Raw genomic sequence first — 72,089 nt, 5'->3', positions numbered from 1 at the left:
AGTCACGAAGGGTGATATCCTGAAGGAGTAACCTAAATATCCCCTTTCTATTGTGAGGAAGATTTACTCTTCCTTTTACAGGCTAGCCTTGAAAATATGCAGCTTTCCTAGCATCCACACAATGCCCAGGGATTTCCATGCATGACCAGATACTTCCAGATTGAAGATTTGTAACTCCACAGTAATTCAGCTCCTCATAGCCTGGGAGTCTGATTACCAGGCATGATCTGTGGCATGTCCCCCTGTGGGCATCTGCTCTCACAAAGTGGGACGGTGGTTAAGTAACATTATATTTACTGTGGTTTTTTTTGCCATCTCAGCTCCTTTGGGCTGGTGAGAGTCAGTGAAGGGCTTTTTTTTTCTTTGACGTATTCAGTCCTTCACATGCAGTTTCCAGTTTTCTCTTGTAAATGCCAAAAAAGGTAATGCTGACATTCAGTGCAAAGGGAGATGGGTGGTGGGAGGATTGCTGGGTGCAATTCCTCTGCATTTAAACTGGGAGAACCTCAGATGCTGTGGTAGGTATGCTGGCTGAATGGCTCAAAATGTGTCTTATCTGTAAGGTGCACAGGATCCAGTTGTCGCACTTGTAAATGGAATAGCAGGTGTCTCTTGGATGTCACTGTATTTTTTGAAAGTGCAAGGTCTGGTCTGTGTTGTACTCCACAGATCATTTCTGGATGCTGCTGAGCATTACACATTGTTGGCCTTTAACTCCATCTGGAAACTGCAGTAACTTGAGTAGATCCTGGGAGTCTCAGGACAAGCTTTACAGGAAGGATGTGATACTGTTACCTAACCTGGCTCACGGTGAAATGAGCACTGCACTGGGAATGGAAAGCACCTGAGCTAGGGAGAAGCGTAGGTGTGCTTTGATGAAAGTGAATTTGTAGTCTTTAGCACTGTGCACAGAACAGGTAAGTGGGCACCACACTTCAGATGTTCAGGTGATTCCTCATGAAACAGGGTCAAGGTGCCAGTCTGATTCGCCCCATTCCCATTAAAAGTCATGCTGAGGAAGGATACATCAGGTATGTCTGTCCCCAGCCATGCATGGCAGATGCGTGCCTGGCTCATGCACGTGCAGTCTGTCCTTGGAAAATGTCTTTTTATCTGCTTCACGATCTTGTGCGTTTTCTTTGTTTAAATCGATGATCCTCATTGATTTAATCCTTTGCTGCACAGACTCTCCAAAACCCATGGAACTTCTGCAGTGACTCCTTGATAGAGTTACAAGTCAGTTATAATCCCAAACCTGCATTCAAAGATGAGTGAAAATAAACCTGAGGAAGGAAGACATAAGCCTGTGTTATGAAATGGCCCGGAGCTCAGATGCTTGTCATAGTCAGGCTTTATTAGCTGTGGAATGACTTGGTATTTCTCCTGTTTCTAGGCTTGTGCTACAAATGATAACAAGCCCCCAGCTGCAGTAAGGAGTCATTTCCATAATAATGTCCATGAAAAAACCAAAGCATTGCAAAAGATAAGAAACTGAAATTAGTTTTTCAAGTTTTCTATGAATTTATAAAAATATTAGATTTTTTTTGTAAAGTTGACAGTATTGTTTCCATTAAAATATACCTGGCACAAAGTGTTCTATAATTATTTGCAGGAGGAGGTTGGAGCACTTGGCCTGAGAAAAGGTGATCTGAGTTTAGCTTCCAGGTTTTGCCACTGACTTCAGGTGCAGTCATGGTCAAGTCATATAATGTCACTATATTCCTCTTTCCCACATGTAAAGTACAGACAAATTTATAAATGACCCAAAGGTTATTTGAGGATATGTGCTTGAAGCACTCAGAGGGCTCAATGAGTAGATGTCCATGTGCATCAGTATGAAACATGCTGCAGTCAAGAGATTGGCACATTCATATAAATAGCAGTAGAAAAGCACTTGTGACTCTGATCTTGTAAGTTTGGGTTTAACTCGATTAGATGTTCCCAGAGGCAGCCTGCTTTTTACTACTGTTTTGTTCTTGTTTTTCCGTTTTAGCATTGTAAAATTTAGGGGAGTGTGAAGATAGGCATTGTTGTGGTGCCTTTGTCTTTACAGTCTGTCACAAAGGATGGTTGGTTTGGCTTTGCTTTGGTTCACACCCATGTGGGTTCATACCCATGACTATGTTTGACTTGAGTAGCTTCAGGTTCCTGATGTGGAGGACCTGTGGGCTTATGCAGAGTTGCTGTCATGTTCCCAGCCTTCTCACCTGGACTGGCCCTCAGGAACTCTGCTAGTGCCTGATTTCACAGAGGGGTACTCCAGGGAGCTCAGCAAATGTCTGAGAATACATAGCAGAGAAAACATCCCCCTGTCACCTAGACTAGTAAGTGCTCTTCTGATGGCAGAGAACAAGGACTGTCTTTTTTGACAGAAGCCCACAATGTTGTCATACCTTCAGCCCTGGAGATGCTTGAGTCACCAATAATGTAGCCAGCCACCCAAATTTTCTTATATTCTTTTGCCAGCACAAGTTTGTCCCACCCATAAAATGCAGGGAGGGAGTTTCTTAACCCTCATCTATGCTGAAATCACACTGCCAGCTCGGTGCTGACTTAGGGAAAGGCAAGGGAGAGCAAGGGAGTGCTCTGTAGCTGTCAGACAGAGATTGGGGCTGTAAGCGTTTGTATCGATTAAGAGCTACTGGCACCAGGCTACTGGCACAGACAAATGAGCATGAATAATTACTCAGCTGCAACTCAGATTTCTTTTTCCTGGACAAAGAACAGTTATGCTCCCAGAAGACACAATTTATAGGATGCTTTAAAGCCAGAACTTGCTGTGTTTTCCTTCTCTTATGGATAATTCTTAAAAAGGAGACCAAAAAAGGCATGGAAGTACTGCTTTGGAAGTTACACATTTGCAGGAAAACCTCCTTGTTTTAATTCACTTATGCAGCAGCATTATGAGTATTTGTCTGTATCACTTTCTAAACCACTTTATTTTAGCTATAGCTAATAATCATATACAGTGCAATATAAATTGTGTGCAGTTTTTGAGACATGATTAACTGTGCCTCATCAGTACATGAAGGAAAAAATTATAAACCGTGTAATTGGGGGGAGAGACTGTGTATATTGCGCTCTAACAGAGATGTTGTGACACATTGCAATCACTGCACTGAGAGCATGACAGTACTCACTTCAGCATCGCTCTGCTTTTGAATGTGTCTCTAAAGCCAGTGGAAATATTTTCCTCTGAAAGCTTGTTTAAATATTCTAGGATAAGGCTGGTTCAGGCTTAAGCACCGAGTGCCTCTGTTCCTTATCAGAAAATGTGTGAGTATGTTTGCATAGAATAGTTGTGGCCCAAAGCTGTTAGTCACTGGCACATTACGGAACATGTTACATACCAGAAACTCGTAGCATGCTTCTATGTTTAGGAAATCCATGGATTTTGTGTCATACATGGAGAAACCTGGCACAACAGACTTGGAAAATTGGCATATTGTTGTGGATCATCTTCCTGTCCATGGAGGGATCGCCATACATGCTGTGTCTGGCATAGTGACTCTCTGCAGTCTTTTGTGTGCTTCTCTCTCTCTGCTTGTTTTCCATCTCTTGACATTTACGTAGGGTTGGGTCAGCAGAACCTGCTGTAGAGATCTGTTAAGAGGTGGAAGCAGAAAAGGAAACTGCAGCCATCCATGTGTCCTTATGCTGGCTTACATGATGGGCCAAGGTTAGCCCCATGTGCAGGAGGCTTGTGCGATTTGCCCTTGGGAGACCAGCCTGGAGTTATTTGCATTGCCAGGACGAATGAAAGTACACAGGGCTGAGGAGATTGCAGAGCTGTGCTAACACAAAGGTTTGCCTGCTTCTGAGTCTCTTAACTGTGCACTACTGGAAATTTACACAGCTTTCTGATAGCTGGTCCAGGTAAAACACCTGGATGTGACTGAAGTTTTGCTGTGACACCTCGGAGATCTACAGCACGGGAGCTTACATTGTTTCCACAATAACATCAGCCCTGTAAGGGCTCATGGCTGTGTACATTAAATCTCTGAAAATTTGGGACCTAATAAAGCAGGGAGTAGCATCAGGAGTGGACTGAGCACAACCTTGAAGGGTTCAGGACCTGGCTGTGCAGGGCCACAGTGACCTGTGTTGGCAGTTCATCTCCAAGTGTCTAAGCTGGACTTGGAGACCACCACAGGTCCCTTCCAGCCATACTTTTGGTGATTGTATGATCGTGTGGAAGGGTGACCTCTGTAACATAGTCCTGTCTTCTAGGGAGTGCCAACAGGACACACACAGAAGCATACCTGGTACTGTCTTAAAGTCATTTGGTTTGGATCTGGGAGCCACTATCATTTATTTGACGAGAGAGGGAACTCCATTTGCTCAGAGAAATCCTCTTGAGGCTGTACTGACTCAGGAAGGACCAGAAGAAATGGCAAGCCTGATTTTCATGACACCATAGGCCAGCTGTGGGTCATAGTGGGCTCAAGAGTTTCAGGCTTTATATTTGGTTTCTGTACAGGACTCTGTCTTTGGACTACTTTGTGATCTGGTGATGCTGTGAAAGAATTGACATGGCACATTGCTGACAGTGGTACTGACAGATATTAAAGAGCTAGTAGTTGTTGAGTTGGATATTTTTGAGGATAAGCTTCAGTGTCACAGAGCATTATGAAGGGGAGATGTGTTCACAGAGACTACTGTGGCATCACTTGGAAGTAGAGAAGCTGCCAGATTTGACCACAGAGGTCCATAGGTGTGTCATGTTTTAACCTCAGCTGCCAACCAAATAATACACAGTCACTCCCTCACCTCATCCCCTGGCTGGCTGGGGAGGAGAATCAGAAAAAAAGAGTAAAAACTTTTGGGTTGAGATAAGGAGTTTGATAATTGAAACTAAGTAAAATAGAATACTACTAATAATAACAAAATCCCCATTTGTAATTAAAGGCAGAGAAACAAAAACAAAAAAACAAAAAAAAAAACCAAGAAAACTGAGTGATGCACAATACTCACCATCCACTGACAGATGCCCAGCCCCATCCCCAAGCAGTGACTGGCCCCTCCCAGCCAACTCTTCCTAGTTAATAGACTGGGCATGATGTTCTGTGATGTGGAACATCCCTTTGGCCACTTCAGCTCAGCTGTCCTGGCCATATTCCCTCTTGGCTTCTCGTGTGCCTGCGCACTGGTAGAGCACAAGTGAAAAATCCTTGCATTGCTCAGCATCAAACATAGGGGTGTTGTCAATATCATTCTCATGCTGAATTCAAGCCACCACTTCTACTAGAAAGAAAATGAACTATTACAACTGGAACCAGGACAGGGGGACAAATCGTACGTGTGATTCACCTTGGGTCATTTGCTGAATATGGCAGGAGGGAGTGGTTGGTCCCTTGGTACGGCCAGGGTCCTGAGAAGGCTGCCCACAGCAGATCGTGTTCCAGGAGGTCTTTCTGCCCGCCATTATCAGGGTTTTAGACTTGATGTTATCAGCTGCTTGTGCAGGCACGTTAGTTTGGGCAAAGCCTGGATGAGTGGTGTGCGATTGCTCGCTGTGCCTCACAGGCTGGCCGCAGCAGGAGCACGAGCGAGGGAGGAGGCTGAGGCAGCACATGGTCCCCTGCGCTTCAGCACGGCTGCATAAAACCAGTTGGGTGCTGTGGCATTGCTTTCACCTTTCATATATTTCTAGCTTGTTAAAATTATATCTTGATAAGTACATGAAGTCACAGCAGATGGTAAAATCTGAAACGTTCTCTCCAACTCTTTAATTAGGTTTTCAGTTATCCCTTTATGAAAGGCACTCTGCGAGTGTCTGAAAGTATTGCAAGTATTTAAATAAGCTCCTGGTGTGACTTCTCAGAGCTGAAGTCGACAGCGATATCTTTATGAAAGGCTTTCTTGGGTTTTTGCTGTTGTGTTTAACCTCCTGTGGAATGTTTTGATCTTGTTCAGATACCAGTTTGATATCTTTCCTTGATGTGCTGGACACATCAAAAAGTTGGCCATGAAAATGATCTGTATTCCTTACCCCAGCAGTAGTGACACATGTGGTTTGGGGCTTGGTCAAAATGCAGTTGTGGACAGCACATATGTACATACTGTATTTACCATCACTGCCATGTTTACAGAATGCAGCAGTTCACAGGCTCCTGTCCAGAGTTAAAATGACTGCATGTTTAAGTAGCAGGCTGAAAATAAACTGTAGTCAGGGCTGGTAGCAGTGCCTGGTAAAACATTTGACACTTTTTGCTATAATCACATCCAAAATGACATTTTTACTTAAATTTGGGAAGAATTTTTTGAGAATAGCAAAAAAACTAAAAATCAGTAAGAAAGTAGATACCACCCAAGTATAGGCTTGAAAACATCTGAAGTTGGTCAGCTAAAATTCCAGCCTTCTTTTTTTTTACCCCAGGTTTACTTGAGGCAGCAAATAGGGAAACTCTCAGTCTAGGAGGTTAAATTTTATCCAAATTATAAACAGCTGACAGGATGTTGGTTAATAAGAGACAGTGCTGACCATGCCACCCCATAGTTCCTGTATAAGCATAGAAATACATGGACTGCAGCAGGGTAGAATTAGCTGGCCTTTGATGGTGCAGTTCACATACAACCTGTATATGGTACCAGAATGGAAGTGGATTTTAATGATCTGTTGCATTAATAACAGAAAGGTTTCAGAATAAACTCATGAAATGGTGTTCCTTTCATCTGATATGGCTCCAGTAACATTTTACATGATGATCTTTACCACATCATTACAACACCAGAGAATTCTTATGTTCCTGCTTTAAAAACTCTGCGTAGTCAAAACCAAACAAGAGCTGTTCACAATGCAAAGGTCCTACTTCTAGGTACAACTTAGTATTATTATTTTGTAAAAGCTAGGTGAGATGTGAATCATACTGTCCTAGGTGCATGCATATAATTCAGAAAGTATCAAAGCCTTAAAGGATAAGAAATAATGTGCAAAATACAGGAGATGACAAATGGATCTAATCCAGAAATTGGGAAGCAGAGTAAGTTTATATTTGCTTTCAAAAGTATTTAATCGGTGATATTTTGAGGATAGCATTTTCTGTGCTGATTTAATCTTTTGTTGCACTTTCTTTTTCTTTCCCTATGTTTCTCTGATTGTGCTTCCAACAAAAGCTCAGATTAGGAAGAAATTACAAAATATTTCATAACAACAAAAATACTCCTGCAGAATAATTATTATTGATAATTATATATGATATAATTATGTATTATAATTATGGAATAAGATTTTAAAAATATGTTACCCAGCTTTATTTATTTATTCCATCTGTCACAACTAAAAATGAGCATTTTCTGAGAAAATTTATGATTGGGACTCAATTGAGGACCATTCAGATCATCCTTATTTGGGACGTATGAATTTGTGAATTTGTGTGGAGATGTAGAAGGTGTCTTGCTCTTTGGTCTATCAAGAGGAAATGGATTTCTAGTCTGTAAATGGCAGCTAGGGAAAAAGGCGAGGAAAAGCATTGACAGATAAAACAGATGTTTTGGGGAAAAACAAATGGGTGAAAATTGACTGTGAGTAAATAGAGGTGGGTATTGGAGGGTATTTGTACTCTTTGATTAAGGTATGCTCTGAGAGACCACCCAAACTGCACTGAAAAATTATTTGTTAAACACGAGTAGGAAGCAGCTTTTTCTTTCATGTGTCCATAATTTTACTGTAACAGGAGCAGTGCTGAACACTAAAGAGCCTCTGCAATATTGTGACAGCTTTCTAGAAAGAAATTGTTTGTCAGCACTGCAGACTAATCTTACTCATTTTAGTCTGTAAAAGTAAATTTGATACTCCGAGGACAGATTTTGCTTTCTTTCTTCCCATTTCCTCCCTTTTCTTCCCTCAATATACATCACTATTTTCTCAGTATTTGTTGCATGCTATTACAAATGTCAATTTTTGGTTTAAATTCCAAATTGACAGTAAAATCAGGAAAGTGAAAGATGATTTTTGAGCTAAAAAACATAAAAAATGAGAACATACTAAGTCGGTTCTTAATAATTATAACACTGTAATGTGGTATCTGCTCATCAAATGCAATTCAATGTTAAGAAGGCTTTCAGTGCAATCTATCAGACAATTACTGAAATTACTAGACTAGTGACTTTAATAAACTTCTATTTTGTAACAAATCCAGTAGGCATAAATACTTTAAAGGTATTTATTTATTTATTTATTAAAGGTATTCATTGTTGTAGAGTGGTATTAATTTGCACCTGTAAGTCTTTCTTTTATCTCTGTTAGTTGGTTATTGACACAGACCAGTGTGAAAAATAAGGTAAGATATTGATAACTCAGTAATAGTCTCTACTGCCAAACAAAGATTTGAATTTTCATACAGCTGTGCAGTTCAGGGTAATATAATAATAGCAGGGTAATAAAAATGCAGTATATGCAAATGGGTATATTTTCATTCATTATCAAACCTGGCATGAAGGGGTAATAAACAAATTAGATCTTTCAATTTAAGATGGAAGCAAGTTGGTTTAAGGCGCTCCTTTTAGAAGGGCAGAGCTGTTGGTTTCTCAAGAGTGGGTTGCAGGAAGAAGGATGGTCGCCGAGGGAGGCAAGCCCGAGGCAGGGGCAGCGTGCCAGCACAGGGGCTCACCAGCAAGGAACAGCCCTGTAGATGCCTTCTTTTGTTTTTTTTTTAATTATTTGCTTTTTTTTTCCTCCATCTTCTTACCCGTTCACTGAATATCATTTTAAATCATCTCTAATAATGCATTTGTCTGCTCAGGTTTGGGAACTATGCTTGCTGGAACCTGTAAATGAATGCCTCTTGTTCTGATGAGTTGGAAAGTTAAGCTGTGGTTTCCAGATGCGTGTTCACATCTTTAATGAAGGTTTTCTTTTTGTGTTTGGCGCAGGGCCGTATCTGCAGAAAAGCTGGCAAATCAAAAAAGTCATTCAGTCGAAAGGAAGCTGAAGCAACATTTAAGAGTTTGGTGAAGACCCATGAAAAATATGGGTGGGTCACCCCTCCCGTCTCTGATGGCTGATGTTAGCAACCTGCACTTGACAAAAATGCTGAACAAAAGTACTGTGACATCTCCTCAGTGCTGTACACCACCCATCCTTTTCTACTTCAGCTTCAGTTACATACCATGAATGTCAAGGAGACATCTAAGTTATTTATGAACAGATGTGTTTACAGAGGGAGAGAAAAAAAATGCTGTGTAGGATTATATTTCAAGACTGGAGAATGGTCATCATTGAAGTCACTTGAGTGGATGCTGAGATTGCGTCATTTGCCCCCATACAGCCCACATTGTCTTCAGCTTCTTTCCATGACAGCAGCACCAAACAGCAGTACTGGAAAGTCTATCCATTACTGCTCAGTTCATTTAAATGTAAATGAAACAGTTAATATTTAATAGGGAAGCAGTGCATTGCAGGTACATGTTTGCTGTACTGTTTATCTTTGTCTCCTAGCAGGTCAACATAACTTGAAGATTTGTCTTTATGTGGAACTGTGGTCTGCTGTGACTAAATTTAGACCTCATTTGTGCTCTATATATGACCTTTAATTCATAAATGAAGCCAGAATTAAAATGCTGAAAGGTCCTAGTGTTGAAAAATTATTAAGTGGAATCACCCAACCGGTTACAATGTGCTCTCTGTGCTGATATTGTGATGTGCTGTTCAGAAATAAACCAGTGCAGTTAGCTGAAGGTTAGGTGGTTTTTTAAAACACGTCCACACCAGAGCTCAAAGGGGTTGGTTGGTGGTAGCAGAAAAATTATTACCCTGGCGGTACCTTCTGCAGTAGCATGTGGCCTGTCAGTTCTTCAAAACAGCAAAACAAATGAGTGGAAATGGACAAAGCAATCTTAAAATTTTATCTGTTTAATTTTGAAATGATATGCCAGTAACAGAGTAAAAATTTTCAAGTCAAATGGAACATGGTTTGTAAGATGATTTGCATGACTGGAATTTTTCTTTTTTATTTTTACTCAATAGACATTGTATGTACTTAGAGCCCAGTATCTGAGAAAACCCACTGATGTATATAAATGTCCTATTATTTAATCATTAAAATTTAAGTTTTCTGGTAAACAAATTGAAAAAACCAACTTTCTAAGGGACTCCATAAAAGCTGAAGGTAATGTTAAGAATGGTATAGAAAAGCATTAAAAAATGTGGATTCCGAATGGAAAATCATATTGGACACGTGCTGAATAAAATCACCAGTATCGTTTCTGCTGCCTCAGGAATTCAATCATTTTGGCCAGCTTTCATATTCAAAGTAATGGGTTTTCTGTTGTGAGATTCTAAGCACCATATAGATGTATCTGTCATGGTGGTATTTTAATTGAAAGTAGGACAGTATTGATTGTAAGACTGATTTGGAGGGGGAAAGCAGTGTGTGTTTGGAAGCACTTTCCATTATATGGCTGACGCGAGAGCAAATCGAAATGGTTGACCAGTTTCTGTTTGTATTACAGCAACATTGGAGATTGCACAGAGAGCTTGGGGGTCTGGAGTTTGATTTAAAACTACATGCAGCATAGAAGAACAAAAGGAGTACAATGGAGTTCAAATACAAGAGAAGAAGCAGCAGAGCAGATATTCTTGCAGTGCTGGTGCAAAAACACTGTTCAGTGAGGCTGTCGAGCTTTGTCAGCTAGATAGAGAGAAAAAGAATCAAAGCCTTCACCAAAAGGAATATGCAGGTCAGAGCCACTCAGTTTCATGGGCACTACAAGAACCTGGTTTCTTGCACTTTTGATCTCCGTCAGTAGTCACTTCGCTTTCTCCTCTGATCGTTTGTGGTGTGCTACAAAAAGAAATGCTTCGTACCACAAATCTGCCCAGATCTTGCTGCCATTTATCTCACTCTGCTTTATACTTGGAGACAAGGCTATAAGAAGTGTATCTATGTACTTTTTCTCTCAAAATGCGTATGAGTTCTGTGCATCCAGCAGCAGAATGTGTCTTTTGAGTGAGGAATTTCAAGTAATTCACTTTCATACATTTCAAGTAATCCACTTACTCAATTTTTATAAACTTTCTTTGCTCTCCCTTGTGGAAGAGGAAGCTGATATGTTTAGCTAAGCATCAAATTATTTGTAATCCCTAGCAGGACTCCCTGAGAACATAGAGAGTGATCTAGCACTGGAAATCATAAGGTTTGTTATTTCCCTTCAGAAAAACTCTTCCCTCATCAGCCCAGTAAAATTATGTTAAAAACAGCATGAAGGTGTGGTAAGTCTTTGGCGGGGGGGATTATTTAATTTTCTGCGGTTTTTTTAACCTATCTCTTTTTTTCTGTCAGTGGGTTATTTTAAATCTTCCTGAGAACCATATCTTTAATATTTAATTAAAGGGTTAGCTAAAAGGAACATAGTGGGTGGATTGCTACCACTTCCTTCAAACCTACTTATTATGTGTCTTCTTAAGTGTGCTTTAAATAGTTAGAGCAAACATCATCGCTAAAAATCACAGTTACTTTCTGGCTGTAGGAGGTTCTCTGCATCACTCAGTGTCTTGGAGCAGTAGGAGAGGCAAATCAAAAAATCTGGAGTGCTTTGAAGCTGTAGCAGAAGGGGAGCAGAGTGCGTGTGATCATAAGCTGCGGTAGCAACTCGTGCGAGGAGGAAAGAAGGCAAAGTACACTGCATGAACTAGGGCAGGATGAAGTTCCTGCTGCACCAAAAATAATCCTGCTGCTATTAAAGAGATGATGGTTTATGGCAGGAGCAGCCTGTGCTGGGGGCATGCAGGAAAAAGGGGACAGCAGGGAGTGCAGAAGCTTGGTGCTTCTGAGCAGGAAGGGAGGGAGGGAGATGGCTAGGAGAGTGGTTAATTAAGAGATCTATAAAGAGATTTTATCTGTTTTAAGGAAAATTAGTTCATGGTTTTTGTCTCGCTGTATACTAGAGAAGTTCTTTCTGTGCTACAGACAAGCCTAAAAGAAAAGTGAAGGAGAAATTGAGAAAGGAAAGGTATATGAGGGGGAGGAAAAGAGGAAGACCTGAGAAGAAGGAGAGAGAGAGAGAAAGAGAAAGTATGGTCTGGAGAAAATATAACTGGACAAGTAAAACACATGACAATATAAAAAGGCTGGTAATGGAAGGGTATAAAATGAAGGAAGTAGCACAACATCAGAAAAAGCAGTTTAGGTAGGACATACTACAGGAACTTATTGCAGAGCTGCTCCAGGTACCTAAGATCCAATAATGTCCTTTTTGCTTGTATCCCAGAAAGTGAGAGCTTCTTCCATGTTCTGTCCTTCTGGCAGCTGAGAAGAAGGATGTTAGGGTCTGGAGCTCTGTTATGGAACTCAAATCAGACCATCACGTCTCTTCTGTGACTGAGAAATAAACCCAAGTGTCATTCCCAGATTCTAAATTCCAGGAGGCCAAAATGAAAACAGATTGGACAGTCATCTGCTTGGTCAAAGTTCTTCAAAATCAGCAAAGTGGGAGGATTTCTTTTGCAAACAGCAAACTTCAATATTCCCCATTTATCCAATCAAAAGTCTCCTTAGGATTTCTTGTAAAATTAGCAGTCAGCACAGGTCCTTTGGCTCTCATTAGACCCATTTTATCAGGAACATTATTTTCCATCTGCTGTCCCCAGAACAGATGATTAATTTGAACCTATCATCTGGGGAGGTGTGAAGCTGTATTGGGAAGTTACTTCCTGGCTTCTTTAGAATATATCCTTTTGGAGGATCTTCTTTGAGACTGAGAAAGCTATTTGCATGAATACAGGCATTAAGAAAATCAAGCTTATGATAAGGGAAGAAGGCTACCCCTGAATACCTAAATGCTGAAAGATTTCCACAAGGAACAGAATTGATGATTTAGGTGGGAATGTATTTCTGTGTCATTAGAAATTGGTCCTAAAAATTCAACAATTGAAACCTTAGCAGTCAAAGACCTCTTGAATTTATGCTTTTTTCTGTCCCAAACACAGCGTGTCTCCTTCATTCCAGCCTAAACCTCAGTCCTGAGCCCAGAGAAAGATCATAGGTATGGTCTGGTTTTTTGGTGCTATGATACTGTATTATGTTAAAAAAAGAGACTTGTTTCATTATCCTTCTTGAAAGCAGTGCCTAAGATCCTAAACTAAAACTTCTTTAGTGAACAGCAGGGTTGGAACAAAGCCTTTCTAGTATGACAAATACATATGATATGACCATGTAACATATATATATTTGTAGAAAAATCATTTAGAAAGACACTGAGAGTCACAACTGCCAAGCAGTGATGTCCAATGTGTTTGCAATTTCCATTCCACGGGAACTTGCAGTAGAGAGAAATATTTTCTTGATAGGCTGACTATACAGAGAAAAATAGTGTAGAATTAACTGGCTTTGGGCTTTAAAGAATTAATTTAAAGTAAGTGGTTTTTCTTCTCCACTTTTTAATTTTTTTTCTTTCAAGATTTTCAGGCACCCACAGGTGTCTTCATCTTAACTCTGGCAGTATGATCAGCGTGGTAATTTACACGACTCCAGTGAGGTGGTTGATTATGAGCACACTTTTTTGTTGGAGAAGTTTTTAGAGGATAACTGACTTCCAGCTGAATGCCTGGGTGTGGAGTTTGGCAGACACACTGAGGATTTACTTGTCAGTGTTACGTAGGCAGATGTAATGCATGCAGAGGCATCCCAAAGCTTAGCTGAAATAACGGGGAAACATTTGCATAGAGTCAGAGTGAAAAGTTTGTCTCTTCCATGAAGTAACTTCTGGCAAAGGAGTTCCTTTGAAACTGCTATGATCGATAAAATAGAATTAAGTATACCAACCTGCTGGCACAATATAATTTTACAGTTATGTTTTCCCTCCCGGACAAGCACCAACTCAAATAGTATGCTACAGACAACACATTTCAGAGGATGACAATTAGTAGCAATGCTGAAGTAAAACTTCTGGATATTATGTCCTCCAGCATTCCCAGTACATTCCTGAGAGGAAGATGTAGCCCTGATCCAAGTGAACAAGAGAGACAGAGAGGGTTGTGCACATGCACTGAGACCATGCACTGCCCTACAAAGTGCCAGCTGTGGGATGAGAGGGGCAGCAAGCCCCTGAGCTTACCTAGACAGTGTGCATCCTGTCTTGTTGTCAAATACAGACTTGGAAACACTTCACAAGCATGCATCTTACTTGGATTGAATCAAGGGGTTCAGTACACCTCTGACCCCAGTTCCTGCTTGCAGAGCAGATGGGTTACTAAATAAGTACTGTGGGTTTTCCTCTAAGTTGGCAACACAGTTAAAGTTTTGTTATGCTGGTTCTGAAGAATAAAGTGGCTGTCAAACTAGGTCTGAGCACAAATAGGCTGGAAGTGAGTCACCTGCTATTATCAGGACAGTTGAACTGTAGAGGTGGTTTCGTCCTTACATCAAAGGGTGGAGGTGAGGTACTGCAGGGAGAGTCACCAGCAGAACATTGCAAGACATTAAAAAGACAGCCTTCCTCTGTCATGTGTGTGTGTGTGTCCCACATTGCTGACTACTTCATTGCATCCTCTTAGGTGTACGTTACTCTGCTTTGTAAAATTTAGCCCCTTCAAAGTTTTACTCATATACTAAGGAAACATTAAGCAAGTCGTGTAAATTTACATTAAAGCCTTCATTTCAATTTGGAAACACGCAAATGCCATGCTGACGCCTGTCAAATTTCACCAGCAGCTTCCTTGCACAAGTCATGGACAAATCAGCAATGACGGTAGTTAACACTAAAATAGAACCTCTGTAATTTGGATGTTTGACTTTGTCTTTTCGCTGATTGCTTTGTCTTTCAGTTTGACTGACTGCAGACGAGAACGTCAAGCTAACAGCAGTGGAACTGTCATAGCGTTTGTTTATTTATAACAGTTCCTTTTGTTCATGCTGCTAAATAAGGTGGCAATAAATATTCATTGCAGTCGTGCTTCACCAAACGGGAATTCAGAGATAACTGCTCAAACTCTGAAAACTTTGCATTTTATACTCAGTGTTTGCCACCACACATAGCATTTATGATCTTTTGCTGTTAAATATTCTTGTATTTTCTTACTGAGTGACCTCCTGTGTTTTAAATTATTTGTGGTTCACTAGCAGAAATATGTGAAGTATGTTGCAGGTCCTCTTGGCACAAATCAGTGAAATGTAACTGAACCAATTCTAGTTGCCTGGGTGATTTAGAAGCATACTTCACTTGCCATTTGCATTAGCAAGATCTGCAGACTTTTACTAAATATTCCTCAACAAAACCATGACTTCAATTTCAGCACAAAATCCATGCTGACATGGATTAACATGTGTCTCAGGAATGAAAGTAAACCATCCTTACAAGAAATTTAAACCATTCATGCCAGGATCATTTAGTTCTGAAAATGCACAGTAACAATACAACACAGGTAATACCTTATACTGGATGAGGTTTTAATTTTTTTATTATTACATAAATATATTTTTGCAGTGTATTAATAGAATTTATGATAAATCCCAGCAAACTGGGAGGAGTCACTGATATCCTGGAAGACAGGGCTCACATTCAGAGGAATCTGGATCAGAAGCTGAAGGAACGGGCCAACAGGAACTTCATGAAACTTGACAGTGGCAGGCATTAGACCCTGTATTCAAATGGAGCCACCCAACTGACCAAGGCAGGCTGGGGCTGTCTGGCATCACTACAGGAAAGAACTTGGAGTCCTGGGAAGACAGGAGTTACAAGGGATCAGCACTGCACCCCTGTCTCAAGGGCTCAAGGAAGATCAGCCATGCACTGGGCTGCACTGGCAAAGGCATTGCCAGCTGGTCAAGGAGCGTGATTCTTCACTTTTAATTTGTGAGTACTATAGCCAGTTTTGTCCCCCCAGAACATGGCAACTTTTGACATTGAAGGGGCACCAAGAAGGTTTGGGGTCTAAAGGGAAGAACATTTTCCAACCATGCAAGCAGGCAGCACTAGAGTAGATTGCTCATAGTGGACTCTCCAGTGCGGGAAATTTTTGGGACTCAGCTGCATAATCCCTGAGTAACCTGATCCATGCTTGAAGCAGCATTATGTCTAGAGATCTCCATAGCTCTTTTCCAAACTAAATGTTTCCATGATTCTGTTATTATTATATTATCATACATATATTATCATATTATATGTATTATAAAATTCTGCTCTTCAGAGGTATTGGGAAAACATGCCTGATTCATAAAGCTGATAACCTCCAGAAAATATAAAGTATCCCTTTCCAAGCACCCTGTGCTCTAACTTCACTGCATGGATGTTGGAGTATGAAGTTGTACAAACACCTGCTGAAGGTATCACTAATTCACACTAAAAGTCTTGCATACCTACACCAGCTACAACTCCACTGTTACAAATATTTTCCATATAAATGGGTGTTTTGAGAGAACTTTTAATTCTGCTTTCCCTGAAGAACTTTAAGCTTAACAGGTTTGTCATGTTTGTTTCCCTGTAATGCAAGATTGAAAAATACTTCTCTCAGTAGACGTCATGGAAAGCAAGCCTGGAGTTTACAGAGGGAATCTTCTGCAAGGAAGATATTTAAATTACAGAAAGCAAACTACTCCAGTTGAAGTTGTGTCACAGTGCAAGTCTTTCACAATTTCTAAGGTGAGTTATCCTTGAGTTCTTAGGGCCAAAGCCTCTGTTCTCAATATTGCTCTAGTTTTACCTCCTTTAAACATTCTGCAGATTAATATTTGAGGAGAAAAAGATTTTGGTGACATTTCTGACAGGGACTTCCTCCTGTAGTATGTTATATCATAGAATCATAGAATGTGCTGAACTGGAGTGGATCCACCAGGATCATCAAGTCCAACTTTTGGCCCTGCACAGGACACTCCAAGAGTCACACCCTGTGCCTGAGAGTGTTGTCCAAAGACTGCTCAAACTCTGCCAGGCTGGTGCTATGACCACTTCCCTGGGGAGCCTGTTCCACTGCCCAAACACCCTCTGAGTGAAGAACATTTTTCTAACACTCAACCTAAATCTCCCCTGACAAAACTTTGGGCCATTGCCTCCAATCCTGTCACTGGTCACCACAGAGAAGAGATCAGTGTCTGCCCCTCGTCTTCGCCTCAACAAGGAAGCTGTAACTGCAATGAGGTCTCCCTTCAGTCCCCTCCAGGCTGAACAGACCAAGTGACCTCAGCTGATCCTCATACAGCATCCCCTCAAGGCCCTTCACCATTTTTGTTGCCCTCTTTTGGATGGTCCTAACAGTTTAATGTCTTTCTCATATTGTGGTACCCAGACCTGCCCCCAGCACTCGAGGTGGGCCCACCCCAGCTCAGAGCAGAGCAGGACAATCCCCTCCCTTGCCCAGTGTGATGCTGTGCCTGATGCACCCCAGGACACACCTGGATCCTTCTGGCTGCCAGGGCACTGCTGGCTCACGTTCAACTTGCCATCAGCCAGGACCCCCAGGTCTCTTTCTGTAGCACTGCTTTCCAACATCTCATTCCCCAGTCTGTCTGCCCATCCAGGACAGCTCCATCCCAGGTGCAGAATCCAACACTTGATCTTGTTAAAATTCATACAGTTGCTGATTGCCCATCTCTCTAATTCTTTAGGTCTCGCTGTGGGGCCTCTCTGCCCTTGGAGGCGTTCCTCCCAGTTTAGTTTGGTTCAAACTTTCTTAGTGTTTCTGCACATCCTTCACACCTTCAGGTCATGTCACAGTGTCATTTTGCTTTGCATTTGATGTCCACATTCTGCTGCACAACAGATCCCAGCTGGCTCAATACATGTACTTCCCCTGTCCAGCTCATAGGCTCAAAGGCTCTACAGGCAATATGAGGACGTGGATCTACCTTTCCTTAACTGCTCCCTTGTATGCTTTACATCACTGCACCTGAATACAAAAACCTTCTCTGATTTCACTTATTTTGACCCCATTTCTGAGATAAAGTTGTGTTGTCAAGTACCCCTCCCTCACAAGGACAGTCAGAGCACTTGGAAAAACAAAGGGATGGAACAAAGGGCTCATCTATTCCAAGTGAGTAGCCCTAGAGCACAGCTGGTAACGTTGCCACAGTGAATAGTGCTGTGATTCAGCTCCCTTATCCTCTGCGACCCGCGAAATGGAGTCACACTGGAAGTGCCGTCAGTCTGAGCGTCAGGCACTGCCAGAGCAGCTTTGCTGCTCCCAGCCAGCACAAGTGTGCCCAGCCTGTACAGGCTTCTTGCAAACAAGGTGCACACTTGTGCTGAGCTGCTTCTCCCCTCTCCTCCATCACCAAGCAGAAAAATCTGACCCTCGTCCTGACCTTCTGAACAGTTACTCTATGGGCAGTCAGTTATTCCTGGGGTACTTTTATATATATTTTTATTTGGTATTTACTTTTATACACACACACACACACACACACACACACATATATATATATATATATATATACATACACACATATATAGGTGAACCCTGGACCCAAATCAAGACCAATCAAAGATGAAACAGACTGTTCTGGTATTCTTTTGACCATAATACCCATGAGGTTTCCAGACCTGGGGCATAACTACACAGACATCTTCTGCAGGAATTGGGGTAGAAATAAAAACTTTATCTAGGGCCATTTCTGCTCCTCCTTCTGTACTGGTAGTAATGCATTTAAAGGTTCCTGCCCACTGGAAGTGACCTGAAGAGTCCAAGTATTTTGTAACATGAATTTCATGGACAGATGATGTGATCCATCCATTGCTAGTTGGAGCTATCTGCAATTCATGCACCAGCCCTCAAAAAGTCACAGCTGGATGCTGGCCATAATACCCATGCTAAATTCTTTATTGGAAGAAGCATAAATGTAACTAGACTAAGCAGGGTACAAGTGGTGAGGATCCACCATGGTGAAGGTGGCAAAGGAGGAGGCAGAAACACCCTTCAGTACACCTACTGACTGTGTTCCTGGAAGAGCTTACAGGTTCTTTGGAAGGAAAATAACCAGAAGTTATTGCAGCCTCCTAAAGGAGAAGCTTCAGTTAATGCTGTTGGTTTCTCTTGAAATCTTCTTTTAACAGAGAAGAACATTAATTCCTGCCAGTAAACAAAGCCAAAGAAGGATGGATGAGAAGTCAGGCGTTGCCTAGATATTTGAAAGATGACCAGAAAAATTCTTCTTTATAGCTTTTTGTCCTACATTACTTCATATGCCTTGAGCAGCTATTCTGTTAAATATGCCCTTCCAGCTTCCTAGTGTTTTCCCAAGTGATTTGAAATACATGTGAATTGTACTCAAGGGGTCCTGTCAGTGACACCATCAAAGGCCAGACTCCTTTTAAATGTAAAATTGCTGGTAGGAGGGAGAGCACTCAGAAATATTGGTGTATTCCCTGCATCCTCAGCTAGCAAGCAGAGGTTGCAAATGCAGAGCTATACTTAATTTGATATGTTCTGGGGGAGTTTTGTGCAATGTACCAGCTGGAATGAGAGAGGAAAGTTGTCCTTAAAAAGTAAATTGAAGCGTGTGTTTAGTTTAATGACCATAAAGAAACATGCTGCTGCAGCCTTTGTGTGGCTTCAAGTTATGATTTGCTGGATCAAAGCAATTCTGGCAGCCATCTCCTCTTAGATGTATGAATCTTAGAGTAGAGAGTCCTGGTTTATAACAAGGTCATCTCATCTCTGTCACTGAAATTAATTTTAATAAATAGATTCTCTCTTCAGGACACTTTGTCAAGTGATCTGAGATTTTGCCACATGACGTGTAAGAGCTCTAATGTAATGGAGATATTGAAGCAGCATTTTGATTTCCCAGTACCAACATCCCTTTGTCCTCTAATGTCGATGCTCTTAAACAAATGAGGAAAGCTTAAGAATACTCATTAACTCATGAAAGTAAGCAGCTGGCATATCCAGCTTAAACTGATGTGAGCAAAGCACAGAAGGTTTTTTAAACATTTAGCCAGATTTTTCTCTGCATAAGCAGAAACTAGTAAAAGGATAGGACCTCCCTGTTTCCAATAAAAAATGCCTTCAAAGGATCCTTAGGAACGTCCTTAACTTGTTACAGAGGCTAGTTTTAAGGGAAAAAAAATCTCTTTTAAACAGACTCCCCCGCCACTGTGCATTGCTTCCAGCTCCACAGACGTGTCCTGCCCCTGGTTCCGTCATAGCCTGCCAAAGCAGGAATACCATTGCTACCAACACTGGCAAAGTTTAGTCAACATCTGTAATGCAAAGAGATTATCCTCCATGACTCAAACAACTGGTCAAAATGTAATACTTTGTAGTAAATTATTTAAACAAGATTAAAGTTTTTACTCTGGAAGAGAAGTACTTAGGTATCTTTGATGGACACCACCCTCTTGTAAGAAAATGTGAATCTTAGCTTCTCCATCTAAGAAGGAAAGATGCAACAGGAGACTGCTTCTTATTTCACAGCTCCTTGACCAGAGACATCTCTTTGTCTACAGGCTACCTATGGAAAATATACATTTCTTCCCTTCCCATTTTTTTACTTCTCTAAATGAGCCATCTGCTGGTGCCTAAGGATAAATCTATCCGATTCCTTGTGCTGGGGTAGAAATGGGAGGAGAATATAGGGCAGGGTAAGGGAGAAGAATAAAAAGCAAAGTTAATACAGACCAACTTGCAAAGATGTTACTGATCTAGCCAAAGGGAGGAAATTCAGAGAATCAGCTACAAGAAAATAAATTGAGCTGAGACAGACACCCTCATGTCACTCCTTCTGCACACTCTCCTTTTGTTACTCTCTATCAGTAAGGCAAACACCCATAAAAGGGACTCATATAATTAAATCCCAGTTGCCAGGAAATACCTTGCCCTCCCTTCATGTATCCATTCCTTCCTTCCTGAGCAACATAACACTTTAAATCACTTAAAAGGAAGCTTCACCTTTTCAGAGACAAATGTAGTCAACATCCCCACCCCCAAAAAAGACAACAAAATCCTATCCATTTTATCAGCACTAGTTATAAAGCATGTTTTCTACTTAAATAAAAATAACTTTAACTTAGTGTAAAGGGACCCAATTATTTCAGAAAGTGGAAAGTGACCTTATGGAAATCAGTACGAGTTAGTGTCAACTTCAGCATGATCCCTGTGTCATTCTGAAGACAAGATGTCTTCTCCAGATTGCTCCAAATGATTCAGCACTGGGTACTGCACTGAAGGATGCCAGAAGGCACCAGCATTGCCTCAGAGCTGTGCATACCCTCAGGGAGCAACTGGAAAGGATAAGAATCACAGAATGGGGTGCTTTGGAAGGGACCTTTAAAACTCAGCTAGTCCAAGCCCCTGGCAATGATCAGGGTCATCTTCAACTTGATCAGGCTGGTCAAAGTCCAGCCTGACCTTGAGCTTTTCCAGGGATGAGGCATCCAGTTTATCTGGGCAACTCGTGCCAGTGTTTCACTATCCTCATCATAAAGAATTTCTTCCTTGTGTCTGAATCAGCTCAGTTGGAAACCATTCCCCCTTGTCCTATCATTTCATGCTCTTGTGAAAAATCCCTCTCCTGCTTTCTTGTTGTCCCACTTTAGGTACTGGAAGCTTCTATAAGGTTGTGCTGGAGTCTTCTCCAGGCTGAACCACAAACCTCTCAGCCTTTTCTCACAGGAAAGGTTCTCCATTCCTTTGATCATCTTTGTGTCCCTCCTCAAAACAGTTTCCTGTCCTTCCTGTGCTGGGGTGCCCAGAGCTGGATGCAGCCCTGCAGGTGGGGTCTCACCAGAGCAGAGCAGAAGGGCAGAATCCCCTCCCTTGCCCTGCTGCCACGCTGTTCTGGATGCAGCCTGGGACACACTTTGGATTCAGTTTGGCTTTCTAGGCTGTGAGTACACATTGCCAGGTCATGTCCATCTTTACATTCAAAGTTTCTCAGTTTGCAGTTAGAGCTTTGATTTTGTCTATTATTGTACCTGATCCCTCTGCTAAAAGCTGATCAAAAAGGAATCTTAGTTTTCACATGGCTACATGCAGGGCAGCTTTGGCTATTTGGTAACTTTATTGCCAGGATATTTGAAGGCTCAGAACATGATCTACAAACATACAGGCTTTTCCTAAAGAATGCCTAATTATATTTATATATTGTATCTTATAATCTTTCAATATTATTTGCAAATTCCAGCCTGTGTTCATGATCTGCAGTAAAAACTGCTGCTTTATGTTGTACTACATGAGATTTGAAAGAGGCATCTGGTTTGTATTTTTGGTGTAATATAGAAATGTTGAGATTGCTACAAATTATTTGTCCAGCTGGATGAGAAAGTCATCTAATTCTGTGTCCTGATGGCTCAGAGGGGAGAGTCAGAATCTTGTCCTGGGGATAAGAATGGAGATTATCTCATTCAGCCCTTTGCTCCAAAAAAGATTATCTTTGACATTAGATCAGATTCCTCAGGGCATTATCCTCCTGATTTCCAAATAACTCAAAAGGTAGACACTTCCCCACCCCTCTGGGCAGCCAGTTCCAGTTCTTAGTTACCCTCTGGGAGTTTCTTCTTTTCCTTATGTCCAGTTAGTAGCATGGTTGCTGGCTCTTGTCTTTTTTACGGCAACCTCTGAGCGAGGCCTGCATTGCTGAGAAGTGAATAAAACCAGTTCAAAAAGAAAGAGAATAACGGCTACATTTTCCCAGTTTGTGTCTCAAGGTGACATTTCAATATTTTATCCTCATGGAATCTCCCACCAAGCAGAGGTCTCCATGAGCTGCCTACAGCAATGCCCAAATCTCACCACCACGTTGGTATTCTCCCTCTAATATTCAAGTGTTTGAAGAGGTTTACTTCTCCTTCCACTTCTCTTTCCTTTAGTTGACTATGGAGGGCCATTTGTCCTGCAACTTGTCTCTCATTAGGTTCTTCTTCTTCAGCTTGCCTTGTAATAGTTTCAGGCTTTAACAAAAACAAATAGCCTCGAAGTCTCCACAAATTTTGCTGATTCACTGTTCACATTCCTTTTCCAAATGTCCATATATCTAATATGTTATGTAGATCATTATTGAAGATTAATGTTTTTAAACCTTTTGGTGTTTCCAATCTTTTACCACCCTGAAAATTGATTTGTCTGTTCTACTCTGCTTGTTGTATCATGGCCAGATTTGTAGCGATAAGAAAATTCTACATTTTTATAGCTGCTAAGAAAAGACTTCCTGAAAGGCTTTTAAATGATTGATTGCATTATGTTGTCCTTCATATATATGTTTTTATTATTGTTTGTTTGTTTGGGTTTTGGTTTGGTTTGGTGTTTTGTTTTGTTTTGTTTCAGATGATCAGTTAAACTTATTTGCCAGCCGCATGCATAAGTTTTACTGGTTCTTGATTCTGAGAATCACCCAGAAATCTTGGTTTTTATCAGGAAAATAAAGAAAAAAAACAACAGAACAAGACAGACACTCAGCATTTTGTGTCTCCTTAACCTTCTAGCATAAAATCAGGATTCAGTAAGAAAGTAATTTCTAATATGTAATAGATAATATATAAAATATATTATGTAATATTATTTAGATACATAGACTTTATAATGCAATACTATACATATATTTTATACATTCTATACTGTAAATAGAACTGCTTACAGTGTGTTATATAATAAATCATAATAAATCAAAAAGGCTTCAAGGTGGCCTAATTGCAGGCTTCCAGTACCTGAAGGGAGGCTACAAGGAAAATGGAGAGGAACTATTTACAAGAGCAAGATGGCTTCAGACTGAAAGAGTAGGTTTAGGTTAAATATTAGAAAGAAACTCTTTACTGTGAGGGTGATGAGGCACTGGAACAGATTGCCCAGAGAAGCTGTGGATGCCCCATCCCTGGAAGTGTTCAAAGTCAGGGTTGGATGGAGCTCTGAGGAATCTGGTCTACTGGAAGGTGTCCCAGCACATGGCAAGGGGGTTGGAATGAGATGGTCTTTGGGGTCCCTTCCAATCCAGGCCATTCCATAATTCTGTGAAATAATATATGGCATGTTATCTGTAATCTGATGTTATCATGTACCTGATATCACATAGTATATTATATAATTAAATAGAATTATACTAGCATATATAATTATATTAGCATGTGCATATGTTATATACCCTCTGGTATATAAACCTATAACAACACACATATAGAATATACAGTGTATGTAATATAGTTTATAATATAAAATACATATAGTTTATCAGTAATCAGTAAAATTTTAAAATAATTGATTTAAAGTATAAATAAATATCAACATATAACACAAAGTAAATTAATTAAGGTAGTCTGAGTATATACACATTTAATAAACATTGAATATAGGGTATGCACTGAGGTTTACCATGTGTATAGTATATACACATTACCATGTTATATACTATGACAAAGTTTCATTTGCCTTCAGAGTCCAGTTTATGCCCCTTCTGAATTCTCAAGCACAAGTCAGCTGGGTCTATTGGAATAGGCCACTCTTTTATGTGCCATATTGGTTTGGTGCCTCCTATTTTGTTCACCAGTTTGTTCTGGTACTTCCCATCCTCAGAAGACTTTACTATCATTTCTGAGTCCAGAACTGGCATTTCTACAATATTGTCTGCAGAGGTGGTGTTACTTGCCTCACAATGGCCTTAACTGCTCCCTTCAAGCACCAGAGAGAGCAGCTCTTGCACGGACACATTTCCCTCAGGAGTTGGAGCCAGTAAGTGCATCAGTGCTTCATCATGTTGCTTGGTCCTGGAAAGCAGCAGTTACGGTGCTGTGCATACACACAATTCCCCAGAGGCATCTTTTCCATTTAACATCAGATGTTTGACCTTCAAAATCCTTCTACATTCCTCTCCCCCACAGCCAGCTGCAATACTTTTAAATTGCTTGTTATTCCTAATGTTGCAGGATTCCTCTGGCTCCCAGCAATCTTTCCCAGCTTCCCAAGTTTATTCTAGTGCTTATCCTCTGCCCTCCCACTTTCCTTCCTGTTCATCCCTTCTCCCTGAAGCATCCCCTGCTTCACAGCCTCCCTGGGGGCTCCCTGTGTCACCACCCTGCTAGGAAGCCCTTTGTGAATGGATGCATCATTCTGGGAAGAAGCAGGCACACAGCATTTAAGAGCATATCCACAGGCAGGCCACACAAGCTCTTCCCCTGTGCCAGGAAAGCACTGCGGGGGCACAGCACTTATGGAAACGAGAAGCTTTAACTTGGCATTTGCAATGGTTCTGCTCACCGACCTCTGAGGAAGCCTTGCTCAGGCACACTGCTCTGCTCAGGGCTTCTTCAGCAGCCTGGGTTCTCCAGACACATCCTACATCCTCCAGGGGTGCAGGGAGGCAGAGGTTTTCAGCAGTTTCTTGAACAAGTTCATGCCCCTCTGAAGAACACTGACACAATGAGAGCTTGTGAAGCTGCTCTCAGAGGCTGCCTTTGCTTTGGCTTCTTTTGGGAGGCTTCTTTTGGGCATCCCTGACCTGTGCCATACATGAGAGCATTTTGGTGCTGGTAGCACTCATCTTCTAGGCAGAAGGGGGTGAGCAGCTCTGGAACCAGTCAGTCTTTCTGTCAGAGACCTTCAATCCCAGTCAGGGGTCTGAAAACAACACGGTGATTTCCAGTAATCACAGTGCATTTGTTAGATTCTTGGATCTTGCTTAGAAACAGTAGTTGGCATTTGTGCTTGGTGCAGCTAGCCATGAACACAAGTTTTGTCCTTACCAGCTGTTTCAGACTTTTATATTTATCTTATAACTAGCATCTACTGTTCATTCTTTCACAGCAGGGTTCTTCTATTGGCAGTTTCAGCCGTGAGCCTGACAAAAGTTATCATCTGTATATTCCCTCTCTAAATCAATGGCAATTTGTTGGTAATTAGTCATCTCCTACTGAGACCTCTCCGTCATCCTATGTACAGTATTTCAGGAAAACACAGTATTCCAGTACAGCTGTATAAAGTATTACTCCACAGAACTCTCCAGGACTGGGGCAGAGTGGCTGGAAAGTTGCCCATTGGAAAAGAACCTGGGGGTGCTGGATCAGAGTCAACTGAACATGAGCCAGCATGTTCCCAGGTGGCTTGTACCAGAATCACTATGGCCAGCAGGACCAGGGCAAGTGATTGCCACCCTGTGTTAGTGCTGGTGAGGCCACACCTCAAGTGCTGCATCCAGTTCTGGGCCTCTCACTACAACAAGGTGCTGGAGCATGTCCAGAACCAGGCAAGGAAGCTGGTGAAGGGTCTGGAGCACAAGCCCTGTGAGGAGTAGCTGAGGGAACTGGGGGTTTTTAGCCTGGAGAAAAGGAGGCTTGGTGGGACCTAACCACTCTCTACAACTGCCTCAAAGGAGTTTGTAGTGAGATGAGGGTCAGCCCCTTCTCCTAAAGTAGCAAGTGATAGGACAAGAAATGGCCTCAAGTTGTTATAGGGAAGGTCTAGATAGTGTATTAGAAAAAATGTCTTCACCGAAGGAGCTGCCAAGCATTGGAATGGACTGTCCAGAGAAGTGGTGGTGGGGTTACTGTCCTCAGAAATGTTCAAAAGGATGTGGCACTTGGAGACATGGTTTAGTAGTGAACATGGTGGTGCTGTGTTGACAGTTGGACTTATGACCATAGAGGTCTTTCCCAACCTGAATTATTCCATGCTTCCATGACAGGGTCAGGTGCCTGGGGGTTTTTTGCCGTATTTTGCTGAATGGCCTCCATACAGGAGTAGGTAAGCACTGAAGCAGCTGCCCAGCAAGACAGACCACCCTGGGACATACCCAAGACTCACCTAGACCCTGACCAACCAGGGAAGTTGGCCCTTAGTGGTGCAGGAAGCTCACTGCACCACCCCCCAGTCCCTTCCAACCCATCCTGTTCTACTGTTGGCACAGTCCTGCCTGCTCGCTTTAGGGGACAGAGCTGATTTGAAACACAATCTCGTTCGCTTCAAGAACAGAGCCCGGAAGTTAATCTAGAGACGGAAAATTACATCAGTTTCTTGTAGATGGCTGGCATGCTACAAAGAATATAGCAGGGAAATACCCTGTTTCGTGATGTTTACTTTTTTAGATTAAATCTGATTTAATGTGCTTTTCTATAAACTTCAGGAAAGAATCAGGCTGAGTTCAACTTTCCTTTCAATGTAGTTCATAGAGGTCAACAGCATCACCCTGTTATCACAGCCCTGTACCAAGGCAGCCTGGAGTACAAAATGTTAATGTTATTCTCTCTGTTCAGTGTTCAGACACACCATTTGTATTACATGGTCCCTCCTATTTCTTCTCCAAGGAAACAACACGATCTCTGTAATAGCATGATCAGTGATTTCATATTATTTTAACCCTGTAAACCCTCTTGGATGACATCAGTCCTTAACAAAGTGTGTCACATCCATGACCTGCTGCAATTTGTCACAGGAAGGAATACATTAAAGAATTAGTTATTTTTTGAGGCTTTTGAGTAAGGTATTATGTGAGTTTTCCAAACTTGGATGTAAATTGAAATCCTGTTTGGATGTGAAAAGCAGAATAACTAGATTCTCCATAGGAATCAAATAAACTGTTCATCAGTTGTGATGACTGCTTCTGTTATTTGACACACATTTTTGATGTTTCTCTTTCTCCCATCTTTTTTGCCAGTGTTGCTCAAGAATGTTTAGATTAGAAAACAAAACTATACAGTTTTAAAACTATACAGGCTAATATCAGAAGCAATTCAGTTGAACACTGAAGTCCCACCCACAGGGAAGTAAGGCTCAGTTGCCTTAATGTTGTCTCTGACTGTCTTTTAAGATGTTCCAGAGCACCAGAAATATCTCCACAGGGCTGGCTGACATCCTGTACGACCCACAGGAGACCATCAGCACACATATGTGTTACTTCTCTCCGAAGAACATTTCTTTTCAAGACAGTCAAACCACCTGCCTGCTATCAACACCTTCCACTGGTATTTCTTCCCTAGAGAGGCATTTCCCAGCTTCCTTGGAACATCCTGTAGTCCTCCCAGGACAAGTGCTTCACAGCTGCCATTCCTTTTGTACTGTCACTTTCTTTTTGAGATAAGGAACAAACTGAATTTCCTGCACTATCTGATTTTACCACACACCAATGAGCAGTGTCTTACATCACCCCTGGACAAAGCTCAGGCCTGGGCTGGTGCTTGCTGGGGTGGGTGGCCATCTCTTGACCAAAATTGAAGGGGACATGGGTTTTCCTGTGCTGTCTAGTAGCCAAATAACTATGACCTATGCCCACTTTTTTTTTTTTTTGAGGGAATATAATAGTTCCAAAACTGCTCAGATCTGCCCTTTCTTTCTGAAATTCACAGTCGTTATGTACAACTCATCCTCTATCCCTAGAGACAATGTAACATTTACAGCTGAACATATGACTTAATGAAAACAGGAACAATTCAGATCTGTAGATGCCTCACATTATTCATATGCTGAAGCTTTCCTCAGCCAGCAATGCAGCATTTTGGAACACAGGACACAATTCCCCAGCCTTGTACCTCTGCAGTGTTCCTGAAGTAACAAATAGTGGTAGTTGTACAAAATCCCACCCTGGAGATTCATTTCTACCACAGCAATCTAACATTAACAATTCCATAAGCAGTTTTGACTCTTTTATCCTCTGATTTATGATAAAGTTGAAAGAACCATGAAGTTATTCTTCCTGCATTTTGACAGATTCCACTGTTCAGGCAGATTCAGAATCAGCCTGAATTACAGAAAATGAAAAGCACTGGCAACCAACCTACTGCAGGTAGTCAGTAGGGGATCCAGTAACTGCAGGCTGGTTTAACTCAAGTTAGACATGTGCAGGTGCTTCCCCAGGCACTAAATGCAGTATTTCAACATCTGAAGAGCTGGTGGGTGAAAGTCTACTCAGCAAAAAGTCTCAGGGGGCTGTGGCTGTTTGTGCTTGACTGAAGGCATTCACCTGGGAAGTGATCCTTGAATCAGAAAAAGACTAAAGCCTGAATCAGCTCTGGAGGAGAGCTGGTCCAAGCCCCTTCTCAAAGCAGAGCTATCTTCTCAGCTAGGTCAGCTTGTTCAGGGCGTCACTCAGACAAGTTCTGAAGATCTCCAAGGATGGAGATCCATATCTCTCTGGGCCACTTGCCTCAGTGCTCAGCTCCTTTTCTGGGGAGTATTTTTTTCTTCATGTCCCACTGAAGCCTCCCTTGCTGCATCTTTGTTTCTTTGCCGTGAGTCACATGACTTTACACTGAGAAGTGCCTTTGCAAAATAAGGCACTGAGAAGTGCCTTAGCAAGAGAATTTCAGGATAACAAGATACCATTCTCTGCAGTTTGTTATCTTGATGAATGGCCCAAAGAAAAAGCTGATAAATATATTCAAGAAAAAAGGATCAGCAGGTGATTTCAAACTGAGTTAACTATTATCTCTTTTGAACCTGCACTCTCTATATAGTAATTAATGTATCTAAAATGATGCCTAGCCCTTTAACAATATGAGGCTGTTCATGCACATCGTATCAATGAATGTTCTTCCCCTTAGGTACCAGAGGAAGGACAAGTTAGAGAGTAATGAAATAAGTTACACCAAACCAAATTAGACAACTTCACAAATTAGACAAGCCTGATAAACAGCATCAAAGGATACCTAGAGAAAGTAGCTTTCACTAACTCAGAAGACTTAGCAGTTATCAGAAAAACTGAGTATGGGAGATTAGAAAAGAGCAGATGTCTTTAAAAGGCTGAAAGATGCTGGGAAATAATAGAATAATCAGCTTAACTTCAAGGCTGTCAATCTGCCACCTTTCACAAGCTCTACAGTATTTTCACCAATAAAAAATATAAATCCAGATAACCTAACCTGATTTTGCAGCAATGATTTTAAACACCATCATAAAATATATTACTAAGGTGTAAAAGAAAAATAGTTCTAAGGTGAAGACCATTTTGGATCAGTTGAGTGCATTTGTCCCTCTAGACTCAGATTCATAGTTAGGAAATTTTAAGATAGAGAAAATGCAAAGCCTTCTATGGGGTAAAATGGCTTTAAAAAACACTTGGGACAAACGACACAGACATTTTTAGTATTTCAGGTTGTTTCCAACTCCTTCTTCACTGCCCTGAATTATCAGCTGAAAATAAAGACACACAGTTGGACAGTGTACCAGGCAAACAGCTGGCCTGGGAGACATCCAGACCTACAAGGGCAAGAAAACCTTGTAACTCAACGTACAGAATATCACCTTGCTGCATAACAAGTTAGTTGGTGAATGTGAAGCCTGAGAACCCATAGAGGAGTTCAGAGAGTGGTTCCCAAGACCCTCCTTGGTAGTTTTCTAGGTTGATGAGCCCTGGAAAAGATTCGGGGGAAATTGTCAAAAGTTTTGCTATGCTCCTAAGGACCGTTTTTTACTTCCAATAAGTTACTATTTTTCAAACAACAGACATTCTGTGAGAGTATTTTGTGGATGTATATTTAATTACTCAAATATTAGAAAGAAAATACTGTAGTCTCTTAGGCTTTGATAATCCTGCTCATCAGCATTTTGATACAAAATTCCTTTCCTGTGACCTAGTCATAACGAAACAACCAGCTTAGGATCCCTTCAGAGTTACTAAGGACCTGCAGGCTCCCAGAAAACTGTTCAGAGTGGGATATAATTCAGTCAGCAACTATTGGTTTAGTTCCAGCTTCACAGAACTGCAGAAGGACCTTACAAGACCAAGGCAACTGAGTAATGAAACAGCAAACAAATCTCAATGCAGACAACAATGATTTATGTGGGGAAAAATAATGCTATCAGCACATGCAAAAAAATCCAGGTTCTCTCAGAACATAATAATGAGGCTATGACAAGCAATTCCAGTGAAAACTCAGCTTGATACTTAGTAGCATGAAGAATCACCAAGCAGTGTACTGGAGCACAGAAGAGTGAGCACATACTTCCACAAATACCACATCCTAAGCACCATCTGCAGTTATTCCCCCTGGAAAAGGACATAAAAACTGAGAAAAGTTCAGAAACATTCGATGAAGATGACAAAAGATCTGGAGTAGTCTCCATAGAGGGAATAAACAAGTTAGTTAGGACCCTTCTGTTTGGAAAAAAAGGATGACTGATAAGGGATATGACAGAAGACTATAAAATCATATGTGTCCTGAAAAAACTACTCAGCAATCAATTGCTTTTTGTGGCTTTCAATGCAAGAAGTGGGGATCATTGAACAAAACTATTAGGTGCTAAAATAATACTTCACACAACAGGAGGTACAATTTTGGGGATGCCCACTATAGGATGTCATGAGACCTAAAAGTCCACATGGTTTCAGGGAGCAAATTTACAGAGGACAAATACATAAAGGACCATTAAACCCAAATACATAATCTCTGGTCCAAGAAACTCCTGGAGTCTGGAAGAATATTGTCAGCAAGCATAATTGTATATTTACCCCATCCTTACATAAATTGTAAGAATTGTTTTGGCCACCAGTCATATCGGTTTCTCTTTGAGAACAGGCAAAGGTCTGTTATTAACACACCCAAAAGCATTTGAGCGCCATGAAAAAAAAAACAAACAGCTAGGGTGACAAGCAGAAAATGGGTAGAGAGAGGCAAAGCATCAGAAATACAAGGAGGTATTCAGGTGATGTAAGGCATGTTTTCAAGTGATGGAGCTCTGCCAAAACCACGCATGGATAAATCATTTAAAGAAAAATTTTGGCTGCCTGGGCAAGCACTTATGCAACCAACAGCTTGCTTAAATGTTAAGTGACTAGAAATACTAGAAACTTAAATTTGTAACACAAGCAGCCCAATCCTAGAAGAAAAACAGGTATTAGTCAAAAAACAACACTGGGGTGTTTACGAAACGCAGATCAGCAAATGAAACTACAATTAAATAAACCATGTCTGCGGCACCAGGGTGGTCACAGGTGCGGCAGTGCCGCGGGAGGCAGGAAGGCGCGGGCAGGCTCCGCGGTGCGGTGCCCGTGGGATGCTGCGGCACCGCGAGCTGCGCAGCCCGGCAGGGCAGGCGGGCACGGCGGCCAAGTCCGCCGGGACGCGTGCCGCAAGAAACAGCGCTGCTCTTGTGTTCTTGGCTGGGCTTGTTTACAACTCGGCCCGCGCACAGCGAGCTTGCCGAGCTCAGCTCCGGCAGCCGTGCAGCATCAGCACGCCGCCCATTGTTTTTTCCTACTGCAAGAAATCCATGATCTGATTTTCCTTCACCACAGCTTCAAAACGGGGCTGTTATGTGAGCTAAAGTGCTTTCTTTTGCTGTTTAATCTAAATTTGAAATTCATGGGCACGATTTTTTGAAGGGATCTGTATACTTTGAGAAGCCTCATTGACTTTTGGTAGGATTCAGACCTTTAAGGAAAAAGGATAAATCACCTCAGTGGCACTTGGCTACAGTCTATTAATTTTCCAGCAAACTAAAGAATGAAAATTCTAAAAAATGCCGGAAAGTAACAAATTACTAGCATAAGGTAAATAGTGAAGAAAAGCATCCAATGTGGCGAGTTCCTTTTGTTCTCTCCTCAAGCTTTCTAGGCTTTTCAGTCAGTAGATTTTCTTACGGATCCAGCAGTGAGGACTTCTCTGAGCAGCACATAATCAGACTATTCATTTAAATGCATGAAATTTTTTTGTTTTCCCCTCTATCACATATAAAACTTACTGCCATCAGTACAAACATCTACAGTCCTGTGCTTCTAAAAACCAGCAATGCTAAATAGAAAAATCTCACAGAATTTAATAGAGACTACTTATGAAGACAGACTTCATAATTTGTGTTCAAGCTTAATGTGATTCCTTATCACTTTTCTTTTGTCTTCCTTTCAAATTATTTGCAGCAACCACCCAGGCAAACAGAACACACACCCAATTCATTGGGCTCCCAGCTTGGGAAACTGGGATAGTGCTTTCAGCCACTACCTACACAATTTTGTTCATCTTCCTTTCTGGCTATCAAGGCAAGATCAACTGGGACAGAGCTATTGATGTAAGGAAACTCTCAGTATTAAAAAAAAAAACCAAAACCCACAATAGATCTGCAATCTCTGGTTTTGCCTGGAGATACAGAAACTGCTGGACAGCACAAGAAAATAAGACCCCTAGTTTCTTAGCTTTCTCCCACCTGCACTTGACAGCAAAAAAATGCACCTCCAAAAAGCCAAGGGCAAAGCAAAACAAACAAACAAAACAAAGAAACAAAAAAACCCAACCAAAAAAACCCCAAAACCCACCAAAAACAAAACAAAAAAACCCTATAGATAACACAGGAAAATGCGATTACTGAGACCATTTAAAATTATGGGCTCTTATTCTATTACAAGTCTAAGTGATACCCAATTTTGGTTTATGATACAAGAACCTACTTTTCTTTAGCTCCCAGATAAAAGCTTCCTACGCTCATTTTAGTCTGTCAGTCATAAACTCAGTAAAAAAAAACCTAACCAGGACAGGTCATTTTCTATAGTTTGCTTTCTGCTGGAATGGACATATCAACAAGTATTATTCTCAGCTTAACCTGTCAAACTTATATGCTTAGCAGAAAAGAAGCTGAAGCTGCTGCTAAGGAACATCAGTAGATACAATAACAGCAGGCATAATTCAAAACAAATTTTCATTTCTTCAGATAGGTTTTAACATTTGACCATTTTATAATTTATGGAGATCATCAGAACATAAAGATTAGATGGATTCAAATCATCCTCAGGGCTGACTACTTCAGACTACAATGCTGACTTGTGACACTGGTCTTTTCCACCCTTCTTCCATTTCAAATGTCCAAAATGCCAAAATAAATGCAAAGATATGAAAACATGCTTGAAGTTTCAAGTTGCAAAATCTTTTTCCTCATATACTTAAAGAGATAAAAAATATACTTTGCACACATCTCTGCTCAAAAGAAAATTCTGGTATGCTGTTCTTCAGCCTAAGGAGCTGCCAGAACTGAAGCTGTCCCATCACAGCTCTTTACTCAAAGAACAAGCTCAAATCTTAGCAAAATACAAGGGCAAGAACTGATTTTTTATTAACCTATTTTATGGACTCTCAAGAGGAAAAGGAGTCCTGTCAATGGTTCCTCACTGCAAGAGACTAATATCTCATCAGAGGACATGGCATTATTTCGCTTTTATGTCTGTCCCTCAAGAATTCTCCCTTTGATGAAGTAGTTCAAGGGCAGACATCAAAAAGTCTGTTGTAGCAAGGTACAGCAAATGGATCCAAGCCACATAAGACTTCATCAATAAAAATACACATGGTAAAATTCCTCTTGACAAGCACAACAAATACTTGCATCACTATGGTCCTAGAGGACAGTACCTTGTACTGCTGCTCACATTCCTTTCAGACTAACTTGACAGAAGTACAGAGTACAGCTGAAACGAAGCAACAAAGGATAGAATTTATATTCCAAGTCTCTGAGGTAGCCAACTTTTTTTAAAGTCAGATTAAATAAATTACCCTTCTAGACCTAAATAACCTTTTAAACATCTACTATACAACAACATATATATCACCATGATTTTTCTTTTAAACTATTATTTCAGCTATAAACAAGTTATCTTACAAAAATTAGAGATGACTCCCACTTGAAGAATTGACAGAGGAACAGATGACCACAGCAGATTTGAGTGATGGTCACAGACCCTTCCCAGGCACATTCAAGACAGGACTCTGAGGCACACTCAGCACACCTGAAGATCTAGCTAACAATATTTACTAGCTGGGTCTGTCAAGCAATTAATCACTTTCAAGAACCTCAGATATCAGTCTCTGATAAAGTGCATTCTGCTTTCTTTTCCCCAGGATGCTGGACATAGTTTTCTTCTGAATAACCATTCACCAGGTTGTCAGTCAGATAAGCTGTATGTGCACTTGTATGGATACTCAGACCGATTCTTTTACCCTTTAAAGAACCTGCACTTATCAACAGCAACCTATCAGGTGGTAAGTGGGGTAAGCAATCATAGGAGAAAAAAAATGTTTTTGGAATCTATATGCTTTAAATGGAACCCCAGGTTTTTCTTCTGAAGGAATTTTTGACCACTTACACACATGCACACTTGTGCATACCACTGTTCCATTAAAAATACAGACTTGAGATTTTACTGGTCTGTTGCCAGCAACAGACACCCAAACCCAACAATAAAAAGGAGTTTAAAATGGTGAAAAAGAGACACACTTGAAGGGAAATCTCTTTATAGCTTTCATTTAAAATATAAAATAGGTAAAGCTTTAAAAGAATAACATCCCATTCTGACCAAATTTTAAAATACAGTTTCATGCTAAAAGCAAAAGTCTGGATGTGAGCCTCATGGAAGCTGCCAAGCAATAAAGAAAGAAGCCTAATCTTTCACATTACTTGCATCTGTGTCATTGCCTTCCTGGCTTACATGACTGTTGGCATTCTTACTAGATTGGTCTAAATCCTCAATTTTATTTTCTGTTTCCATAGCACTGCTTTTGACAGGACTCTGGGAAGACTGTTCACCTATGTCTGCTTCCATTTTTGTTACTAAATCATGTTCTTTATCTTCCACATCCATGCTTTCCTCTGTTTGCACCAGTCTGTGTTGAACTTCTTCCTCAGTTTTGTTTTCCAATTCTTCCTCTTTCCTCTTTGCTTTAAACACTTCAACTCCCATCATCCTCAGGTAATGAAGTCTCTCATTCTTGGGCACAAAAGCACGCAGTGAAGTCTTCCCTTGCCAGCCACACAGCACTATTGGACACTGAAGATCATGAGGTTTTCTACAAACAAGTAGTTAAGTTCAGCCAGTTATGAGAAAGTTCATCTTCAAAACTTAATTTTATAGCCATACACCAATTCAGTTCTAACACTGAACACATTTTGTAACTATTCACAGAAGATGAAAGTACATTGTTCTTAACTTCAACACGTACACAGGCACCTGCTTGTCTACAAGCAAGCGAGCACGCCAAAAACCCAGAAACTCAATGCTATTAAATTTCTGCAACAAGCAAAATAATTTTTTGTCTCTGGTTTCAAAACTAATACAAGGAACAGCAAGATGAAAGTTTACATTAAGAAAATTCTCAGGAGTTTTGTCCACAAAAGTTACTTTGTCCACAAAAAGGAACAATAAAAAGCAGCTTTTTCCATTCCAAATGTTGGACTTTACAGGGAAATAAATCACATGCAGTGATCTGTTGATCTCTGGCACAACTACCAGCTCTCCTTTATGAAGCTAAATTCTATGCTTGTTTTAAGAATTCACTGATAAGACAGCTTCTTTCCCTGTCTTATTCTCTGTATCCTAGATGGCTTTACTGTTTCCCTCACTGCATCTCTATGCCTCTACTTCTGTTTTTGCTGAGTGAAAATAAATTCTTATCCAGGTCTTAGAAGTGCATAAATGGAAAGCAACACATCTACTTACTCGGGGTCTGGGTCGTACTTCAGAACTATACTTCCCATCGCTACAGGGAAGGGGGAACAAAAACAAAACAGATGTGTTACTTGGTACAATGATACAATGATTGTAATCTGAAAATGTTCAATAAAACAAGTTTTTAGACAAACACAGAGCATGACATGGTTAGCAATTATCCACATCAGTACACTGAAGTATAGAGAATACCAGATTTTATTCCCTTTTTTTTTCAAACCAAAGTATGTATATAGTCACAGACACAATTGCCAACATTGGCTCCTCCAAACTCCCAAACAAACAAATTAAAATACGAAATCCACACAGTGGATTAACTCACTCAGTGAATCCAGCATGAAACTTTAACTTAATTACAATGAACATAAGAGTATGCCAGACCAAACTTCAGAACATATTTTCTTCCCATTTTATCTCATCAAACATGGAAGTACAAGGATCAGTAATGAATTGGAAATAAAACAATACCAAAAGGCTGAAAACCAATTTTCATATCTTTAAGCATCCAGTGTAGAGGAAATTAAAAGTTTAATATGAGTAGACATTGTTCCCCATATTTAAGAATATAAAATCTGAGTAACTATATTTGATGCATAAGGTTATGACAAGCAATTGCAGATGACAAACAGTTTCAACTGGAGCATTAACAGGCAGAAAAACCAGAAGTGCATAGAAAATCCTTGTTCATCAGATATTTTAAATGCTGCCTCACAGCACTATTTTGCAGAAGTCCTGTTTGGCAACTCTTCTGTTCCCTAAAGCTCAAAAACCTTAGAGGCTGCAATCAGAAAGGACTACAATTTCTAGCAACAACTAGCTTTCAGTAATGCTTACTTACCCAACAAGTACATTTAAGATAAATTTAGTCAAAATTTTGAGCATACACAGTTTATGTTACAGGATTTCATAACCTTCTGTGCAAAGTAGAAAAATAATTTTGTGACAGCAAAATTAGCAGGCTTACCCATATCCTTGACTTTCTTCTGTGTTTCACTGCTAAATTTACTTAAGAATGGATTTTCCTGGGTTAGGAGAATTTTGACATCTTCTATGCAGACATTTATAATCCTTGCATGAATGAATGGGTAAAGAGTATAAATACCCTGTTTAATAAATAAAGACAATTATTTCAAAATTTAACCACTGACTTCTGAAGTAAAAATGTTAAAAACAGTATGCACTTTACCTAATACCAGAAAAAAAAATGAAACCTTACTGAAAATGTAAATTACCATTCAGCTGACAAAGTTAATGCCAGCTGTCTTATAGGCTCTTGAGGAAACCAAATATCTCCTCAATACTTTGGTTTCCTCGAGATCACAGTGCTATGCAATTACCTCTTGTGCTAATCTGAATGCACATCCAAACTGTTCACCATCACTGTTGCGAGACCAGACTTTTATCCCTGTGTTGATAACCTGCAAACAGCAAAGCCAATAAACATCAGTAGGGAGCATAAATTCTAAATTACAACTCTGAACTTGTTTTTTCTTCAATTCTTCAACCAGAAGTTCATTTGCACTGAATACCGAATTAATGTGAAAATTTATTCAAGGAAAAAAGCAACTCCTGCTATAAGAATGTGGCATTCCCTCAACATAAAATGTCTTTTACTCCTTTCCACATTGAAAACTGAACAATGTGAAGAAGTGGCAGTTCTAAAAAGAGGGCAGCAAACTACTAATATCTAACTTAAATTTTAGTTTGAGTAAGATTTTTCTGTGTGATTCCGGGAAGTCAATCAAGGACAGGATTTTAAAAATGTACAAGTGAATACTATTTGGACACTATCTATGCTTTGTGGTACTCAAGCCTCACTACCTAATATAATGCACCAGTTTCTTAAAATTTTGTCAATTATGTAGCCATTTCCTGGATAGGGGATAAAAGAATAATTGTTTATCCATTTTAAAGATCTGTTGCAAAGATGTATTGAATTTTCTCAAAAATTTTCAAGATTTGACTGGATGAGGCCCCAGAATGTATCTGATCTAGCTTTGAAGTCAGCTGTTTGGTGTAGGAAGGAAGCTGCCACTACATGAACTCATTCCAACCTAAATTACACAATGACTTTTAAGACAAATCTAGCATTTGCAAGACATTTTCCACAGGGAATCATAAAAAAAAATCCCTCTAATTAAAAAGAAACTACTTATTATCCCTTTATCACTCAGCTTAATGAACTTTCAAAATCTTTAATTGTTAAAATTACTTTGAAACAATGTCTCTATGTATTACAGCCAGTAAATAATTCAGCTGAACTTATCTTTTTGGCTTGCTTTCAAAGCTCCTAATACTTTTATAATTAAGAGGGTGATAAATACAACATCATCAATGTAAACTTGTAAAGTTACCTGAAGACTACATAAAAATGCTGGCACACACACAAGAGTTATATATTTCGTCTCTCTAGTTTGAAATTCTCTTTCATCCACCAAAAATGTACTGATTTTCATCTCAGAGACTGTTATTTACCTCTCAGTCAACTCTTCATCTCTAACATAGGAGGGACAGAGAGGAAAACATTAATTCAGACTTTAAAAAAAAAATATAGCCTGTCAGAGAGCTAATCCTCTATGTAAACAGTACTCTTGGCAAGTTCAAGGAGATATACACTGATGCTTATGAACCATACCTTCATCTTCTCACTATTGTTCAGAAGCACATTCCTTAGCTCCTTAGAAACCATGTACAGCTGCCTCTTTTTTCCTTCTTGAGTTCGAGTCAGTAAATTCATCTTGGGAAATGATGGGTCCAAGGCATAAAACTTCCTGCGGCCATAATACTTGTTTTGATTAACTGAGCAATAAAATCACATACTCAAAATGCATGGTTTAGCCCATTTCCTCCAGCTATCTCTGCAAATGCATAGCACTTTGGTTTCAGAACACAAAGATTAGACTTTCTAAGCTGCATGACATCAGAAAAGACAAGCTGTTATAGACACTGAGACACACTGGAAAATTTCCAGTGCAAACTCTAGTTAGCTATTTTCATTTAAGTGTTGAGGAGAGGGGGCCCTGATGCAAAGTAAGGTGTAAGTTATTATGCAAGACCAACGAGACCCATCCTTTGTAATGAACCAAACTTGAACTACTAACATCCCTGAACTAATAGGAATCTTACTGCCAAAACAGACAGATCTTTTTTTCTTACTGGATAGGAAGGAACAATGGATCATCTTCAGGGAGAAACACAAAGGGGTCTTCTTTAAAACCAAACAATTTCATTTTTTTAGATGGTGGCGGTCTAGAAAGGAAATAAAATTGCATTTTCAATTTCACCAGAATTTCACTTGCTTTAAAATCAGCATATTCAGTTCAGTTAGTCAACTCTTGGCTTATTGTAACAACATTATGCCAAAGAGAATATTGGCATTTTCTTGTGCTTCACTAACACTACACACAATTTAACTTGTTAAAATACAGAAGTGAAGCAGTGCTTGGAAACAGAGTTCACAAAAACAAGTAAACAGAGATTTCTGATGGAATTATTGTGAAGGCAATACAGATCTTTCAACTTCTGAAAGTATTTTTTCCCTTAACAGAGAAGAGAGTTTTAACAGACTTAACAAATGCTAATAAGAAAACTGGTTATTTTCCCACATTGCTGAATAAACACTGACAAGACAGAAAACATGGAAATGCAAGACAACGGAATGAATTAATTAATTTTTCTTGATTGACTTCTAAGTTACAAAAGAACTACAGAATACTCATCAATTGAGGAGCTGTCACAGGACAAATACTTAGACGTGGTCCTTACCCACACACTCCTTCCTTTTTACTCTGCTCAGTATCCAGGTTCTGCAGTTCTTGTATTTTCTTAGATTCTTCATTTTCAGCAAGTGTTGGTTCTTCAATAATACAGTCAGAACCATTACCTGAATTAGCTGCTGCCACTTCAGTATCTCCTATTCTTTGTGGTAATTTCTGATGAACCTATTTCAAATAACAGCATTTTCAAAAAAGTAAAAGTAGCATCCAACTTATAACAGAAGGCACCTATTTTCTCTCTTTGTATATGCTTAATTCTTGTCAATTTGTATGCAAGTGCTTAAACAGATCCATTCAGGGAGTTAATCTAATTACTAGATCAAGATACCATTATAAATTGCATTTACCTCCAGTACTGATCTGGACAGTTTCATACCAACTGTCCAAGAAAGTTATTTTTGTACCATCTACAAAATCATGTTCAAGCACTTAGAGAAGACTATTTTAAAACAGGATCTGCTGTTTTCCCCTGACACTCAGTGACACATGCATCCTGCTGCTGCACACCTTCTGTAAGAGTGCTACAACGTTTTAACTTAGAAGAGTATAAAGTATTTGGAGGGTGCTTACTTCTGAATAAATGCTTCTTCCCTATTGCTACATACATTTTACTCCTAAGTTGTTCTATTGAAGCAAATCAAATAAACACCTTAAAGGGATTCAAACAAGAAGTTCTTCTCACAGACATGACAATCTAAGAGATCAGATAAATCACATCAACCTAAAACCCTGTTGACAGGATTTTAAAGACAATTGACAACAAATGGATTAAAGGCAGATGGCTGAAGCTGCTGCTCCAAACAGTTTTATATCCATTCCCCATGCTGCTGATCTGCTAATCTGTTAGTGAATCACTCCTGAGCAACCAGCCACAGAGTGAGATAAACTGAAATCAGAATTAGCTTATAACACAGCAGAAAAAAAGCTTTTTAGCAGAGGACCACACACAGCTGAAGGAAGTGACAGCTTTAGCTATCTGATATAATCTGCTTCTGTAATTCTTTGAAAGCTTTAATTTTAGGATCAAGATTTAGCTTGTTGTTTTACTACCATTTCAAAATCCCCCTTTTTTTTTTCTTTTTCTTTTATTATAAAAGTTGTCATTGTTTTTTTCTTAAGTACTTAATGGCTTTGGGATTTTAGTTTTAATTGACACACTGAGCTGTAACTGAAGGGCAGATATGGAACAGTTACAGTATGTCTTCTATTATGTGCAAACTTTAAAAAAATCCTGAATCATTAGTAATTTACATTTTAGATAATTTAAAAGAAGTTACCTTAGGCTGACGTTTATTCCATGGCATTGGAGACCTTTTTATTAATACAGCCACAAAGAAGCCACCTGTGTTCTGATGATGTGGCAATATCCTAAGACTAGAGAGAAAAGAAAAAAGACGTTGCAGCATATTCATAACTGCATTCAGAATCACGAAACACCAGAAGGCCCACATGTTTTACTTTCAGGATAAGGTAAGTATTCCTAGTAGGACTGTGTAGATTTAATTTATCAAACAGGATCTAAACAGAGCATTCTGGCAAAATTACTTCCATCAATACAACACATTAATTCACCATTCACACTTGAGCTTGAATGACTCATTTCTAAACAATATTTTTAGAATAGCTGTGGAAAGCCTTTACATGCAAGTAAGTCACACTGTCAATATGTTAAAGTTTTACACACTTTTTCAGTAATTTTGACTGTTTATCTCTATTGTATGCAAAGAATTTGACCTTTTCAAGTGAGCACTTACCCCTCTTATGCAACTTGCAGTAATTTCTCCTGATTCACTGCAGTTAAAATATTGTGCATTGCCATTACATATGAAGCAACCAAAATATACTCAGACCTACACATTCCTAATCTGACCAAATTATAATTTGCCCACAGCCATATATATTACATCAAATTTTCATTAAGATCTACTATAGGAAAACTTACCAGCGTTCCAGATTCATTGCCTTTAGCTTTTCTTCATCTTTCACTGGAAACATAGTAGGACGTATTTGTGTTTGCCTATTTGAAGGCACATCTTTCCACTCCTCAAACCACTGTCCATCTTTCAGCATCACCTTCAAAGGGATAAATATAAATTCAGTGAAGGATATAAGTCACCATTTTAGAAGTCTTAATTAAAATAACTGCAAACCAAGGTTCAGACCCCAAATAAAGAAGTTATCTTCTGGTATAGAAAATAAAGTACTTTAAAGTGTATTGTTTCTTTGTGCATTGTATGTGTATGTTTCAGAGTAGGAGAGTCTTGCCAGCTGCAGCTCTTTGCTCCACTTCATATGCTTCAAAAGAAAAGCATACAGTCATAGTGCAGATTAGTGCTGAATCAACTACAAACATCTCTGTTAACCTGCTAAAACATGTGAATCACCAAAATCCAGTGGAAGGACAGTGGTGAAATACATAAGATTGGTGAATCATGAGATTTAAGATACACTACTCCTTTTTTCCCCCATGAGACTGGCTGTGAAACATTGTATTATAGGCAGCTTCCAAGCAGTATACGAGGGAAAAGAGCTACTGCAGTCTAGTAAAGATCAAAACTGAAGAATCCCAATTTCATTACATAAGAAATATGCAAGAGCGCAACACAACAGCTTGATAGGCAGAAAGCTGCATGACATGGGCATAGACGAGTCACTGACAGAGATGTTTGTGGAGAGTTGCTGAAGAAATGTCCCCATGAATTTTCTAGCATCTGTAATTCTACTCAGAACTCAGAAATTATCTACAGATCCACTCTAAGACAATGTGTAGACATAACATCACCTCAGTCTGGCTAAGGGTCAAAGCTTTTCATGGACTCTTAAGATACAAGCAGAAGGTTAGAGCCTCAACTCTTACAGGAAGGCATTCTAACATTCTTGATGCCCATCAAAGCAAGGATACCAAAGTGAAAAAATAAGCCAGGGAAAATTTGACTTCAGAGGTCTAGATGCCTGGTTTTGTACTGGATGCTAAAGCTGTAAGAAAGGTCCTAAATGGGGATGCACAGGGCAAATGCATAAAATTAATCACTGAAAGGAAGGTCCATTTTTGTTGTTAAGGCATCAAAGTAAGGCAGTTGCAGTGACAGCAACTTCAGGACTGGCAAGTATGGTAAAGTGGTTTCATACATGTTACTGTGACTGTCTTGAAAGTTTAGACAAGTGCTCTAGCGGAAACTGAAATGAACATTTATCTAGACTAGCTTCACTAAAAACTTTGAAATGCAGATTTCAGCATCATGAAGTCTGGCACTTCTCAGACACTGATTAGATCACACCTTGTGCCTTTCTACATTTCCTGAAATAGAAATTACTGTACTTACAGAATTAGTATTTCAAGTCAAAATATGCTACATTTCGTTGTGCTAGATGGAGACAAGACAGACTGTACTTCTGAACTACTCTTCTTTGGAAGTCACAACTCAAGCTTGAGATAAACCAACAAAAGGAGTGATAAATAACCAAAGTAAAAAAAAAACCAAAACTAATTTGTTTTGTTAGAGAAACTGCCTAGTAGTCCTGTGCTGTTCAGTTTTGGTTTACCAGCCTAACTGGTAAGTTGGTGTGACTGGTAGAATGACAAAGCACCAAAGAACACTCTGAACTCTTCTCTATTGCACATTTTACTGACCACCTGTTAGAGCAGAAGGAAGAGTAAAAGTGTTGCAGGAACAGACAACCAAATCTGGAGGTAAAAAGGTGTCTTCCTTCAAGCCCAAAATAATTCTCTGGAGTTCACTCATCATCTGGTTAAGGAGAGAGTACTGAATGCTATTTCCAAACACCCAAGTGTCCCTTGAATGAAACCTTATTTCTGTTTTTGCTGTTTCCAGAGATTTACAGTCAAACGATGTTCAGGAATATTCAATGTAATCAGTCACAGAATTCCTAGAAAACAAATACTGCACCAGGGAACAAAAGACTATGCCAAGTAAAACCAGCATCGAAATAAGCAAATATATCCATAGTGACATGCTAGCCAGTGAGGCATGAAAATATACAGTAGCAGTAAATTAGGTCTGAAGAAAGTCTGGCAAACTTTCAACAAATTTTATCAGACTAGGTTTTAAAACCTGTTAGGGAGATTTAGATTTCAACTGCAAAGAGAGAAATATATGCTACAGGGAATAAAATATACCCTTAGTGATCATTATATATATATATATATATATATATATATATATATATATATATATATATATATATAGTGTCTTTATGGAATACAAAAAAAAAAGCAAAATTAAGATCACAGAGCCATAGTTATGCATTACATTTGTTCTTCAGGTACAAGTATTCAGTGTAATACTTGTAATACTCTAGGAACTGCAAGAACAAAGAAATCAACTCGTTTCTAAGCTGCATTTACAGTGGCAAAGCATACATAAATCTTTTATTCTCTGCGTCTTGTTCATTAGCCTGTACACAGGCATAAACCTACCTGGCATTGCAAGAAACTAGTGAGATGGTAAGACAGGACACCCAATGGCATTTCAAAGGCACACACTCATAACTAAAATTTAATCAGTATCTTTCCCCACTACCAGGATGGCCTTCTACTTTTCTTGACTCTACTCTTGACAGGAAGCTGATGCAGCTTTGGGGTTTTTTGCCCCCCCGCTGTTAGTTTATTTCTAGAACTGAAATAATTTAAGGTCTGGAACAATATACAGAATACTATTACAGGATTAGTCACATCACTGCAGGCTTTACAGCTTATTTGCAGAAAGTTTCATAGCTTTGACTTCCAAATGAAATAAAATAGACCAGCTGAAGAACTGCAGAATCTAACATTCACGGACCCTGAAGACAGAGATAGATGGCTAACATTAAAAGTAGCTGAAATTATATTGCCATCTACAGGCCACACACATGCAACAGGATAGGGAATTTAGCAAGAAAGTACAGAGGACAGAGGAAAGAAACCTAGAGGTAAGGGGAGAGCAGATGAGGGGCAAAGATCCTACCCTTGCAAAGACTTTCAGCTTAGCTGTCTCCCCTAAACATCAAATCACTGCATTTATGCAGCTCAACTGAATGTTGTGAAATGTTACACTTCAGAATTTCCCTAATTTAACACTTTACCACAGACCAAGAACTTTACAAAAATATCAGGTTAAGTACCTTCCATTTTGTAATTCCTGGCATCCTCTTCAAACCTGGTAACTCAGAAGAGACATCAGCAAGTTCTAAGGCACCTGAAATCCCAAGAATATAAACGTTTTGAAAACAGAATTTAAGAGTTATGTTACCAATTAACTTTTAGAAAAATAGTTTTCCTTAAAGTTTTAAGCCGTTTTGCAAATAGTACTTTTTAAAACTTTCTAGAAATAAAACGCTATACAACTTATTCCACTTACATTAACAAAGAAGGTGAGAAGAACTGTTAATAATAACTACATAAGATGTAACCATAAATTACCCAAAATATAATGGTTAGATATTTTTGTAGCAGCTGCAGAGAAATACTCTACAACTTGTATCATTAAACATTAGTGTTCTAAGCAATGAAATAATTGAAGTTCTTATTCTCATTTACTCAGTATTTGGATTTACTATACCGATTAATATTTTTCAGGGAATAACTTCTGGTATAACCAAGTCTTCTGAAATGCCTAAATATTCTAAATTAAAAAACTCACAATCTCAATATATTCCAGAGAGAGAGGAAAGAGAATTTATTTTTAAAATGGAAAGGAAAATTCCAACTCTTTAACACTAACACAACAAAAGACTATGTGCCAAAAATATGTCCAATCACTACAAGAAACATCAACAGGGTATAGCTTAATTTACTGAATAAAACCTTCAAGCTGCCTAAAGTCCAGAAGGAATGATATAAACATTTACTGTTTAAATAGGTGATCTCCTAGAAAAGAATAACTTTTAACATTGCTTTTCTGTGATTCTAAATACTTAAGTTATTTAACAGTCAGGTAGGTATTTCCTCATGTTGTACACAATTTATCAGCCTGTTCTACATGACTTTAACCATTTACTCTTACAGTGACAGCTTAAGCAAGTCTTTTAAATAAATGAAAAGGAGATATACGAATTAATAGAAAAATTCAAAAATGACATCTCAAATGTGATTACAGTTGATGTTTTGCATCCATCCTTTGAATACTCCTGCCTCCCGTGACTTCAGTTGATGTCTCAAAGATTACACCAGACTTACTAGGCACTGAAGAGTCTGTCAGAAGTGCTACAGTTTCCAATAGCTGCTACATGGTACAAAAAAGCCTTCTCCCTATTCCCTCATGTCTAAGGGGAAAGCAATCTCTCATCTCCTCCACACATTTGCTTCACCAAGGTAACTCTTAGAAACTACCACCAAACTTCTGGACTGACCTGAACTAATTATTGAAGTGCAATGCCCCTTGCAGACCACTGCACAGCCTCTTTACTACTACCTTCTTAAGCTACACGTGTGTTCAAGTTTCAAGGATAACATTCACTTGCTGGGACACATCACAGCCTCCCAAGTATGCCTCAAAATACCTCTACTGGGCAGACACCAGACCTGAACATCAGAGCCAGTCCTTCTGTCAAAGTATTGAATTTCCTACAGGTGCTATAATTGCTGGCCTCCACATCCTACTGCTTTTGTGTTCCTATCCCAACTAGTTCTTAATGCTTTCCAATCTTGCACTGTTAAAATTAATGCTTGCTTACTATTGCCTTCAATAAGGCCACTGCAATTTACTGGGAACGTGTCTACAATTACCAAAGAAACTACTTCTAAATAAAAATGTCCTTTCACAGAATAAGGTGAGTTGGAAAGGACCCACCAAGATCATTGGGTCTGACGCAGGCCCCTGCACGACACCCCAAGAGTCACACCATGTGCCCGAGAGCATTGTACAAATGCTTGAACGCTGTCAGGCTGGTGCTGTGATCACTTCCCTGGGGAGCCTGTTCCAGTGCCCAACCACCCTCTGGGTGAAAAACCTTTGCCTGATATCCAGTCTAAACTTCCCCTGAACACACCTTCAGGCCATTCTCACGGGTCCTGTCACCGGTCACCTGCCCTTCTGCTTCCCTTCATGAGCAAGTTTCAGACTGCAATGAGGTCTTCCCTCAGTCTCCTCTAGGCTGAACAGAACAAGTTACCTCAGCCACACGTCATCAGACTTTTCCTGGAGACCCTTTATCATCTTTGTTGCCTTCCTGTGCATGCTCTCTAATAGTTTAATGACTTTCTTATATTTAAGGAATCAAAACTGCACACAGGCCATAAGATGAATCTGCCCCAGTGCACAGAAGAGTGGGAATAGAAATCACATAGTCAATTCCTAATTGACCTGTAAGCACTTAAGCTAAAGTGCTGTTTCTAAGACAATGAAATTCCACACATAATTTGGGGCCAGAATAGCTACTGGCACAATGTAAACATTACACAAAACAGGCTACCAAATTCCAGAGTAAATGCAGCTCCAGAAAGCAATAGAGCTGCTTCTGTTCTGTAAAAGGCTCAACTTTAAAGTCTGTGGAACTTTTCATGCCAAATCAAATTAGATGTTTCCAAATTTCAGGTTATTGATTCAGAAAAAACCAGTATGCACCAGCTACTAAATGGGCTACAGAACTCTACTATCACAAATAGATGCAGTGCAGCTTCCCAGCTCATCTCAGTTTTTTCCACCTCTTGTAACCTCAGCTTTCACATGCAAGACAAAAATGCAAAAAGAACCCCATGAGTTTAAACACATTAAAAATCCAAGCATGTCAAAATGTGGGGCAAAGGATGCTACAGGTATCAGTGACTACCACCTACTGGTGTAGTTACTTCACTCTAACTGCTTAACTACACTCCAGGCATTTTACTCCTATAGTGCACAGCAGCAATGCTCCACACTGAGTTTTCCAAAGGAATTGCAGATGTCAGACATAGATTCCAACCAGTGAAAGCAGTTAGTGGGAGCCAGATAACAGAGACTGATCTATAGAAGTGTGTTCTGTATCATTAACACAACTCTTCAGGTTTTGTATTTGCAGCTGATTCACACCCATTTAAGAAAACTGCTCAACATTAATGAAATCCTATGGTACCAAAAGATTTCCACAGTTGTGCAAACTAGCAGCACATTACCCACACTCAGCTTATCACTAGTACCATCATACACATAGCCTTTTTGGACTGAGGGAAAAAAATAAAAGAGTTCCCCACTTTGTTCAAGCTTACATTCTCACCTTGACTCTTTTCCAGCAGAGATGCGATCACAGCTTCATTTTCGATGGGATTCAAGGAACACGTGGAATACACCATTCTCCCACCTTCTGCCAGCTGTTCAACACCACGGGTTGCAATTCTCAACTGCAGTCTAACAGAACATGCTTGATCTAGCCAGCTATCATTCAGGAACCCACAAAAAGCTTTACTGCAGACACACAACTCTCCATGGACTAAGCCAGAACTTGGAGAGTTCTACAGCTGTCAGCAGTACACAAATTACAGTCAGTGTTGAACTAAGTCAGCTTAGTGCAGTCTATACTGCAGACACACTCACAATTAAACCTATTAAATTAAAGCAACAATTAGGTCAAACATTAACACTAATGCAGTATACTTTTGAATATAACATTCTCTATTTTGTTCTTTCTAGTGCCCCATCAGTTTTATTATGAAGTACTCAAGAGTAGAAAAATAACACCCAAAAACAGGACTCTTCTCAAAAGTCCAGTTAAAATGAGGAGTAATCTGATTATTACAAATATTATGGACAACACAGCTTAAACAGCAACGGCCTTCTGAGAAAGGTATCACGGAGCTGGACCATGAGTTTAGATCCTACCTGCATACTTCCAACTGAAATGAAACCTGCAATAATTAATGAGTTGCCAAGAAGTCACAGGTCAGCTGAATCACAGTAACCAATGGCATCCGCAGCTTGTTAAAAATACACAATAAAATGTTCTGAGTTTTTTAATCTCTTTCAAGCACTATTTTATCATGTGCCTGCACTAGGCTAAATACTCATTCACCATCAGTTTACATAAACCCATCTCAGGTAACTGAATTTGTGTATGATCTCTAGAATCCTAAAGACTTTAAAATATCACTAATAAATTTTACAACTTACTGTATTTTCCAGCAGTATGTTACCTGCTTAAATGCTAAGAATCCCAACCAAGTGGTTTGTTCCATTTTATTAGCTATCCTGTCTAAATCAATTCAATGAATATTTCCATGACAGATATTTGTAAAAACACAAGCAATTTAGATTCACATGCTTCCCTCCTCACATCTGAAACCCTACACTTCCTCTCAATACCACTAAGCTCTTGATTTCAGAAAAATTACTCTTCCTAGTCTCTGCTTTATCATATATTAACATGTGAATGCATGCAGATGTTAAAGATATAGAAAAAGGAGAGAAAAATGAAAGAAGTGCAGATGTGCAATAAGCATTTTTACCCATGGAGCTGCAAACTATTTTGTGTTGTCCATTTCTTCCACACATCAATGTTTTTCCTCATGGTTCCATCTCCGCTGCAACAGAGGTCAAACAGATTTGTATTATTTATGTGCAAGACTCTTTCCATATCAAAGTCATTTATAGCATCACAAAAAATCCAGTCCCTCTCCCTTGTAACTAGTTCTCCTACACTGTTCCGTTTTGTTTCTTCCCTGTCTTTGTATTTCAGTGTCCCAAACAAGGTCAAAATTTGAAGCCCTTCAACTATATATATAGATCAAATATAAGGACCACATGGAATGAAAAAATTCACCTCGATTCTGTATCCCCACACATAGAAGACATTCTGCACTATAAATCCTAACTCACTAACCTACTCAAAAGGCGCAATTCAGTAACATAAAATATTTAGCACTGCACTTAAAGCAATAAAATCCATGTATTCAACTTCACATGCAAGGTACCTGCAGGGGACATCACATAAAATCCTGTCATAGAAGAGGATCTCTTTTCTTCCATCAACATCTATTTGAAGGTTAGGAATGCTGGAGGCATCATGATTTACCACCATGATGCATGGACTGTTTAATCTCTTAGCCTGATGAACCAGCAAATAGCAGCGCTTGTTGTCGACATCATTGGCAATTACAAAACCACCTGGGAACATAAAATAGTGGGAAAATGTTTTACTATTCAACATATAAATAATTTTACATACTTTATTACCTTGTCTCGGAAAGTTCTGTAAACCTTTCACTAGAGATTTTTATTTAAAAGACTGCTCATGAATAGGGGAGCCCTTACTGAGCATAAAATATCTTAAAGCATATTGCAGGCTAACTGATGTGTCATAGTCTCAAGAGTTTTAGCTCCCATCCTGTGGCAGTAAGACACAGACAAGGGCCCTTCAACTTTTGAAAATAAAACCTCCAAAACAGAAAAAAACCCCACTGTCACCAAAGACAATCTCTACATGAGCAAATTTTCCGCACAATGCAGAAAGAATCCACACACTCTCTACAACTTTACAGTGTCATGGGGCAGTATTTTCTGTGAGCATCTAACAAAAAATAAAGATTCTGAAGCTTACAAAAACTGTAAATACCACAATTTCTTCAAGTATAAAGTAGCTTAATCCAGTGTTTGCAGGATACCATGAAAGCACAGAGACCATCAGGTAATATCTGATTTACCAGATATTCTGATTTATATACAGAAATCAAGCTCTAATCACATGTACTGTAATCTGAACTGAAAAGATACATATAATTGATGTCTGTTTTTCAAGCAAAGGAAGTCCATGAAGCTTCAAATGGGTACCTTTAATCTCTTAACAACACCTTGGGGAATTCAGTATGTAGTTTAATGCAGTTACTCATCTGTGACATTAAAAACAATCTACTACAAGAAAAAGCAGAAATTACAAGTAACAAGTTTTTAGTTTTCTAGACTTACTGGGAAAAGGAACATTCATGTCTGCATGTAACATTTCAATGAGCTGTGCAGTCTTAGATCCAGGAGCAGCACACATATCTAGAATCTACAAATATAAGAAAATTTTAAAAATTCCTGCCTTACACTTTTTCAGTACTTGAGAAATTTACTATGTTCTTGTTTAAATTAGGTATTTTTGAATATGCAGAATTATGAATATTCTGAACACCAATTTGAGAAGAACAAAGTACAATTCTGATTCTTGTATGCTTTACGTTTAAAGATTGAAAATAAAAAGGACTTTACTTTGTAGGGAACAAAAACATCAGCTGAAATAAAATCTGAAAGAGGAACCTGAATACAGATCTGGGGATATTATCTTTTTTATCAGTTCACAAAAAATTCCAAATTAAGTTATCTGCAATGTTACATATTTATTGAAGACAAAGTTACATTCAAGAGCAAACAGTACTTTTCTTTGAACTATTAATAAATTAATTGGATACAGTTTTTATAAAAATGATTTGTTGTCCCTCCCCACACATTTACATTTCAATGTAAAAAATCGGGGCAGTATAGTCTCCTGCTTCTTTATCTTGGAAGAAACACTTAGGAAGTGTTTGAACTGCCCTGAGGCAGCTGAACACAACAGCAGAGACACCAACACCTAAATTTTAGTGTATTTCTCCCTCCTAATTAATCACTAATTTGGCTTGAGATAGAGTTATTGGTAGAGTCACTTTCACAGCAAAACAACTGACATCTCACACTGTTCTCTTAAGCAAGAAAGCTTAGAGCCTTTCGTCTTGCCTAAGCATAGATTTTCAGAAACATACGTCTAGCTCCTGGACCTTTGGCTCCAGTAAAAATCAGCTGAGATCCTGCAATAGGATAAAGGATGGGAACGATCTGCTCAGATTCTCATGCGAGCCCCCAGCATGAACAAGACCAAGCCAGAAGACAGACCCCAGAGAAACACAAAGAGAGCTCCAGGCAATGTGTGCCAAGTGCTGTCGTGCAGCAGTGCTAACGCATCATGAAGCACACCCTGCAAGAGAGTATCGAATCTGCTGTTTAAATTAAGAGATGTGATGCTACTGTTTTCTACTTTTGCAAATAATGCAAAAGATGATGAAGAATGCACAAGGCTAAACACATGCTAAAACTGTCCAGGAAATTGATGGTGGAGGAAAACTAAATGGAAAAATAGATTTAAAATGAACACAGCTATGGGAACGTTTGACAATCATTAATTTTATCCTTGTGGAAGACAGAATCAACATGTTAGACTTGGCATACAGAACATGCTGGTTAAGCAAAAGTAAGCTGCAATTCTGGTCCTAACAAGCAGCTCCTAAGCTAAGGCACTAAGGACCATGAAAGGTCCTAAATGAGAAGTCAGGGCATCATTACATCATTAAACATTTGCTGTTTTGGCACAAGAGAGAATAAAGAACCTATTCTTAATCTGATTTATGAAATCTTACATGCATTTCTGGAAAATGCTGCAGTACTCATCCAAAATGAAACATTCAATGTAAAGCCTATATACTGCTAGCTTATCATATAAATGTAAGGTGTGTGCAAAAATATCCCCACAATTTGTGTTTTACATTAAGATGAATGTGTTCACCACCTGTTCAATTCCAGACAAAAATCAAAATACACTTGTGACACATCAGGACTGAGACTTTCAATTTAAAAGAGATAAGAAGACCTTGTCTCACATAAAACAGCATATGACATAGCTGTCATACACTGGGTTGGGTGAAAGTAGAAGAAAAAAAGGTGAAAAGTTATGTATGCTAAGTACTGCTAATATAAAAACTGCATACAAAGTATTCTTTAAAACACATATTAAAAGTTCGATAAACATAAAAATTTAGATACAGTATGAAAATTTAAGAAAGAAGAACACAACGTGGCTGTTGAGATAGCAAGGCAACTAGCTCATTAATGAAAAGATCACAAAGTCAGAACAGAAAGTCTGCTACCAGATATGCTCATTCCTGTGGTATGCCCTAAGAAAAGACCATGGGCATTCCTCACACACTTCAGTTAAAGTTAGCACCCTATAGTGTTTAGCCACCACCAACAGCATGTCTCAGCTCACCCAAAATAATTTATCTAACAGATTATTTATAGAGTAGAATTTTTCAGCTTCTTTAAAAGGCATAGAGGACCGAAATATACAAGGTAGGGAATATTATCACTTGCATCTTGAAAACTACATCTATTCAGTGTGATGGAGAGAGGAAGTTAACAACAGTTACGTTACTTTAAATGCAGGTTGTAACAAGAACACAGAACTCAGATGCAGCTAAACATATTTACACTTTGAAAATAAGACTATGCAACTGCTTAAAATCAAAGTGTCTTTTGCATGATATTGCACACCGCTGAAAAAGTAGATGTTCCTCTGATAGTGTTTTTGTGATCTGAACATTAGCTGAGTGTAGCTGTTGATGTGCAGAAAGCATAAAATGTACCAAGATGAAACAGAACCGTGTATCAGCCCTGATACTGCTCCTGTGATTTGTAATTTCATTTGAGCTAATTTCAGGGAAAAAACTTTAGTACACATTATACTCTAGATTTACCTTATGATGAGGGCTAACATTAAGCAGCAGAGGTGGGATCATACTAACAGCTTCCTGACGACTGATGTTTCCCTTGAAAGGCAAAAAGAAATTAAATGTCCATGAATGCATTTCTTCTGCAACAAAATTTTTAAATTGCTATGTAATAAAAAAAAAAGCAGTCAGAAACACACACTATAAACTTAGTATTAATTATTTTAGAATTTAACAAAAAAAATCACAGTATTTCACCCAATTGTAATTTCTAAGAATTGTATATTTACTCCATTTATATTAATTCTGCAGTTTTGCTCAAAATAGAGGAGAAACTAGCTTGAATCAAGTGACAAATATCCATCACTTAAGTGTTGTCATGCCCATGCATGCACTTTTTACCAGGTTTAAACATTTGGTTTAAACCTGGTAAAAACCTGATTATTTTACAGGGATTCATTTTAACATCTCCAACAACAATAAAAAAATACAATTAGTTTAGAAAAATATCTGTAGCTGCAGTTATGCACTAGAATCATTGGATGCATCACTGCCAACTGCACGAAAAAATCCAGATTCTTCTGAGCCACTCAACTTCTGAGAGAAAAGGTAGATTCTCCATCTTTCATAATGTATTTCAATAAAACATTCCTCAGGATATGCCAGAAAAAAAATCAAGATCTATCCGAAACTTACACATTCTGTCTCGCTAACCAGAAACTGATGAAACTTTTCCAGCTGAGGGGACTTGCGTAAGATTTTTCTACTCAAGTTAGTGTGCCAGGCTAACTCTTCAGGATACCTGGTGGAAAAGAGACGGGAAAAGAACAGAGGCGGAAGAAAGAGACCGATGAGCCAGGCTGGTTGCCGGAAACATGCAGAATGCCTAGAGTCGCCTCCAGATCACTCACCAGCTCAGCGACTGCGGCATCTCGACTTTCTGGCCATCCACCTCCAGGTCCTGGAGCTCTCGGAAGTACTTTTCTTTCAAGCAGTGGAGAATCTCTCTGGCGTGGCTGCATGCGAGAGACACCCGGAGGGACACCGGATGGAGAATCACGCAATCACAGATCGGCCCGGGTTGGAAGGAGCCTTAAGGACCGCGTGTTCCCACCCCGTGCCGTGGGCGGGACACCTCGCCGGGCGGCTCTGGCAGCCGCTGTCCGGGAGCCCCAGCCCGTACCTGCGGTAGCCGGTGATGCGCAGCGTGGCGGGCAGCGGCTCCCGCAGCGCCGCCATGAACGCGTCCCACTCTCCGGCGGGCACGATGCCCAGCTCCCGATAGTACCGCTCGAACAGCTCATTCTCCTTCACGATCTCGGGGTAGCCGCCGGCCCAGCCCTGAAGAAAAGCGCCGCCGCCGTCAACCCGGCGGTCCCGGCGCTCCCCGCCCCGCTTCACCTGCCCCGGCCCGGCTCTCACCGCCTGGTCCCCGCCTCCGCCCCGCTCCTGCCGCTGCTGCTGCTGCTGCCGCCGGCGGTCCCGCGCCCTGCGGCCCATGGCAGCCAGGCGGCGGCCGAGCCGCGCCACCAGCCCCGCCGTCGGGAGGAGCGGCCGCTCCCGCCGCTCCCGCTCCCGCCGCTCCCGCTCCCGCCGCTCCCGCTCCGGCCGGCCCGGGGCACCGCGCGGCGGCCGCGTGCTCCCGGCGCGCAGGCGCAGACCCGCCTTCTCCCGGCGCCGCTTCCCGGCGGAACTTCCCGAGCGCCCGGCCCGGCCCGGCCCGGCCCCACCCACAGCGGGCGGGGCGGGGGCGGGGCGGGGGCGGGGCGGCGGGGGTCACGCCCCGGCGGCCGCTGGCGGTGCCAGATGAACCGGGGCGGCGGAGCGCGATGGGGGCTGCTGGCGATGGCGGCGTGTGCGCGCTGTGGCGCCGGCTCGAGGGCCCCGAGGAGCGGCGGCTGCTGGAGCTCTTCTCCTACGGGCTGATGGCGGTGGGCGCCGGCTCCGCCCTGCTGCTGTGCTTCATCCCCATGCCCTACGGCCGGTACTCCTCGCGGCGCTTCGGCTGGCTGCTGCCCGCCCGCCCCGCCTGGGCGCTGCAGGAGCTGCCCTCGCTCCTGGTCCCGCTCGGGCTCGCCGCCTGCGGCGGGGCGGTCGCGGCCGCCCGGCCCAACCGCGTCCTGCTGGGCTGCTTCCTCCTGCACTACGTGCACAGGTGCGGGGTCGGGCGGGCGGCGCTGCCCGCGGGCTGGGGCGGGGCTGGGCGGATGGCCGGGGCTCCCTGCCGTGCTGGACGCAGGAGAAGGGATCGGTCTCCACAGAGATCCCTGCTTGCTGCTTCCCGACCGAAGGGGTTGAGGTTCTGTTAATTAGCGTTTATTACTTAATGTAATAGTTCCTGACGTCTCTTTTGCTTCGCTACGCTAAGGTATGTCCTGTGTCGTTACGGTATCTGGTAAAGAGCTGTGGCGATGCGGTGCCGGCTCGTTGCGTGCGCTGTGCTGCGCACTGCGAAGCTCCGGTGTGCAGACGGAGCGCTCGGGGCTCTCAGCGCGCCGCTCCATCCCTGCGCGGCTGCGCCTCGTGGAGACTCCCCCTTCAGCAAGGGATTGACCAGGCTATATTAAGGTCACTGTGTTACAGCAAGGAAAGTTCAGCACCGTGTAGTGATATAATCTTGATGTTGCTAAACAATAGCTATTTTCTACTTATATTGTTCAACATTGTCTTTCAACATAGCATTTGTTGCAGGAGTTGGACTGGATGAACCTTGTGTGTTTCCTCCAGCTCAGCATATTCAACAATTCATTAAAATATTGGCAAAGCTGAGGCTGAGTGCCCTATGTTGCCAGGTAGTCAATAGTATTCAGGCATTTTGTAAAAATACTTGGGAGAAGGAGCTTAGTTGGAGCCCAGGTGTGATCTTGCTGCTCCTTTCAAGTCATGGACAGTAGCCACTTGTCATACTCCACAAGGAAATTTGCCTCCAAGACGGGAGGGTTAGATTTGTCAGGTTTATTTTAAGCCACTTGTGTGATGGATATGTTATTTTCTGGTGCTTATTGAGAAAAGCTCTTGCTTTTGACTAAGAGTATTCCAACAACCTTGTGGTAGGGAGGTATATGACATATGGTTGGCCTGGAGGCTGCCTTTGAAAACCTGTAATTGTGTCTTTGCTCCCCCTTTTTCTATTCGTAAGTATAAAGACATTAGCTTTTACATGGGATCTTAACTTATGCTTGATGTCTGGGAATAGCTAGAAATGTGAGGCAATTTCTTTTTTTCCAGTTGCTTGTTGCTATTGCCAAACTCAAGGGACTCTTCTGTAGGTGAACGTGAACTGGAAGAATGTTCTCTGTTATCTAATTCTGTTTGTTGTAGCATTGCATGCTTTAAATAATCCTGTAATGAATTTGTTCCACTTTCTTGAAAGCGATTAGAATTGGACTTCCTTTGGAAGGGTTATTTTGAATCAGTTGTCCTTGGGTAGGTGGAAGACATGTGAAGAATGCTCAGGTTTCAGTGATCCTGCTTCTGTATCATTCTAGATCATAATTAAATCAATAGACAATTGGGAGTTGGCTAGTTCCACAAGAAAGAGCACAAGATTATTCACCTGCTCTTCTTGTTTGGAGCTAGTTTGTTTACTTGCATAATCCCCCCAGGAAAAGCAATCAAGATTCCTCTCCCAAATGAGATGGCAGTTGTGGGATTGTCATGTCTTTAGAGGTGTCATAGAGTAGACCAAAGCTGTCAAGGTGAAGCAATTAATGGTTTTGCTTACAGGGTAGGGAGGAAATTGAGGTCAATTAAATTAATTTAAAGGGGATTAACTTTCCCCGTGGAAATGCTGGGGGAATTTAGTGGAAGGGTCCTCATTTCATCTCAGAAAGCTTAATGATACAACTGAGGATTTAGGAACAAATATGGACTGTACTTAATATCAGTTGTCTTTATTTCTGTCACCAAAGTAATTGCTTTGGATGCAAAGTTCAAAATTTCTGCCATACGGTAGAGAGGACTGGTCTTGTGATTCCAACTAGGGAAAAAAAAGAATGTTTTAGATGTTAAAGCAAGTGCAGCTATCCTTTCAAACAGACACCAAGGGCTGGTGCTGAGAATTTGTAAAGTAGGGTAGTGTGAACAATGTTTAGGCTTCAAAACTGTCTTTTTTTGGTGGTTAATACAATATATTTTCTTTTCTTTGTTTTCTGTAGGGCACTCATCTTTCCTCTTCTGATCCGTGAAGGAAAACCAACGCCATTTTTCACTTTTGTGTTAGCACTTCTGTTCTGTGTTTTCAACGGGTACTTGCAGGGCCGAAGCTTAACCACCTATGCAACTTACCCTCCAGGCTGGCTGGGTGATTCACGCTTCATTACAGGTGACTTAAATCATGTTATGTGAACATCAGGTGTAATTTTCCTCTGTCTTCACAGCTCTTAATTTTTTTATTGTGATTTTCGGTATCTCCATTTTCTCATTGGTATAGCTGAAGGCTTTTTAACCTGTGAACTCGCACTTCTTTCTGCAGTGCTAGATGATCTGATTGTTGTCTTTACTCTCTAATAGCCAAGTAAATCCAGGTCACGTATTTTTTCTTTCTTGTAGAAGCTCGAAGCCCTACAAGGAAGCAGAGCATGCAAGTTTAGAAGAAGCAAAACTTTTCTGTGTAACATGTAGATTAAACCAAAGTAACGAATTTGTGGAGTAAAAAATCTAGCAAAGATAGCTGCTAACTACTGACATACCGTGGTAAATGCTAGAAGTCCTTGGTGTCAGGATATCTACACTGAATATACACACAGGAACCAATCCAGCCGCCCTTGTAATTGGGGGGTGGCTTTGTCAAATGACAAAACTGGCCCCACAAGGAAGGAGTGGAAAGGTTGATCATTCACTCCCAATTGGGAAGTGAGGTTACATTTATACTTGAAGCAATGGATATGATTAAAGGACTAAGGTATTTAGTGACAGAGTTTACTCAATTTTTTTTTGTTTCCTAGGCATCTACTTTTGCCTAATGTCAAAATGATAGTATCATTTCCCAATTAAATCTTTACAGAAAGATCATTTTCATCTGAAGATAAACCAGAATATTTTGCCTCATCAGTCAAAGACAGAGTACTGGACTGTATAGATCCTTGATCTGAGTTGCTACCCTTCTTTTTCTAATTCTGTAGCCAGAGCAAGTTAGTCGTTCTCCTTTATTTCTCAAGCCTTTTACAACAACAACAACAAAAAAGATATTTTCTGGCTTTAGTCCAGTGTTATTTTGGATGACAATAGAGGACAACTGTGCTGAATACTGTCATGAATATAAGATTGAAGAAATTTCAATATAAGTAGGTTCTCTTGCCAAGATTAGGAGGCAGTTCTGTTTGTGCACTAAAAATAGAAAAATTGAGGTACAGGGGAATGACTTCAGAGGGCACTAGAATATATTTGAAATTTTCTTGGTCATTTAAAATTTCCACTTTCCTTAAATCAGAATCCAGCAAAGGAAAAAAAAAAAGATTAAGATATTTCTTGATCAAAACTGTTGAAGACTGAAGCCAGGCAGGCTCTGTTTTCAGTACCTTAGTTGAAAGATATCTCAATACAGTGCTGTGAATTAATGATGAATAAGATGCTATAAATCAGTCCATTCTTAATCAAATCAAGAAATCAAAAAAAATCAAGTTAATAAGACTTGTTGCTCAAGTTTCTTTGGGTTCTTTTGGGTGGGTTTTAGTTTTTTTAAAGTTTCAAGGATTTCTGAAAGATGCCAATGTATAAATGACAATAGTTAGGTTCATCTGCTTTCACTTATGAATACTTCTATGCATGAATTAATTTGGTTTGTATTTGTGGTTTTGTTTCTTTGTTTTTTTTCCCAAATAATACCAGTTTGAAGTATATGCTTATATATATTTCTAGTACCACTAAGTGGTACTGGAAGTGAAGTGTTGCTCTGGTGACTATTGGTAGTCAATATAATGCTTTAAGAAGTTATCCTGAAAAATATGGAAGTGAATATTCCTGGTATACATATCAACCACTTTTAATAGTGTGACCACTAATGATTTTTTGAGATTGTAATTCCAACAAATCTTGAGATAAAATTTGGCATGCCCATTAAACAGCTAAACTGAAGACTTTATTTTTTTCCTTTTTTTTCTCCTATAATTAGAATATCTTTTGGATTTTTTTTTTGTTGTTGTTTTGTAGTGTATACCAACATAATTGGATCTTAGCAATTTATAATTGACTTTGGTATTCATCCCAGCTGGGAACCTCCAAATAACTGCAATTTATGCTTATGGCTTTGGTCAAAGCAACTGCCAAAATGAAATATTGTACACTGGGTACTCCCTGAACAACTGGACTATTATGTTCTAGTACTTAAAAAATACCTGGCAGTGTCTTTAAACTTCTGTTTAAAATTCCTATAAGAAAAATTACTAGAATATTAGAAAATAATAATAGCAAGAAAACATATTTCCTGGTAGTTAATATGGTATTTCTTAAGCTGTATGAAGTTATATGTGAGAGTGTCTACAAGGGGCAGCCAACCAAGGTTCAATATCTGGAAGCTGAAATGAGATAAATTTCCAGTGAAGACAGAAATTTAAAGAAGTCAGGCTGATTAACTATTGTAGTGAGAAGTTTCGAACAAGTGATGTGTTCTCTGACTGTGGAACCTTATTATATAATTTGTCTGTTTTGGGGAATACAAACTTAGATTTACAGAAGCAATTGATTTGGAGCATGAATATAGTTTTGATGTGATTTCCTCATAGTTTCTTTCGACTGTGTTTTGGTTTAGTTCAGAGCAGTGAACTGTTTGTTTTCAGAGGAAACAGGAATGTTCTGCTTCAAATGCAGAACCATGAGCTTGCAAACCAAGAACAACACCATAATCTTTCATCATAAACCTTACACCTGCATGCCAATAAAGAGCTTATATGAATTTACCAAGAGAGCTGGTGGTATCCTGAAGTGGTGACTGCTACAAACAGGGACAGCAACACCTCTGTGCCTCACCCTTGTGTCCTTTCCTAATCTCTCTGCACTTTTAGTTGAAAACTAATTTCTTCCTTTACTTGCTTTAGTTTCTTCAAACCCTTTGCAGCATGCCATGTGTTTTCTTACTCCTTTAAGTCCCTATTCAACTAATACTTTTGAATGTAGAGGGTTAACTCTTTTGTGCATCAAAACACTTTTTAGTAGCAGCTCTGCAAAGCAGAACAGCACCTGTAACTCACAAGGTGCAGGTTACAGAACATCAGCACCTCAACTGTTGCATGAAACTTTATCTGGCAATGAGGCAATTAAGAACATGTGTCACCTGTGCTCTCTTCACACATCAAACCTGAAGAGAATTTATTCGTTGTTCAAATCTGGTTATAATCTTGTGGGCAGGGGATGTGGGTTACAAGTGTCTTTCCTAATATGGATAGGTATCTGGATGCTCCAGATTGTGTCTTGTTAGAAAAACTAATCACAGAATCTGAGATGAGGCACTTGTTAACCTCAAAACATAGACCTTATATGTTCCTTATCAGCAGGCAATGCTGCCTTCAACAGAAGATAACATAGGCAACATGTTGCCATGGGATAAAAATAATTTCAGTCCTAAATTCCTTTTGATTTATCCTACCCTCATGGCAACATAAGGATGCAGAATGTGACAACAATGTCAGTTTCTGTGAAAGGCTATAATAAACGGCTAAAGCATTTACGTGCTGAATGGGACGAGTAAATGGTACATTAATTCTTTCACAGTTGTATTCCTTTTATTGCACAGAAATCTGTTGGGGAAATTTTGATATACTATCAGTAAAATAGTAAAAGGAGAATGGGGCTAAGATGTGTCCCTCTGGGAAGATTAAAAATGGCTGTTTCTTTCAGTGTGTAAAATTTTAGCATATTTGCTTTTCTATGTCAAAGTTAGGGAAACATACACATTACATCTGCGTATATGCACATACATACATATATGTAAGTCTAGCAACATAAGAATAAACTTCAATTTTACAGTGCTAGTTCCCATTTAGGAAGCTGTTAATACTGTGATCCCTACTGATTGAAGAGTGCAGTGTGGGACTGGGACTGTGCAGAATGTCACCAGAACTGTTAATGCTGCTGACATTACTTCTGCTTTGAGACAATATGTCTAATGTGATATCTGAGTGTAGTTTGTTTTCTGAACAAACACAGTACACTAAATGTAGTATTTTTAATATTTCTCCTTAGGTTTTTTAGGATGGTTGATTGGCATGGCCATCAATATTCATTCTGATCATATTCTCAGAAATCTGAGAAAACCAGGGGAAACTGGTTACAAAATACCAAGAGGTAAGTAAAATGGTACAGAAATTAATACAAAAAAAGAACTATCTCTCATATAAGAAGAGGTGGAGAGAACTTGGACTGTTGAGACTGGAGAAGGCTCAAGGGAGATCTTACCAAAGTTTATATATTACAAAGAAGAGAGAACCAGGATCTCCTCAGTGGTGCCTAGTGACAGGACCAGAGGCAGTGGACACAAAATTCAAGCACATAAAATTATATCTGAATTTTTTTTTTAACAGCATTGCCCAACTTTTCAGAGAATCAGCAGGTGGGTGGAGAAGAAAGATCTAAATTATTAACTCGGTGTAGGAGCAGGAGGGGAATGAAGAAAGTACTCAGCATGTGACCCATCTCACGTCTGATATAAGAGGGAGGTACCTAAAGTAATTGGAGAACAGCAAGAATTTTGAAAAGGGAGACACAGGGAAAAGAGGACAGAAATCTAAATTAATTTGCCATTGTAAATTCTGGCCTTCTTGGGAAAATGAAGAATGTGAAAGGCTTTCTTATGGAGCCTATATTGAAGTGTTAAGGTTTATTATCACTTTTGGAAATGGGCACTCTTCTGGGTACATTACGCTCACTGAGAGCAGAAAGATAATACTACCTCTGAATTCTGTTATCTCACTACATTTTTTTTCTTAGTTGTTGCTTTTTCTTGGTTGTAATTTTTTAAATAAAACTGTAAGAACTAAGATATACAAGATAGACTGTTATTTTTCACCAAGAAGAAAATAATTATAATTTTAATAGATGTAAATTAAAGTGCTCATGTGAAAAATGAATATGAACATACTATACTGTGTTCAGTGTACAAAATGGTTCTGAAGGAACTATGTTATTTGCTGTAAGATCAGGAGAAGGTAATCTTTTTGATGTTGCTTATCCAGCTTAAGTGCTAGAATTTCACTTTTCTCACAAAAGTAGTGTAATTAGAGCACGGTCAAAATACATCCTTTATTACATTTGCCAAATACCTGTGTGTTTAGCCCCACTGGTAAAGCATATGCTGAGATGTTATCCATTTGTACACCAACTTTGGAATTAGGGTGAAATTCTTAATTTATGAAATTCCCAGCAGCTGAGTACCAATTGTTTATGCACAATTGTCCATACAATTGATTTAACAGACTGCCAAATTATCACTGAGTATAGAAGCTGAAACAGCACATCTGATGAGGAATGGGAACAAAAGTGCAATTACTTTGTAAGCTAGAGAATAAATTTGGAACTTGATAATAATAGTATTGTTCATAATTAACTTATTTTCTAAAGTACTTAAAGAAATTTAAAATTGTAGGCTAACTTACCCTATGAGTATTTTCTGGGACTCAAGGGGAGTATGTCTTCTATTTCTACATATTTTAAAAGGTTTTAGTGTACGATAAAAGAATATGTAATTATTCAAAAGGCATGTACTTGCTTCTGATGCTAGTAAATCTGCTTTTCCTTCTTTATTTAAAGAGGAAAAGTGGAGCTACAAAAGGTCTGTCTTAGAATGAGGTCTGAAGTGATCCTTCATAGTACAGCTTGAACTGAAAAATGCTGTCTCCACTGCCTTTAAAGATCAAATAGAGATATTAGTAATATAGCTCCTACTTGGTACACAGAAAAGGTAACATTGAACATCTTGACTAAGGTATTTTGAAGTAACTCTGTCCTGCTTTCAGGAGGAATGTTTGAGTATGTCAGTGGAGCCAACTTTTTTGGAGAGATCCTGGAATGGTTTGGGTTTGCCCTTGCCTGCTGCACCATTGAAAGCCTTGCATTTGCATTGTGTACTCTTTTCATCCTGGGTTCAAGGGCAAGACAGCACCACAAGTAAGTGTTCCTGGCTTGTCAATTCTGTTGTCTATGCCCCACTACATTTCCATTTCACAAATTATGCCTCATCCTACAGGGATGTTGCAGAACAAGTCTTGTGAAAGAGACTGCTGCTGTAGGGCAGAAAATTATAGCAAATAGTCTGAGAAGATTAAGTACTGCAGAATTTCAGCAGAATAGTGCAGAGCATAAACACAGTACAACAAGGTGGTCAAATAATGTTTAAATGAAGATAGTACATCCTGGATCTGTAAAGATTATAGACAAGTTTATCAATATCTGAGAACAGAAAGTATAGTATTTTATAAACTTGTAGATATTAATTTACAAACTTGTTTCTCTAAGATATAAATTTTTGAAAATCACCCAAGCTGCCTTTAACAGGCACACTTTATAATCATGTCTGTATCATATTGTCTATAATCAATTGTATGGACATTATGAAAACAGATCTGATAGATGATATTTAATGAAGTCTCTGCTCTAAACATTCTGACTGCTCATGTACTGTATTTATGATGTAGCTTTCCTGCTAACAAGAACGACCATAGTTTGGGGAGACTTGTTTCCTAAAAGGATTCTCATTAAGGAATAGCATGCTTAAAAGAATTTGAACATGTTAATTTTATTTTGGTTATTTTCAGCTTCCTGCTTTGGTTGTCATGTTGAAATTTAGTGGCATAAGAGGAAATAAACATGAATTTAGGAGGAAATTGGTTGAAAAAAGATACTGACCATCTGTGAGGGCAACCATGTCTATGTCTTATGGAGTCATAAAAACCTCCAGAAATAGAGGTTTTCCTGCCCATTGTTTGTAGGGTGTTCTGGGTCTGTAATACCCTCCCAGTGAACGAGTTTCTTCCACTGTCCAACCTGAGCCTTCCAAACCTATTGCCTATGACAGTCTCTTCCTGTTTTGTCACCTGCTATTAGTGAGCAGAGTTGCAGAGTATCTTGAGTTGGGAGGAGCGTTTGAAGGTTGTGGTGTCCAGTCAACTGCTGTGTGGCAAACCACAAGGCTCAGGGCTAATCCCTGAGTTGAGTTCTGAGTGTCTCCTCCTTGCCAGATGAAGCAAGGACAGGTTCTCCTGCCTCTCCTTGTATACTACGTTCTTCAGGCTCAAATTCCATGGTTGGTTTCCATCAATCTTAAGCCTTGATGGACCTCGTTCAGAACATCATGAAAAACTAATGGTTTTTAAAGGAATTTTTTTTACACTAAAGGAAAAATGCATGAAAATGGAATAGGGGCACAGGACAAAACCACCAAGCAACTGAAAAGAGCAAATCTATGTAAGTGAAGAACCATGTTAGTGTAGTTTGTTCATTTAAAAAACTCAGAATAAATAAGTGAAATGGATTAATAGGTTAATAATTATTCCCTAGATGCAGGTTATTGTGCATTGCATGTTTTGTTCTGTTTATTCCAGTTTTGATTTTGCAATTAACTATTGATTTTATTAATATCCGCACCGTTGAGTAGCCCAGGTGAACTTAGTTCTTTTATTTCAGAGAAGCAGAACAATAAATATTCAAAAATGGGAGTAAACATGCTTGTTATGGAAGCATGTTATGGAAGGTGAAAACACAAATAATATCTGATAGTGCTCTGCATTTTTTTGTCTGGATTTGAAAATAGTGATGATCTTTGAGGAGTGTTAGCAATACGGCAAGTGCAATATTTGTCATGTTCAGTTTGATTACCCAGATTCTAACTGCAGCCAAATACGTTTCTATGCAGAATGGGACTCTCATTCCAGTGTGTGAAGCATCCCTTGCTTATTATGCAATGACATGTTTTTGATTTTTTTCTCCCTCTAATTCTAAAATGTGTAAATTCTCAGTATGTGCAATACCATACATTTTGCAAGAATGGCTAATTCCTTTACTGACATATCTCACCACATCTGTTGGTTTGATTTCCCATTGCTGGTAGCTAGTTATATTTGGTGATTAGTTATTAGGGTGGGTGCAGTAAATGCCATTTTTCTATCTAGAATAGGTTATAGAGGCTTTTTTTGTTTGTTTGTAGACAAAAATGTGTATGGATTAAATTAAACACATTGTGCAATTATTTCATTTCTTCAGCAATGTTTTGAAGACTCAATACTCATCAGATTTTTCTTTGTTTTTCAGATGGTACCTTGAGAAATTTGAAGACTATCCAAAGGACAGGAAAATTGTCATCCCATTTTTGTACTGAGCTGTGCTTTTAACACTTTGAGATGAATGCTTTTAGTAACAGCCAGCATTTTACAGATGCTGGCAGGTTAGCAACACACTCGGATCATCACTGTGACAAAGCCTTTCCATCAGTGCTGCTATTACTTACTGCTTTTTCCTCTTAATGGTAACCCAGAAGTCTGATGGACAGGGTGAATAGGAGCAGAAGTGCTTTTCCAGCAGGGAAGCACCTTCATAAATACATTAGGCAATGAGTCTGAATTGGCATTGTGGGAAGTACTGTGCATGACTTCTGATGCTTCTTTTTCTGCCTGTAAGGGCTTCTGCTGTTTCCAAATGCAGCCAAGCTGTCCTGAGAATTGTGTTGTGAGTTCAGCCACCCTCACTTCAGTCTGGATGGTGTGTTCTGCCTACATACACAAATAGGGTCGATTTTATTTTTTTTCCCTTGCCTTCCTAATTCTTTCAATTCCCCCACCTGCGTCTCCAGAAGAGCTGGTGATGTAGACCAAGGGATTAGATGAATACAGTTGCTTTTAGATGAGAGACTGTTTGTCTTTCTCTTTGCACCCTTACAAATATAGGAACACTCTATAGACAATATTTAATGATATTTACATAAAAGCTGTACTGTTAATAGATTAACATTGTCATCTACCTCTTAAAATTGATAGCTATCTCAATATGCAATATGTGCCTTCTCACTCTAAACTGGTTTTGGAAGTCTACTTAGGATACTTAGGCCAGTCTAGCATTGTTAACAATTGTGTAATGTTTTCTAACTTAATTTATAAAAAAACTTGAGATTGAAAAAAAGAATTCTTACTATGCTGTTTTAAAAAAATCAAGTATCTTCTTTCTTCTGTTGCTAATATTCTAAGTGATTTTATATTCTAAAATTCTGGAGCTTTGTGTCTATATTCTCACATCCCAACCTTTTGCTCATGAAGGACTCCAGAATGGTTTCAAGAACATGATGGGATACCAAGCATAGAGATTTTCAAGTTATCTATGTCTTTTGAATGATTATAAATAATAATCTTTTAGAATTGCTGACACACAACAACAACAAAAAAAAACCAAAACCAAAACAACTCAAGAGAAAATGAAAAAAAAAAAAAAACCAAAATCAAAAGACCACCAAGTGAACAACCAAATTCTAATAATTATAACAATTATAAAACAAATAAATGAACACTAAGAAAAAAAGTTTCCACAAAACTCTGCTGCTAATATAATATAATTTGAAAATAAATGGAAATCAAACCTTTGCCAAGTGTCATCTGCTCTGTTTGCATTTCTGTGTTGGGTTATATTCTTAAAAACAAATTAGTAATGTAATTTTGCCAGATGCTAAGTTTTCCAGTAGGGTATCGCAGTAATATTTGTTTTGATGAGCAGTCATGAGCTTGCTGGAGAAAGAGGATGGTGAAGAGTTTGATTTACTCCTCAATGCTAAAATGGAGTTATTTGACAATGAAAGTTCAATTGGATCACTTAAAGCATATTCTGAAGATAATTTTAGAGTCTTAGGATATTTCTAAATCCTGTCATCTCTGCAGCATTTTTTTAATCTTCTTGTCCAAATCATCCATCTATCAAATCTCTTTTAGTGGAAAAAAATATAGGATTCAAAAACCACTGTCTACCCAAAGTGTTTAAGTGTTGCCCTGATTTTTAAAAATGTTTTCTTTTATAGTTCTTTTGAAAGTTTTAAAGTTCTCATAAAACTTCTTTAACCTTCTTAATGTTTACATATTTGGGAGTCAGAGTTCCCACACAATTTAATGTATAAATAGAATAGCTTACATATTTCTCTGTAGGTAGAGAGAAATAATTGATTAATCTTCGGACTAGTGTGGTTGGAGAGGTGGTAATTCCATCCTCCAATCCATGGTCACCTTTAGAATTCTATAAATACCAGATGTTTGAATAAAACTGGGTCTTTTTCTTTTAAACTTACCAAGCTTCTGTGTACTCATTTCATGTCCAATAGCGATAGTTTAAACACTTACTTAGTTTGTGGTGAATTAATATCTTTATTGGATTTGTGTGGCCAGATTTTGGTGATGGGGGCTACAGGGCTGGCTTCTGTTAGAAGATGCTAGAAGCTTCTCTCATGTCTGGCAGAGCCTGGTTGACCCAGAGCCAACCTGCTCCTGACTAAGGCTGAGCCCATCATGAAGGACAGTAATGTCTTTGTAGTAACACATTTAAGAAAGAGAAAAAAAACATTCTTGGGCAGAGCAACATCTATGCAGACACCAAGTGAAGGAGTGGGAGGAGGCACTTCAGGTCTTGGAGCTGAGATTGTCCTGCTGGAGCTGTGCCCCTGCAGCCCATGGAGGGCCATGGGGATGCAGAGATCCACCTGCAGCCTGTGGAGGATCCTCATGCCAGAGCAGGTGGCTGCCTGAGATGAGGCTGTGAACCCATGGGAAGCCTGTGCTTGAGCAGGGTTGTGACAGGCATGTTTGGAGAGAGGAGCCCATGCTAGGGCAGGTTTAATGGTGGGACTTGTGACCCTGTGGAGAACCCATGCTGGAGCAGGCTGTACCTGAACTGCTGCCCCCTGTGGAAGAGCAATCCATGTTGGAGCAGTTCATGGAGAGCTGTTGCCCACAGAATGGACTCAGATTGGAGAAGTTCATGGAGAACTGGCTCCCATGGGAGGGACCTCATATTGGAGCAGGTGAAGGCCTCCTCTCCTTGAAGAGCAGGAGAAACCACAGGTGATGAACTGACCATAGCCCCCATTCCCTGTCTCCCTGTGCCTCCCTGGGGGAGGAGGTAGAGTTTGGGAAGAGAAAGGTGGAGAGAAGGTGTTTTTGAGATGTGTTTTACTTTTCATTATCCTGATCTATTTTTGTTAGTAATAAATTCAGTTAATACCCCCAATTTGAGTCTCTTATGTCTGTGGTGATATTTGATGAGTGATCTCTCCTGGTCGTTATCTCAACCCATGAAGCTTAGGCTTTGGTTTCTTCTCCCTGTCCACTTGTGGAGAGGAGTAACAGCATGGCTTTGGTGGACACCTGGAGTTTGGCCAGGATCAACTCACCAAAATATCTTCAGGGATATTTGTTTAAAAATCACTAATGGGTCAACCCCCCAGTAAAAAAATCACTTTTCTGCAGCATTTTAGAGTCTAATCTAACACTACTTTTTTTTTTTTTATATATTTTTTGAAAATTTCTTCTAATACTAAACAGTGAAAGAAAGGTCGGTGTTTATTGCATCTTTATATTCAAGAGCTGTAGCTCTCTAGTCAGTAGTCTTCTATCACATTTTCCAGAAAATTTGAACTGATGTCTTGATTTTGCTCTGGTACTATGCTAATAAATATTTATCTTGCCTAAAAGTTCAGTTGGTTTGCCCACATAATGTTAATTTATGGTTTGCCTACAGTGAGATAGGTTCTGAAGTGTGATAGTCTGACAGCTTATCCCTGTTCTCTCTATTGTTGCAGAAAAGGAAAAGCTAAGGTCTGTGGGCTGTGAATGTCATCACGTTTAGAAATGTTAGTTAATTGGATTAATAAAAAAATCCAAAACCCAAGCCAGAAGGGTTTGTTCTTTGTGTGATTATATTTTATATTCTCATTATACTTCTAGAGCCTTCCCTAAGTACAGATTTTATTTGAGGCAGGTCTTATGAGGAGCATATGAAAGAGCTGGGACTGTTTAGCCTGGAGAAAAGGGGGCCCAGGGGGAATCTCACTACTCTCTACAACTGCCTGAAAGGAGGTCGTAGCCAGGTGAGGGTTCATCTCTTCTCCCAGGTAACCAGTGGTAGAGTAAGAGGAAATAGCCTTATGTTGTGCCAGGGAAGGTTCAGATTGGCTATTATGAAAAATTTCTTCACTGAAAAGGCTTGTCAAGTCCTGGAACCAGCTGTCTGGGGAAGTGGTGGAGTCACAATCCTTGGAGGTATGCATGTAGTTGTGGCACTGAGGAAGATGGTTTAGTGGTGGACTGGGTAGTGCTGGGTTAAAGGTTGGACTCAATTGACTTTGAGTTCTTTTCCAACCTCAATGACTCTATGATTCCCACATTTGACCAACTTGGTCAAATGCTAGAATTGTCTTTTGTTTAAACAATATCCCACTTACTTGTCATCACTTGTGATGCCTTCCCTTTTCAGCAGCTCTGACAGATTTTTCTCCTGGAAAATATATATTACTGAAATATTGTTGAGTTGTGTTTTCAGTGTATATCCCCTCATATTGGTTTATCCCTCCATATCCCCTCCTTGTACCTGTGTAGTCTACCCCAGTTTTCCCCTCCTTTGCCCTCCGAGAGCCAGTCCCATGTCCTTCCCCCATTGGCTGTTCAGTTTTCCCCATCCTCCCTATATCTGGCTGCTCTGGGTGGGGCTCCCTCTCTTTCTCGGGAGGTCCTTCGAAGCCATATGTGGCCTGGGACATCTCCAGGCTCTCATTAAACTTTGGAACTAATCCTGAGGGAAAGCACCTCTTTCCTTTGCTTGTGGGACCAGCTCATCTTTGGACTCACGAGGGAGCTTCTCCAAGCCCCCCGGGATCCAAGGAGAAGTTCCTTCCCTCTGCCCACCTCGCCCCACTGCCCAGCTGGCCGGGCTCCACAGGGGTTTTGTCCCCGTGGATTTAAGGAAGAGACGCAGCAGGCTTGCAGCAAAATATTTTTCTCAAGAATATGTAATGTTCTGCACATTCCAGAGGGAGAAAACATGCATATTTTCTATTGGGTATATCTGAAGCTATTTTTAATAGAATACTTCTAGTAAGATTGATACATCTTTCCCCCAAATCCCTTACTAATAGAACATTATTTGTGGTGTCTTGCTTGAATTTTTTTTTTTTTTTCTGTTAGTAATCCCCACTCTAACTTATGGAGATTGACCAAGGCTTTTGTATCAACAATTTCATTGTCCCAGCTGAAATCTTGGGGAGTGTGAAAACAAGACTGGATTAGAATGACCTAGATGCATGTGTGAACTTGATGAGATGCTCTCAAAGCAGTTATTAAAAGTCACAAGGTAAATTTGTCTAGTGATACATTCTTAGTTACGTAAAACAAAGTATGTAGCTGAGATGTTCTACACTTGCAGTTAGAGCAAAGACTAACAGAAGCAGAGGCTGCTTATTTGGGTTCCTATCCCTCTCTGGGTCACTCTTCACTTGAAAAAACTGTAGCACCTGCTGTTTCAACTATTTTAATTGATTATATTTTCTGGGGGACTGAAGATAGTATACTAATTACTTGTATAAACTTGAATTCTTCCAGCAGACAGGAAATCCTGAGTGCCTACCACATTTTTTTATCCTGTTTTGTGATTGAAATATATTAATAACTTTAGTATGAGACTGTCCCAGTCTGTTCTATGCTCCTCAGTTTTACCAATAATAGCTGCAGTTGTCAAGGCAGCCTTTCATACACACATCCATTTCGTAAGGAAGGCAGATCTCAAGTTAAAATTGCACCCCTTTTTGCAGTGATGCAACATATCTATCACCATCTCTGTGGTCATGTGCCCACAACAAAATATGTGTAAGCAAGCAATTAAACTTCTGTTGCAGGACAACTGAAGGGCAAAGCCTTAACCAAGGTTTGCATCTGCAAGAATTGCACAACTGAAGCTTGCTCTTAAAACAATATGTTTTTCATATCCCTTGCTTGATTTACCATGTCTGCTTAAAAATCAAAGCTAATACATGATGCATTGTTGTGTACAAGTGGGTGGTGGAAGCAATAGGTTATTTGCTTGTAGAGATGAAAGAAAACCTAACACTTGGTATCCTTTGGTGTAATGCTTCCCTGGAGATGATGCCTTGCCAATGTGCTAGGAGTGTCTCAGTGGTGTTGTTTGTTCCTGCTCTCTCTTGTTTTGGAAATATCTGTCCAGTTTCGGAGAGGACATGGATGCTGGATCCAAAGAGATAGCACTAGCAAAGCCACATGTTCCAGCTGCTCTGAGAGGGAGCACTCCATTTCTCCTGGGCTATTGAAAGGGAAAACCACCACAAATTTAGTTATAAACTTTTGCTAGAAAAGAAACAGCTGTGTAATCTGGGAATAGGGGCTCAGACAGCACTGTCCAGACTAAAGACCAGTCCAATGTAAGCAAGAACAACCTACTTCATGTACCTGCTGTCATTGTGTCCTGCTGGCTGCTTCATGGGCTTCTAATCTAACCTTTTTAATCCATATTAGTGTGTTGGTGAACAGTCCAAGAGGCTTCCAGTTATGTCCCCACTCCACATGTTTTTTTTGCCAAAGACCAAGAGACACGTGCTGTGCAGAGCCAAGGTCCTGCTAATGTGCAAGGAAGCCCTGTGACAAAGCACCCCAGTCCAAT

General features: G+C 39.8%; 3 protein-coding genes across 3 annotated transcripts in view; 2 read left to right on the top strand and 1 right to left on the bottom strand.

The window, feature by feature from the left end:
* Window positions 1-10,205, top strand: part of UBE2QL1 (ubiquitin conjugating enzyme E2 QL1) — a 17,262-nt gene extending 7,057 nt beyond the window's left edge. Inside the window, exon 2 of the mRNA XM_021546894.4 lies at window positions 8,875-10,205. Coding sequence (XP_021402569.1) covers window positions 8,875-9,006 — 132 coding nt within the window. The 3' untranslated portion in view covers window positions 9,007-10,205. The remainder of the gene's footprint in view (window positions 1-8,874) is intronic.
* A 24,836-nt stretch (window positions 10,206-35,041) lies between these two features.
* Window positions 35,042-55,046, bottom strand: NSUN2 (NOP2/Sun RNA methyltransferase 2). The gene is made up of 19 exons (XM_021546854.4): window positions 54,891-55,046; window positions 54,652-54,809; window positions 54,380-54,484; window positions 54,165-54,270; window positions 53,496-53,567; window positions 50,917-51,001; window positions 49,926-50,118; window positions 49,461-49,535; window positions 48,236-48,366; window positions 45,167-45,240; window positions 41,988-42,118; window positions 41,323-41,419; window positions 40,035-40,210; window positions 39,426-39,518; window positions 38,905-39,040; window positions 37,607-37,687; window positions 37,234-37,372; window positions 36,261-36,300; window positions 35,042-35,610 (listed from the first exon to the last, which is right to left on the bottom strand). The coding sequence occupies exons 1-19, from the start codon at window positions 54,966-54,968 to the stop codon at window positions 35,205-35,207; spliced, it is 2,376 nt and encodes a 791-aa protein (XP_021402529.1). The 5' UTR covers window positions 54,969-55,046; the 3' UTR covers window positions 35,042-35,204.
* A 226-nt stretch (window positions 55,047-55,272) lies between these two features.
* Window positions 55,273-67,715, top strand: SRD5A1 (steroid 5 alpha-reductase 1). The gene is made up of 5 exons (XM_021546853.4): window positions 55,273-55,623; window positions 57,626-57,792; window positions 61,647-61,748; window positions 63,416-63,566; window positions 65,706-67,715. Exons 1-5 carry the CDS (start codon window positions 55,298-55,300, stop codon window positions 65,770-65,772), a joined length of 813 nt encoding a protein of 270 aa, XP_021402528.1. The 5' UTR covers window positions 55,273-55,297; the 3' UTR covers window positions 65,773-67,715.
* Window positions 67,716-72,089: the final 4,374 nt, after the last annotated feature.

This window comes from Lonchura striata, chromosome 2, assembly GCF_050655825.1.
Source record: "Lonchura striata isolate lonStrDom1 chromosome 2, ASM5065582v1, whole genome shotgun sequence".
Lineage (NCBI taxonomy): Eukaryota > Metazoa > Chordata > Aves > Passeriformes > Estrildidae > Lonchura > Lonchura striata.
The sequence above is the reverse complement of the archived record's forward strand: the minus strand, read 5'-3'. Positions and strand labels throughout refer to the sequence as shown.

Bases quoted from the DNA above. Each gene is read 5' to 3' on its own strand.
- NSUN2 (XM_021546854.4), bottom strand. From the start codon at position 54,968: ATGGGCCGCAGGGCGCGGGACCGCCGGCGGCAGCAGCAGCAGCAGCGG. The intron at 48,367-49,460 runs GTAAAAATGCTT...ATGTTCTGTTAG, and splicing joins AATAGTTTGCAGCTCCATGG to ACTGCAGTTGAGAATTGCAA. The intron at 39,519-40,034 runs GTAAGGACCACG...TTTCCTTTCTAG, and splicing joins AAAAAGGAAGGAGTGTGTGG to ACCGCCACCATCTAAAAAAA.
- SRD5A1 (XM_021546853.4), top strand. From the start codon at position 55,298: ATGGGGGCTGCTGGCGATGGCGGCGTGTGCGCGCTGTGGCGCCGGCTC. The intron at 57,793-61,646 runs GTGACTTAAATC...ATTTCTCCTTAG, and splicing joins TGATTCACGCTTCATTACAG to GTTTTTTAGGATGGTTGATT. The intron at 61,749-63,415 runs GTAAGTAAAATG...TCCTGCTTTCAG, and splicing joins TGGTTACAAAATACCAAGAG to GAGGAATGTTTGAGTATGTC.